General features: G+C 44.6%; 1 protein-coding gene and 1 pseudogene across 4 annotated transcripts; one reads left to right on the forward strand and one right to left on the reverse strand.

The window, feature by feature from the left end:
* The first annotated feature begins 6,091 nt into the window (after window positions 1–6,091).
* Window positions 6,092–45,791, forward strand: Ttll4 (tubulin tyrosine ligase like 4). Of its 4 annotated transcripts, XM_050129612.1 has the most exons (21): window positions 6,092–6,260; window positions 6,955–7,032; window positions 16,169–16,338; window positions 21,163–22,731; window positions 23,783–23,886; window positions 24,147–24,210; window positions 28,165–28,289; window positions 28,680–28,790; window positions 29,089–29,165; window positions 30,058–30,249; window positions 30,333–30,415; window positions 30,587–30,715; window positions 31,016–31,138; window positions 31,403–31,501; window positions 32,217–32,351; window positions 32,871–33,017; window positions 37,161–37,263; window positions 37,818–38,028; window positions 38,170–38,240; window positions 38,755–38,840; window positions 39,230–45,791. In XM_050129612.1, exons 4-21 carry the CDS (start codon window positions 21,257–21,259, stop codon window positions 39,486–39,488), a joined length of 3,594 nt encoding a protein of 1,197 aa, XP_049985569.1. In that variant the 5' UTR covers window positions 6,092–6,260; window positions 6,955–7,032; window positions 16,169–16,338; window positions 21,163–21,256; the 3' UTR covers window positions 39,489–45,791. The 4 variants fall into 4 exon arrangements, with proteins under 4 accessions (XP_049985569.1, XP_049985571.1, XP_049985570.1 ...); XM_050129614.1 differs by lacking the exon at window positions 16,169–16,338; XM_050129613.1 differs by lacking the exon at window positions 6,955–7,032.
* On the reverse strand, window positions 8,161–16,153 carry LOC126492942 (60S ribosomal protein L32-like; annotated as a pseudogene).
* Window positions 45,792–52,881: the final 7,090 nt, after the last annotated feature.

Genomic DNA, 52,881 nt, shown 5'->3' on the forward strand with positions numbered 1-52,881 from the left:
GAGAGAGAGAGAGAGAGAGAGAGAGAGAGAGAGAGAGAGGAGAGAGAGAGAGAAAAGGGAGAGAGAAGAGAGAGACAGAAGCACGAGAAGGGGAGAAGTGGGGAGAGAGGCAGAAGCTGCCTCTCCAAGAGGAAGACAGAAAATAGAGAGAGCTCAGGCCAGAAGCTGAAGATCAGCCTGCCTCAGAGGATGGGGGAGGGAGTAGGCGTGGCTTGTCTCTTAAAAAGACAGATCATTGCATTCCCATCTCTTTTTTATAATAAAAAGGGGGAAGCTAGGCACCACAGGTCAAAGGAATTGGGGCGGTGAATTCTTAAGACTTCTTCCTGCTTATTTGTGGGTGTCGCCTTTGGGAGGAACCTGAGAAGGCTGGGTGCTGATCACATCCTGGCATAGCTGGTCTCTTTGCTCCCATCCGGTGTTTGTGGCATGGAAGTGTCTGGGGTCTCTTACACCAGGCATTAAGGTATTGGCAGAACAAAAAAACAAAAATTAAGAAAAAAAATTTAGAACCATGGAAATGAGAAGGGGTGTATCTGACCTGTTTAAGGCAGATCCTTCAATTCAGCTCCCTGGAACTCACAAGAATTCTTTGGTTTTGCGAAAACAAAAGTTTTAGACACATACATGGTATAATGACTGTGACATATTTTTGTACAATGAAAAGTATTTTTAAGACTATGGAAGGCAGTATATGAGAGAAATTTGATAACTTGTATTTGTCCTCACACCTTTATAACTTGCAGGTCTTATATTTGTATTTTACTGAAATTTGTTTGGTGAGTTTGACCCTTTAAACTGACAAAACCTCTCAGCTGTCAAACTGCATCAGAGATCTTTGAGAAGGACAAATTTTACTTGAGGTTCTGATTAAAAAGTGACAGAGAACTTACTTGGTTGGCATCCAGAGCTACTCTTCAGGGTCCTCCATGGTCGCTGAAGGTTGTATTTGCCTTTTGCTGTTTAGCGCAGGGCCTGCCAGGCTCCAGAAGATCCTGTGGGCTAAGAAATCTGTAGGAAGACAAGACCTGAGCAGCTAGGCTGTTGATACCAGCGATTCTGTCCACGTCTGGAGATCTTTTTTTTTTTAATATTTATTTTATTTATTTATTTAGTATGTATACAATATTCTGTCTGTGTGTATGCTTGTAGGCCGGAAGAGGGCACCAGACCTCTTTACAGATGGTTGTAAGCCACCATGTGGTTGCCGGGAATTGAACTCAGGACCTATGGAAGAGCAGGCAATGCTCTTAACCACTGAGCCATCTCTCCAGGCCCCCACATCTGGAGATCTTTAGTTTAGATGAAAGGCAGTTTTACTCAGTGCTCAGCCCTTGGCAATTGAAGGAAACTGAAGATGGACGTTGTTCTGTGCCCATTTGTCTTATGTCTTCTTTGAAGGAAATAGAGTGCGGCTGCTAGGAGCCAACCAGTCTCTCTTTTTTTAAAAAAAATATTTATTTATTATGTATACAGTGTTCTGCCTGCATGTATCCCTGCAGGCCAGAAGAAGTTACCAGATCTGATTATAGATGGTTGTGAGTCACCATGTGGTTGCTGGGAATTGAACTCAGGACCTTTGGAAGAGCAGCGAGTGCCTTTAAACTCTGAGCCATCTCTCCAGCCCCAACCAGTCTCTTTTTGTTATGAAAAGTTATTTGATAATTAAATATTTAAATGCTATATTCCCCAGATATCTGAGCAGTTGAGGGCTGTTTATTAGCTATAACTACCATATAGAATCTGCCTGGAGAGCTGGATCTGTGCTTGACTGTACTGGCTCTTAACAGGTAAGATTTACACTCGTAAAAAGACAGAAAGAAGAAAAAACTGCTTGCAATATAAGGATAATGGCAGAACTGACAATAGTAGAGAACAGCTTAATATACTTTAAATGAGGGTTGGATTAAATATAAAGTATTTTTGTAAGAGACTTAAAAGTACAAACCAGTTTAAAACATGAGACTTATTGCTTTTGTAGTCTGAAATGAGATGTAATGAACAATTATAACATTAAGCATAGGTGCATTTAAGTTACATGTATGATCACAGAGAGAGAGAGTGAACAGGAATTGGGCAAAGTGGATGCTCTTGGTGGGCCCTACCAAAGGCATGCCACTGCACAAAACACATACAACAGAGTGAACAAGAGGAATTTAGTGAAAAAAAAAAACCCATAATTAAACCGGGGGATAAGGCAGGGTATACTTCAGTAAAGATGGGAGAACTTAGTCACCTGACCTGACTCTCAGTTACGATGGTGGTAAGGTCACCCATGCAACAGAGTTAACACTGGGGAACCAGGCAGGGAATACCTCAGTAAAGATGGCGGAACTTGGTCACCTGACCTGGCTCTCAGCCAAGATGGCGGCAAAGTCACCTGACCCCAGTCAAAATGGCAGCAGTAACATACATGTTGTATAGAAAAGCAACTCAGTTAAGATGGCGGTGAGGCCATTTGACCTCAGTGAAGATGGTGGTGAGGTCACATGACCTCAGGCAAAATGGCAGCAGTCACATGTTGTATGAAAAAAGCCACAAATTTTGAGCTGTAGGGGTTTTAAGCTCAATAAGAGATGGAAAAGTCACAATTTTTGGCTGCAGGGATTTTAAGCTTAATAATAAGAGAGACCAAGAGGCATGATCCGCCCTGTTGTTGAGCCTCCATGCCCCATGCCACCATGCCACAAGCCGCAGCGGGGAGCAAAAGGCTGGGATTGAAAAAGGCTGCACCAGGGGCTAGAGAGATGGCTCAGAGGTTAAGAGCACTGTCTGCTCTTCCAGAGGTCCTGAATTCAATTCCCAGCAATCACATGGTGGCTCCAAACCATCTGTAATGAGATCTGGCGCCATCCTCTGGTGTGTGGGTATACATGGAGGCAGAAAGTTGTATACATAATAAATAAATAAATAAATCTTTTTTTTTTTTAAAAAAGAAATAAAGAAAAAGGCTGCACTATGCCACAGCTGGAATTGAAAAAAGCTGGGGGACAGACATGGATGGCTCGCTACCCACAGCTGAAATTGTGAAACCCACAAAGCATCCATATAGGCGGCATGCAAATCGGTGCAAACACCACAAGGACCAATGGCCGGGTGTTTCCTGACCCTAGGTGGGGTGCTACAGCCTGGCTGGATCTGGTCGGGGTGACTCAGAAGCCAGAGAGGCCAGAGGCTGCTCTGGGTGGCCTTTTACGGCAAGGGGAAAAAGGAAAGAAAAGAAATGGAAAAAAAGAGAAAGAAGGATCTGAGGGACTCTGGGTCCCCAGCCGAATGTACTGCACAGACTGTGCAGTGCTAGCGTGGGCGGACTGATGCCAGGTCAGTCTGTTATCGTTTTCTGTCTCTTTAAGAGACAAGCCACGCCCACTCCCACTCCGCTCCCTCCCCAATCCGCTGAGGCAGGCTGATCTCCAGCTTCTGGCCTGAGCTCACTCTCTTTTTCCATCTTCCTCTTGGAGAGGCAGCTTCGCTTCTGCCTCTCTCCCCACTTCTCTGCTTCCCCCTTCTCTGTCTCTGTCTCTTTCTCCCCTTCTCTCCTCTCTCTCTCTCTCTCTCTCTCTCTCTCTCTTTCTCTGTCCCCCCCCTTCATCCTTCCTCCTCCTTAACCCCCTGAATAAACATTCAACCTCACCCTGCAAGTTGTGTCTATCCATGTTTCTGTCTTCTGCCCGCCTGCCATGTGTCTCCTTGCCTAGGACCGGCTACTGCTCTGAGACCAGCAGCCATTTCTGCCTGGGACTGGCGGCTCCCAGAGCCCGCTGCCTGCCACCACATGGCTGCTCCCAGAGCCCGCTTGCCTGCCACCACATGGCCCACTACCACCATTTGGAACCTACAGCATTTCTGCTGCGTACTGCCGTGAGGATCTTGCAGCATTTTTTAAAAAAGAATAACACAGTCCAAACACAATTTTAGCTAAGGGAGGTGACCATAGTAGAATGGGGGAAACTCATCAATCGAAGTCATACGGAACATGCTGTTGTGGAGAAAATACCTGGTTTTAGATCCCGACCCTTCGAACAGTGACAGGAAAGCCCCTTGAGTCTCGGCACCAATGTAATGGAAAAATTGTTCCAGTCATTCTGACATATGTCTAAAACTTCTGTTTTCACAAACCCAAAGAAATCTTGTGCATTCCAGGGAGCTGAATTGAAGGATCCACCTTAAACAGGTCAGATACACCCCTCCCCTCGTTTCCCTGGTCCAAAAAATTTTGTTTTCTTAAACTTGACTTTGTCCTCTGTTCTGCCAATACCTTAACCAGGTGTAAGAGACACCAGACATTTCCATACCGCAGACACCAGACATGAGCAAAGAGACCAGCTATGCCAGGATGTGACCAGAACCCAGCCTTCTCAGGTTCCCCCCAAAATGATGCCCACAAATAAGCAGGAAGCAGTCTTGAGAATCCACAGCCTTAATTCCTTTGACCTGTGGTGCCTAACCCTGCTTTTTTATTATAAAAAAAGAGATGGGAATGTAATGATCTGTCTCTTTAAGAGACAAGCCACGCCTACTCCCTCCCCCATCCACTGAGGCAGGCTGATCTTCAGCTTCTGGCCTGAGCTCTCTCTCTTCTCCATCTTCCTCTTGGAGAGGCAGCTTCGCTTCTGCCTCTCTCCCCACTTCTCCCCTTCCTCCTTTTCTCTCTCCCCCCTTCTCCCTTTCTCCCTTCCCCCTTCATAACCTCCTGAATAAATATCCAACTTCAGTCTGCATGGCATGTCTATCCATGTCTCTGTCTCTTGCCCACCCGCCACGTGTCTCCCTGCCTGGGACCAGCCACCACTCGGGGACTGGCAGCAGTCTCTGCCTGGGACTGGCTGCTCTCAGGGCCTGCTGCCTGCCACATGTCCCGCTACCCCTGCTTGGGGACTTACAGCATTTCTGCTGCCTGCTGCTACAGGGGATCCTGCAGCATTTTTAATTTTTCCATTACAATGTTAATGCAGTCTTTTGTCTTACTCCTACCTTTTGAGGTAAGGGGTATTTTAAGCAGTTGGAAATTAAACGTGGTGTATTTTCAGTACTCACAGAAATTCCCTCCCAACACTATCCTATATGTTTCTCGGTTTTATTGTTTACATTCACGTCTTCATATTCTTTACTATATTTCTAAATTCCCATGCCCTTACCCTGGTGAGAAGTATTCTGCATCTGTATGACTCTATAGCAGTATTTAGTAGTTTTTCTTTATATCTTATATACTAAAATTTAAAGCCAATGCTTGATTAGATTTAGATTCAATTTTTAAAATTATCTTAAAAAATTTAACATTTTATAAAATACGCTGTATTTCAGAAATACTGCTGTGTAATCCAAATCACATCAGGACACAAACTGGACAATTGCCTCTGCCTTGCTGATCTAAGATTGGTAACTAATCCTTTGATAGTTTAACAACACAAATGACTGTTGCCTAAATATTTTGTTGAGCATCCTTGCTGTGATCTAAGTTGTTTTCATTAGGTTAGTCTTATCATTGACTAAATTTCTGTAGCTTGCTGTCTGAGAAAGATCCTTTTGCCCTCCAACTGTCTCTGTAGTTCTCAAAATTCAGTAGTCCCAACGACGTCTGAAACAGGCAGCAGATCTGTTCTGTGCTGGGAGATAATGAAGGGACTCACACGTTCTTAAAGTTGTCACTCGAAGCCCATAAAGCAGGTCGTTGTAGCTATGTCCAGCTTAGTCTAGTCCCTCTTAGGTGGCTGAATTTAGAGAAATGTGAGCTGGAGGGAGTCAAAGTGGCTTGAGCTAACTCTTCTTATCTGTCTCAAACTCGTGGAATTTTAGTGGAAATTTTTTAATATTAGAGTCTGGGCGCGCCAAGATCAAAGAGAGTCCAGAGCGGTTGGTAGAATGAATTGAATTGTGGATTCCCAGAACGGAGCCATTAACTGTAGGACTACAGTTCCCAGAATTCTGCTCGCAGAGTTCCAGCGTGCCACCAAGGCTGCGCGTTTTAAAAAAAAAAAAAAAAAAGACCTCCCCCACCCCTCCCCCAATTCTCTGGGCAGCTTAAGCGCTGGGATTCGGCACGCCAGCCTCGGGCCCGCCCCCCGCCCACCCCTTCCTGGCCTTCGGTCTGTCCGCTAGGGGCGGGTGCTGTTTGCGGCAGACGGCCAGCGGCGTCGGCGGCGGGGCGCGTGGCGGAGCGTGGTTGCTAGGGACACCTGAGGTCGCCCGCTCGCCCAGCAGGCGCAGCGAGGAAGCAGCGCGGAGCTCGTGCCAAGCCGCGGTGAAGCCGGGTACCCTAGGTGAGTGTGGCCGCCGAGCTGGGGCCAGACCCTGGTCAGCCGTTCCCGCTTGCCCCGGCCTTTGGCATGGGCCTCCAGCCCCGCTTCCGGTTCGCCTCTTTGCCATTCTCCGGTGAGGCTGGCACAGCGGCCTCCTTCCCCGCCCGCTCTCGAGTCCTCCCCGGCAGCCGCCACGCGGGGAGAACTTAGTTGGCTTCTCGGGCGGCCCGAGCCCCTCAGCCTACTCGGTCCTGGCTCCAGCGTGTCCTCTTTCCCGCTGCGCTGTGGTTTAAAATGTGGTTTGGGTTGGAGCCCAGGTTCTTCTCAAGGCCTGCTTTTCCTCGACCCCACTCTGAGTTTCCCATAGACACTTCCCTAGAGTCCAAGCAGGAACTGTGAGCCTATGTAATTGAACACATTTATCCAGCCATATTTCTCACTTAATCATTTACAAACAGTTTTTATAAACATCAACAAACAGGTAACGAGCGAAGAGTTTACAGAACGGGGAATTAATCAAGTAAGTGTTTGCCATACTTGGTATGTGCTGTGGTAGAAATGGAACACTTAACAGAGGCTTGTTTGGAAAAATACGTCACCCCTCCTCCAGTCTTTACATTCCGGTTCTCAATCTTGGAAATATTTTCATCCTTATTTGAAACTCATCCTTTATGGAGTCATGTTGATTATTCCAAATTTCTTCCTAAAATTTCAGCGCCTGTTGATTTGACCAATCTGCAGTGATCTGGAGGACCCTTTGAGAAGATGCCATCCGATCCTATGCTTTCATTTGGTGCAGTAAATACTGAGTTTGTTTGTTTGTTTTCTGCATAAAACTATCCCCTTCGTTGCCGGGAATATTACTGGCTACTTACTGACTGGACGCTAAGCCTGTCTTTAAGTGTTATCAAATGTTCAGTGGGAATGAAGAGGTGGGAAGACAATGAAGTTACAAAGTAGCTTTAGAAAAGATGAAGCAAGGCCGGAAAAGAAGCAGCACTGAGTTGTGTTTATTGGGGGCGGTCTGCTAGCGAGAGGAACGTTAATGGGTTTTTTTTCTAGATTAGCGCTGTACCCTCCAGCGGGTGGTTTTGCAGCTGGGGTTCTTAGGGCCCAAGATCTCGCATATAAGTTTAAATGAATCCATTTTCTGACTTGCAGTTTCTAGGTAACTCTTTTCAAAGAGGGTCCTAAAAGGAAGGGGAGGGATGTATCTTTCATATATTGAAGATTTATATGAAAAAGTTAAAAAAAATTCCTTAAATGCCAAACTAGGAATTCTTTGGAGCTGTTGATTACAGGGAAACCTGTAGTGATTAAGCTACCTTCTAAACCCTGATAAGTTCCTTCCTGTCTTTCCCTAATACACAGTTTCCTGTGCAGATTGTTGTTGTTTTGTGGCTATTCTGAACAGCAGTTAAATGTGACTAGACCTTTTTTCTTTCTTATTGTTTTATCATTCATTCATTCATTCATTTTCAGAATGGGGTTTCTCTGGGTAGCCCTGGCTGTCTTAGAACTTTCTCTGTAGACCAGGCTGGCACTGAACTCAAGAGATCCATCTGTCTTCAGAGTGCTAGGGTTAAAGGGGTGTGCCACCACTGCCTAGCTGTGATTTTTTTTCCCCTTTTTTTGGGGGGGGGGTGTTTTGGTTTTGAGACAGGGTCTCTTTTATGTAGCCCTGGCTATTTTTTGTTTGTTTGTTTTTTGGAAACAATGTTTTTCAGTACCTTTGGAGCCTGTCCTAGAACTAGCTCTTGTAGACCAGGCTGGCCTAGAACTCAAAGAGATCCACCTGCCTCTGCTTTCCGAGTGCTGGGATTAAAGGTGTGCACCATGAATGCCTGGCCCCCTGGTTATTTCTTTTTCTTTCTTTCTTTTTTTTTTTGGCAGTTTTTGTGGTTTTATTTAAACACAAAACGTGCACACAAGCCATTTACTCATTCTCTTCGCTACGCAGCCTGGCGTGGGGATTGGTGACTCTGATGGCCAGATGCGCTGCTCTTTCTATGATGGCCTTTCCGTTCTTGTAGGAAACATTGTGAGCAATCTCAGCACAGTAAGACTTGTTGCACATCAGAAGCACCTACAGCTCCTTGACGTTGTGGACCAGAAACTTCCGGAAGCCGCTAGGCAGCATGTGCTTGGTTTTCTTGTTGCTCCCATAACCAATGTTGGGCATCAGGATCTGGCCCTTGAATCTTCTCCGCACCCTATTATCAATACCTCTGGGTTTTCGCCAGTTTCGCTTAATCTTGACATATCAGTCTGACTGGTGCCGGATGAACTTCTTGGTCCTCTTTTTGACGATCTTGGGCTTCACCAGAAGCCGGAGGGCAGCCATGATGCCGCAAAGGAGATGGCAGCCACCTCGCAGGTAGCGCCGAGGAAGAAGCCCCCCTGGTTATTTTTTAAAGACGGGGTTATTTAAGTAGCCAAGGCTGGCCTTGAACTCACTGTAAGTAGTTCAGGGTTGTAGTTGTGAGTGTGAGTTAATGGGTTTGGCTTGGAAAACACAATTAAAAAAAATCTTATGAGAAGAAAAGAGTAAAATCATAAGTATATTTTTCCATGTAAAGATAAAATAGCAGGAAAATGACATCAGGTGTGTATCTAAGTACAGAAGGGCTACTGGGTAGATTGACAAAGGATTTCAGACTAGATACAAGTGATAAAGGCAAGAAAAATCTGAAGCACAACAGGTAGCAGCAGAGAAATTTAAGCACCACAAAAAGACTATCAGTTAAAGGAAGGCGTTTATGGGTGTGCGGAATCATGCACAAGCAGACACTCAGAGAAAACAAATCTCTGCAAAACCCGGGGCGACCCGGAAATCCCGAGAACCCAGTCTCTGGTCAGTTTGAAGACAGGATGGTTGGTTGGTCCTCAACTGTATGCGACACGTCCTAATCAGGCCCTGAACGTGTTGGGCCAGTCTGTCAGCAGCAGACATGGCGGTTTTTATTTTTTCTCAAGGCTGGAAGTTAAGGAAGAAGCTGGCCATCTTGGAAATTTGCCATCTTTCTGCCTACCAAGCAGTCTTGTCTAACTCTTGGTCTCTCATAAGGAGCCAGTGAATAAATAGCACTCCAGAGACAGTGAAGAGTTTATGGTTGGTACCGTGGGAATGCAGAGCTTAGAAAGATGTTAAATCTGGCAGACTTGAGAATCTGCTGGCAGAATAATGCAGAAAGTTAGACAAGGATTTAAGTGGAATCATGTGGGTTTCCAACTTTAGTGACCACATGGGTCAGAAAATTGGTAAGAGCTACTAAGAACCACACACAGCTGTGAAGGATAAGATTAGAGTTACATTTTGGAGCAGAATTGTTCCAAACACATCTAGGAAGAAGGGCTCAGGAAGCCATTTTTGTAGGTCTGTAGCTCTTGAGTGTAGGAAGTGGCTGTAGTTAGGGAGAGTGGCAGTGAAGATCGCAGTGTCCCTACCGAGTTCACTGTGCCAAGCAAACAGACTGAGCTCAGAAGAGCAGCATTGGAAGGGTGAGCCTGGGAAAGGAAGGCAGGAGCGCGTACCAGGGAAAAAGTGGCCATGCGGATGGAAGGCCATCCCTAGTGAGAAAGTGCAGCTGCTGCAGGGTGTGCTCCGTACCTAAGATCTCGAGGGGGGTTCCTTTTCCCACCAGACTATGACCCACAGAGAAACCCTGTCTTGGGGAAATATATATATGTATATATGTATATATATGAAGAGAATTTGCCCTCAAATGGTTAGAAGGGCCTGAAACACAAGAAGTTTGTGGGTATTATACTTTGGTTTTGTATAAAAGAAGGATCAACTTTTGGTTGGTAGGGCTTTGTTATTTGGTTGTTCAGAGTTGGGGTTTCACTGGGTAGCTCAGACTTTTCTAGAATTGTAAGATTTTATTGCATCAGTCTCACAAGTGTGGAATAACTACCACACCAGTTTGTATTCTTCTTTTTTCTTTTCTTTTTTTTTTTTTTTTTTTTTTTTTTTTTTTTTTTTTGGTTTTTCGAGACAGGGTTTCTCTGTAGCTTTGGAGCCTATCCTGGTACTAGCTCTTGTAGACCAGGCTGGCCTCGAACTCACATAGATCCGCCTGCCTCTGCCTCCCGAGTGCTGGGATTAAAGGCATGCGCCACCACCGCCCGGCTCCAGTTTGTATTCTTGACTCCATGACTTGACGTGGTAGGTGCTGATTGAGATATATGACTCTTCCAAATGGTGTCGTTTTCTTACACAGAATTAAAACTATAATTTGAAAGGAGGCATGATGGTACCACTAGGCCTATTAAATCCAGCATTTGGGAGGCTAGGGCAAGAGGACTATAAATTTTTGACCAAACGTGCTACATAGCAAGACCTTGTCTGAAGACACCAAAAATGGGCCATTGAGAGTCTGATCAGCCAAAGGCACTTGCTACCAAGCCTGATGACCTGGGTTCAATCCTTGGAATCCTCCTAATGGAAAGAGAGAGTTATGAAAGTTGTCTCCGGCCTCCACATTATACTGTGATAACTCAGATCTACACATACTCACAAATACACAAATCCTAAAAGTTGATATAAAGTAAAATAAAAGTCATTTGTATCAGCATCCAGACAAGCAGTCATGCTTCAAGTGGTAGATACAGTTTTGCCAAAATTTTGATTTTTCTCTTGGAAGCTCAATTTTCTCATTGGCACCAACTACTGTCAGCTGTTGTACTTGAAGTGACAGGCTTCACTTTGTTTCAGGTCCAGAAGTGTCTGCCAGATACCAAAGTCTGAAGGACTTTTGTCGCTTATGTCATTCATTCTTTCAAGTGAACATGGTGTTCCACAGAAAAATCTGGCAGTCACACAAGTGCTTTGGGTTGAGACAGTCATCTGTATGCAGCTTAAGTTGTTTTGTTTGAGAAAGGGTCTCATGTAGACCAGGCTGGCCTGGAAGTCACCATGTGGTTGAGAGTGGTCTTAAACCTCTGCCTCCACCTTGGGAGTGCTAGGATTACAGACTTCTGCCACCCTGCCACCACGCCCCACTAAGTGTATCTTAAGTGCTCTTGTTCACCATCTCACCAGGTGCTGGGGTTGGAAAGTAGGCCTTCATCTTTCTGGGCAAGTGCTGTCCAAGAGCTGTACCCTCAGATCCTGCCTATTTTGTCACATAGAATATTTAAAACCTTTAACAAATATATTGCAGTACTATGAAGTGAAATTGGCAATCTTCCAGTGTGTTGCTGGTTAATACATCCTGTGGGAGAAGCTAAACTGCTGCTGTTTTGAGTTGGGCCAGGGTGGCAGTGACTTTACCCATTGCTGCTTTCCTTGCCCCATTGCAGTGGAAAGGGCAGATACCCTCTTCTTTCTGATCTAAATAGTTCTGACCTAGCAGAACCTCCGAGAGAGTCTCAGGGCTCCCTCAGGTTCTGTGAACCATGCTCTGAAGACTGCTGTTTACCTGAGGAAGGAGGTGTGTGTGGCAACTGATAAAATCAGAACTTCATCTGGTCACTTGAAACTTTGGCTGGTTTCACTTGTCAGTAATCTATAGCTTTACTCTCTTGGGTCTAGCTGTTGGTTGGGACCTGTATTTTTTTCTTGGTTTACTCTTTCAGTTTGTAGTCCTGTACTGTGCTCTGGCAAACTACCCGAGACTTCACTTACCTTCACTTGTAGTGATCCTGGCCTTACCTTTTTGTTTTGTTTTGTTTGTTTGTTTGTTTGTTTCTTTTTCGAGACAGGGTTTCTTTGTAGCTTTGGAGCCTGTTCTGGAACTAGCTCTTGTAGACCAGGCTGGCCTCGAACTCACAGAGATCCACCTGCCTCTGCCTCCCGAGTGCTGGGATTAAAGGCACGTGCCACCACTGCCCGGCTCCTGACCTTCCCTTTTATAAAAGCTGGAGTTTGACTTCTGTGTGACTTCTAGAAATCCATTTTGCCTGGGCCTAGAGAGACGACTCAGTGTCTGAGAGCTTATTACTGCAAGTGCAGAGGTCCTACCTTCAGTTCTCGGCACTCATATTGGGTCACTGACAACTGCCTGTAATTCTAGTTCCAGGAGACTCCGAGGGTACCTGCACTGATGTGCACATATCTGCTAATACCTACACAATACTCCTAATGGGAAATAAAAATAAATTGCTTATTTAACTTACTTTGGGTAGCTAGAGCTTGGGATTATCATGTCAGAGGAAGTGGGTTTGATTCCGTCACTCAACTGTCTATTGCCAGGTGAGTTACTTACAGCAAGGGGTCCTGTCAGGGACCTTGTAGATTATATGTAGATGATGAACCATTTCCAGTGTCCCAAATTCCCCCAGGTGACCTACAGAAACACCTAGATGGAGGAAACTACAGATCTCAGTAGTTATCCAAGATAATGATTTACTCAGTGCATAATGAATAATTGCTTTCTGTAGAAATAGGTGCTTGTTCAAGTTTAGCTGGGTCTGGCCCCTAGAGACTTGGTTGTTTTGAGACAGCATAGGTAGGTTCTTTGGCGTCATAGGCTACTAATTGTTTTCACTTGCTTAAGGAAACAAGGCAAAAGTATCCCTGCAGATTGGACAGAACAGAGGAGACTCTGAAACACACACACTCTCTCTCTCTCTCTCTCTCTCTCTCTCTCTCTCTCTCTCTCTCTCTCTCTCTCTCTCTCTCTCTCTCTCTCTCTGTGTGTGTGTGAGAGAGAGAATGAGAATATGATTTGGGATTGAACCTAGGACCTTGTGCATGCCCAGACAACTAATCGCTCTATTCTAGGCTATATCCCAACACTTTTTAAGTTTTTTGAGACAAAAGTTTCTCTTTAGCTTTGGAGCCTGTCCTGAACTAGCTCTTGTAGACTAGGCTGGCCTCGAACTCACAGAGATCTGCCTGCCTCTGCTTCCTGAGTGCTGGGATTAAAGGTGTGTGCCACCATTGGCCAGCTTAAAGGTGTTTTTCTTTTTTGAGTTTCTCTGTGTAGCCTAGGCCAACCTGAAACGCATAGAGATCTTCCTGCCTTTCGTTGTCTGAGTGCTAGGATTAAAGGTGTGTGCCACCACCTACTGGCTATATCTTACCTTTTATTTTGAGCAGTCTTTCACTAAGTTGCCCAAGCTGGTCTTGAATTCATTCTGTAGCTCCTAAAAGACTTGAACCCGTGATCATCATGATGATCCTTCAGTAATTAGAATTACGTCTACACTGGCAGGCCTGGCAGGCTCAGGAGCATCCGATGGCTTTAGGCTAACACCAAAAAGAAAGGAGGAGATTCTAAGGAGGATAAATGGAGAATTAGAGAATTGAGCTGGTGACAGATGATGGTGGCTTGATTAAGGTGGTGATTGCAGATAGGGAACAGTTAAGTGGCAAACTTACTTTGAACCTGGTGCATGCCTTTAATTCCAGCACCTGGGAAGACAGAGGCATGCGGATCTCTGGTAGTTGGAGGCCAGCCAAGACTGTTACATAGAGAAAGCCTGTAGCGTTGGGGGCAAACAAAACCCAACAAAACCCATCAAACTTTTTTTGAAGCTGGCAATACTTGTTGATTGAGTGGAAGAGAAGGTCAGCAGAGGTAAGGCTCAAGTCCTCATTACTGCTGACAGGTTGTAATTTTCTGTGTCAAACAGATTGCTCTTCTGGGGCTGGACACCCTCTCTTTCCCTTAGACTGACTGACTTTCTCTCTTTCTCTCTTTCTTTCTTTCTTTCTTTCTTTCTTTCTTTCTTTCTTTCTTTCTTTCTTTCTTTCTTTCTTTCTGTTTTTTAGAGTGAGTCATTCATGTAGCCCAGGCCCCAAACTTATGCTCCTCCTGCCTTAGACTTAAGAGTGCTGAAATTATGTGTCATTGCCTCCATACCTGGTTTTGATTTTTGGTATATTAAAGTCCTAATTTGGAATATCAGCCTCTTTCCTGTCCTGATACTAATTAAAGTTTAATTGGGCAGGGAGAAAGATTGATTCATTAGTGTCCTTAGTACTCCTCTCTTGTCCTCTAGTGTGACTTTCCAAAAATTTGGCATTCCCATCTACTTTCAAAAAGATTAAAAGATAATTTGTTTCCTCTTGAATGACAATGGCTATAGAAACTCTTGAGTTTCTTTCCACAGTGCTTCTCTTGTTTCATTAGCACAAGAGACCTTCTCAGCCTCCTAGGTTCCTTCTCAGCTGTGTATAGACAGCATCTGGCATCTCAGTTGAGGACAAAACTTGGGTTTTGTGGGCAGTGAAGTTTCTGTGGAGAATCGGGTTTTAATGGCATTCTTCAGGCAACGGCACCCCCATAGCTTGTTGATTGGCACCATAAAGTGCTTCGTTAAGCTTCATCTGCCAGGCCTTGGTGTTTGCCTCCTCCTCTAAGTTGCCTTGAACCAGAGTTTGCAAGTTTACTAGTAGGCGAATTTAAAACAACTACATTTAAAAGACTTCTCATTTGGACATGTGACTTTGCTCTGTACTTTAGAGCATGGCAGGTGGATTCCTGTTATTATTGTAGGTAGTGGAGTGTGCAGGAGCATCCTGTTGCATCAGCGTCATTTGTTAAAAAGATGAACCCTTTATGTAATTGCTGAGGTGACTTTTAATTGGTCAGAACGTGGTTTATTTCTGGACTCTGTTTTGTCCTATTGGCCTACATCTCTATTCTTAACACTAGACTCATAGCCTTGTTCTAAATTGTGAAATTAAGCAGAGTAAGTCTCCTAGCTGTTATGTCTCCTGTTCTAGATCTGCTATTTGTATATAGATTTTCGTATCTACTTCTCAGTTTCTTCAGAAAAGCTTTCTTTGGTAAGAATTACATTTAGTCTTTGTGTCAATCATAAAGATTTGCCAATGTCATAGTGAGCCTTTTTGTTTGTTTGTTTTGAGACAGGGTATCTCACTAGCTATAGAGCCAGTCCTGGAACTCACTCTGTAGACCAGACTGGCCTTGAACTCACAAAGATCTGCCTGCTTCTGCCTTCCGAATGCTGGGATTAATGGCGTGTGCCACCACTGCCCAGCTCATAGTGAGACAAGCTCTGATTTATGAGCATGTTATCTCTTTGTATGTTTACACCTCTAATTTCTTTTAGCAGTTTCTGTCTTATTTAGACAAAAAGAGGGAGATGTAGGGATAAGCCCTCCCCTTGTGGGCGGGCTGCCCTCGGGCGTATGTTTACTGATAAATTAGGCGCAGAGAGGCTGCGCTTCCCTTCCCCTTCCTTCCTGTCTCGCTGGCTACTCCGCTGGAACCTTGGTTTCGTGAGTCTGGTTTTGTTATTAAACTTGTTCAAATACCTAGTATAATTGGTGCTTATTAATCCAACCGCTGCAAAGAACGAGGGGAAAGATAGGGTCTTTGAGTGCTGCTCCAGTTAGCTTTTAGTTAATGTGATAAAACACCATGATCAAAAGCAACTTAAGGAACATAGAGTTTATTTTGTCTTATAGTTCTAGTCCAGCCTGAAGGGAAGTCAGGACAAGAACTCAGGTCAGAAACCTGGAGACAGGAGATGAAGCAGAGACCGTAGAGAAGTGTTACTTTACTGGCTTGTGCTCCATGACTTGCTCAGCCACCCTCCTTACACAACCTCCAGGACCACCTGCCCACCATGGGCCGGATCCTCCCACCAATCATTCATCAAGAAAATGCCCCACAGACTTGCCAATAGGCCAGTCTTATGGGCATTTTCTCAATTTAGGGTCCCTCTTGATAGATGACTTTAACTTGTGTCAAGCTGACAAAAGACAAAATCAAACAAATAAAAAACAGGACAGGTATCAATAACAATAGTGACTACCATGTGGTCAGTGTATTGTGGATCAGGTACTATGGTGGTCTAACATTCACAACCTTCTGCCTATTCTGTGGTTATGGGTGTGCTTGTGTGCCGACTGGTATACCATGCTTCTGTGCCTTATGTGAATTTTAAAATTTGGTTTCTTGAAACTCTTAATAGGGTTATGGTTATTTCCTCTCTCCTGCCTTTTCCAGAATACTGCAGCTGTGAGGCCCAGCACTGACAGAGACTAATTGCTGAGTACTGAATGTGATGAGCTGCCGACCAGAGCTCTGCTGGGCAGGAGCTCCTGGGAGGTGGTGCTGCTAATGCAGTGTGGCTGGGAAGAGGAGTACCCTGGAGACTCTTGGAAAACTTCGCACAAGTAATGCGGATTTTGTTTGAAATGTCAAACAATAATGCAGGTGTCTTGAAGTAAATTATCATATATCCCCCTCACCTTCCCCTGCCTAATCCTTCATCCCATCCCTCTGCTCAGGATGACCCCACTAACAGTGGGGTGTGTATTTTTCCAGCCCTTTGTTTTTACACAAATAGATGCCCTGAAAGTTTTCCAGGGAGACTTTCTAAGAATTCCCTTCTCAACTACTACTGTGCTCTTAATTAACTTTTACTTTCCTTTCTGCTGGGCAGTTTCCTGTTTGGGCCTACTTGGAGGAACTTAGCCTTGTATTCTTTTAATCTTGAACTCTACAGGCAGTAGCTCAGTTTCTGTACACACTCTTCCTCTTAGATCTCCTTGTTCCTCAGGGGTTATATATAAGGACAGGAATCATAATTTCACTGACTGTATAAGACTTTAGATTATTCAAACTGCTGTTTTCCAGGTGTGTTCAGTTTGTTGGCTCTCTTAAGTTCTTTGAAGGTTCAGGAAGTGCTGGGTCATTTTTGTTATTGGCAGAGACAATAAGTACGGATGCCTTTGCTTTCTTTAAGGGGTGTGTGTGTGTGTGTGTTAAGTGTATAAATTAAATAATAGAGTTTGTGGAAAATTATCTTTTTAAAATTTTATTTTATGTGTATGGCTGTTTTGCCTACATGTTTGTCCATATGTGCCTGGCACCTGTGGAACCAGAAGAAGGCAACAGATCCCGTGGAACTGGAGTTACAGATGGTTGTGAGCTGCCGTTTGGATATTGGGAATTGAACCTTCATCCTCTGGAAGAGCAAACCAGTACTTTTTAACCACTGAACCACCTCTCCACTCTCAGAAAATTTATTTTAATTTGCTTAATTAATCAATTGCTTTGGTGAAATTTGATTTAAGTTGACTACTTTTAAATATTTTTGTTTTATGTATATGAGTTTGTCTGTATGTATATGTTTGTATGCACACCGTGTGCGTGCTAAGTTGGGGTTTTTTTTTGTTTTGTTTTTGGTTTTATTTCTTTATCTTGAGACAGGGTCTCACTGTGTAGTGCCAGTTGTCTTGGAACTCAGTATGTAGACCAGGCTAGCCTGGAATTTACAGAGCTCCACTTGGCTCTGCCTCCCAAAAGCTGGGATTAAAGACATGTGCCACCATGTCGGGCTAAATTGGGTATTTGTCTTTGTTTGCTCTCAGACAGGATCTTACTGTATAGCTCTAACTGGCTTAGAACTCACTATGTAGACCAGTCTAGCCTTGAACTCATAGAGAGCCACCTGCTTCCTGAATGCAGGGATTAAAGGCATGAGCTAACACACCTGGCCAGCTTGGGTATTTGTGAAGAAAGACTTCTACCAATGGTCTGTGCATGGCCTTCCACATATACTAGTTAGTATCTTTTCTCCCTGTTCTCTTTCCCCAGCTGACTCATCCTAACGTTTTGCTTAGGAGAAGGGCAATCTGTTCTCTGGATCCTAAAGGCATATACTTACGAATATAGGGGGGGGGGGGAAGGGGAAAAGCTTGTGTGCGGAAATAAAGAGAATACTTAAGGGGATGGGCTTGACCCAGCAGGAAGCTGCCTTGTGAGGGTATCTGGGTGCCAGGCAGTATTTGCCTCTGTGACTTTGACTTGATAGTGGAGCTCAGCACTTTTTCTTGTTCTGTTTTGTTTGGAGACATTTTCCCTGTTTAGCCCTGGCTGTCCTGGAACTCACTCTATAGACCAGGCTGGCCTCAAGCTCAGAGTTCTGCCTGCCTCTGCCTCCTGCACACCCCCCATTGCTGGGATTAAAGGCATGAGCCACTATGCCTATGAGAACTTACCATTCTTAGTGTTAGCTTATTTCCTCAAATTCTTAGAATTTGAACCCTTTCAAACCTTTTTTAAGCTTCACACATTGCTGTAGGCACTGGGCATCACACAGGTAACTGTGACCTGTGGCAGTGGTGAGGTCACAGGCTGCTTGAATAGTCACTAAATCTCTGCTTCCCAAGACACTGAGCTTTGATTTCATTAGGGATTTCCACAAAGAAAAAGAAGTTACTTTTAGCAAACATCATTTCCTTGTTTGAACCAGAAATTACTTCTGTACTAAAACTGGATTGAGGCACCTCTATGCAGTTCTGTTGTGAAGTGGTACTGTCTACTTTGTGTTCTTGGAGCCACTGTCAACAGGACATGACACAGGTTTGTTGGCACTTCATGACACCGCCATGCTAGCCAACCCTGGATGTCTGTTATGAGCTGTGGAACTCTTTGTCATAGTTAAAGAAACCATCTCACTTCCCTGGACCTTACATACAGACACTTTTGTTAAAGGCAAAGGCCTTCCTCTAGGTTGTTACCCTACACACCATGGAGCTTACAGAGAACAGAGGAGTGGAATTGATTGTCTCAGAGACACGAGTGTCTCATCAGTGAGAAAAGAATTCACCTACACTGGAGCTAATAGAGCTTGCCAGCTTGACATCATATGGGAGCAAACTGCCCTTAGCCTTTGAAGAGGATGGGATTTTAATCTTTAGACTCTTTCCTCCTTAGTTGTATTAAAAGGCATGCCGGTCAATTGTAGTGGCACATGCCTTTAATCCCAGATCTGTGAAACAGAGGCAAGCAAAGATCTGTGAGCTGGAAGTTATCCTGGTTTTTATTATTGAGTTCAGGCTCATCAAGGCTGTGTAGTAAGACCCTGTCAAAAAAACAAAGATCAAACTAGTTGGTGTCTGTGTGTCGTGACACAGAGGAATACCTGGTGGGCTGCGGAGAAGAAAATGTGAGTAGTATGTGCAGAAGGAAGGTTCTCCTGGTTGTCTAGTTCTGAGGTATTATGCAGTGAGGAAAAGTGGGACTCTCTTTGGCATAGGTGAGAAATCTATGGCGTGCTCTTAGACACTTCACCTGTGAAGGCTTGGACCAGAACTTACAAAAGCATGGAGGTGAATAGGGAACCATTAGTGGATCTGCTTTTCAAGGGATCTCAGTCTTAGGCTTTATTTCCTTAGCTCTTTTGTTCTATTGCTTTGTGGTATCTGTTGTGTTGCATTGGTAGGGCAAGATGTGGGTTCCCGAAGAGGACTGAGTTGAGTTATGAGTCTTTTGAGTATACCCAGCACTCATTTATACATATACATGTGCTATATTTTACAAAGTCATTGGTAGGGCATGACTCTTTTGGTTTTTCAAGACAAGGTTTCTCTGTGGCTTTGGAACCTGTCCTGGAACTAGCTCTTGTAGACCAGGCTGGCCTCAAACTCACAGAGATCCTCCTGCCTCTGCCTCCTGAGTGCTGGGATTAAAGGCGTGAGCCACCACCGCCTGGCCATGGCTTGACTCTTTCAGTGTTAGTCTTCTCTATTATACCTGTACAGAGTAATTGACTCTTAAACATGATTTCTATTGTTTGGACTTGAGTGGAGTTTTGTCTCTTCTTTTTGAGTATACTGACCTCAATACTGTTTATAGCACTTAAACTGTTTTTAGCTCACTATTGTTTTGTTATGTTTTTGTATTCTTGAAAAGGATACAAAAACCCTATAGGCCAGCATTTGTAGGAAAGGAGGGCAATGTTGCCTGACTTTGTCAGGGTCTTTGTTGGCACCTTCCCTCTGATAGTTGTAGACAGGGATCTCGGACAATACACTGATCAAAATATAAAATCTCTTCCTATTTTTATATCATAAATGCAACTTGAACAAAATTCTCCCTGCTAATTCCTTCTCTCTAGCTCTCTTAATAGGAATATCAGGATGCCATCTTCTGAGGTGAGTAGGTAGGTATTATTTCCCTCTGGATGTGGTCATGCAGGCAGATCCACCTTTCCCACAGCTACGAAATCTAGAGAGTGATTTGTGAGTTCTATCTAGACAGTGACCATGCTGAAGAAATTGTGAGACAAGACGGGGTACATACTACTTTATAGAAAAATTTGGAAGAACAAGGCAAGTTCTCCACCCCAGAGAGCAGCCAAACTGCAGTCTGGGTCCTGGAATGGAAGTCTCTCCTGCCCCTCCCCCTGCCGCTTTCTCAGTTCTCTGTTCCATTATGGCTGCTGAGGATAAGGTCTCTGAGGATAATGTTGGTGTTTAGGTCCAGCTTTCTTGTTTTTAATATATAGGTTGGAATTTTAGCCTGAATGGTTGACAAGATTCTTGAAGAGATGAAATTGCTGTCTCTGCTCAGATTTCAGAGTGAGCTGGGAAATTTTCTGTTTCTCTCTCAATTTGCCTTGTTTTGGTTTTTGTTTGTTTGTTGCTTTTTTTTTTTTTTTAAGGACCAAAAAAAGTTGAGGTGGAGCAAGAGCAATAGAGCAAATGTGTTCTTGGACCTTTGAGCTTTCTGAATGAGTTGAGGGGGTACAGTCTGACCTGCCACTTTCAGCCCTGCCATATTACGTAGAGAAGGCAGTCATTCAGCCGCAGCCCAGGCTACACTTTTGATCAGTTATTTATATATTTATTTTAAAAAAAACATGCTTCAACTTTTTTCTTTGACAGTTCCATATTTATATGTGTGTGTCTCTTGATCATATCTACTCAACAACTACTCTTTGGAGAGAGGCAAGCTTTTTGAGAGTGTGGACACATGAGCAGCCTTGCACTAGTGGACCCTTAAAGTCTTAGTCCTTGCGAAAGCCAGATTTGATCCTACGAAGGCCTCAGAAAGGCCTCTGCAAGCTCCCTGGAAATGTGTTCTTCTCTCAGGACCCCAAATGATGACCAAGACTGGTCACTAAAACAGAAGCAAGACCCTACTACTTACATAGCATAGGACCCATCCTTACAAGCTGGCAGCATTTCCAATCATTTTTCTCCCTGCAGGCTGACGGATACAAGGATGCAGCTGGTGCTAGAGGTGTGTGGCAACTTACCTGAACCAGGCCATGAGGCCATGTTGCTATGATGTGGGCCCCTCATGGCCTCAGCAGGAACAGAACACTACAATATTGGCCTGCGCCGAGGAAACAGCTTCAGGCAGAGACGTCCCTCAGGCACAGTGTCTGCTTCACCACCTGAGAAACCCTCAGAGGTCAAAGTCTGGTCTCAGGCCCATCAGCAGGTGAAGCCAATCTGGAAGCTGGAAAGGAAGCACGTAGGCACACTGTCAGCAGGGCTGGGCACCAGTCTCTTGGGAGTCCCACCCCAGCCAGCCTATTTCTTTTGCCCTAGCACTTTATGTAGCTCTGGGACCACAGCTGTCATTGCAGGTCACAGCAGTCCCTGTTACCTGCAGTCTCTCCCTGACTTGTTCAGCAATACTCTGCTGTACCGCCGCACCAACGTGAGGCAAAAACCGTACCAGCAACTGGAATCTTTCTGCGTGCGTTCCAGACCATCAGAGAAAAGATCGTTTTTTCTCCCCCAGAAGGGTCTCCCTGTCAGTGTCACTGCCAATAAAGCCACCTCTTCTACAGTCTTCCCCATGGCCCAGCCCATGGCGTCTTCACCCACTGATCCATACCTCTCACTGGCAGCAGCTGGGGAAAATCCTTCAAGGAAGAGCTTGTCCTCAGCCATCTCAGGGAAGATTGCATCTCCTCCATTGTCCTACAAGCCCATGCTGAACAACAACTCCTTCATGAGGCCAAATAGCACTAAAGTGCCCTTATCACAAGCCACAGATGGCCTGAAGCCAGTATCCTCACCCAAGATCCAACCTGTCTCCTGGCATCATTCAGGGGGTACTGGAGACTGTGTACCCCAGCCTGGTGACCATAAGGGGCCCCAAAGCATTGGCACTGTCTTAAATGATGCCACTGCCCCTACCACCCTATCTACCCCTAGTACCCTCAACATATCCACAGCCAGTGTTACCTCTTCCCAGTGCAGTCAAAGTAACTTTAGGATGGAGGCACATCCCTGTGGCCTGGATGAGAACTTGGATTCCCAGAGCACTGCTAAAGAGGTACACTTCACTGAGGCTGTGAGGAAGTTGACTGCAAAAGGCTTTGAGAAGATGCCACGGCAAGGCTACCAGTTTGAACAGGCTTGTTTTGTGAACCCCAGCTTCCAGTGGGGTCTTCTCAACAGAAGCAGGCGATGGAAACCTCTGATGGGCCAGCGGTTTCCTCAGGAGGACGTTGGATTAGACAGTGGGATCCTTCCTGGTGCCTCAGACACCTTGGGATTGGACAGTACAGTCTTTTGTACCAAAAGGATCAGCATTCACCTCCTTGCCTCGCATGTTCATGGGCTCAACCCCAGCCCTACCTGTGGGTCTGTAAGTGACCCCCAATTACTTGGAGAAGACCGAGCTCCTGTTCCCCCTTCTTCCCTCCAGCCTCTAGGTGTAGCTGAAGTGGCCACTCGCCTTTCTTCTGTCCATCTTGGCCAGCCTGGGAAGGAACCTGAGGAAGCCAAGGAGCTGAGCTCATGTGCTGGAGATAGCTGGTAAGTTGCACCCTGTCTTTGGTTCCTTTAGAACAGAACAGTAGTTACACCATAATTTGGGCACACTGCTGCTTTCTTTCTTTATAGTTTAACTTTTATGTGCATTGGTATGAAGGTGTCAGATTCCCTGGAACTGGATCTTCAGACAGTTGTGAGCTGCCATGTGGGTGCTGGGAATTGAACCTGGGTCCTCTGGAAGAGCAGTCAGTACTCTTAACCACTGAGCCATCTCCCCAGCCCCCACACTGCTGCTTTCTATCTCTGATAGTTGGCTTTATTTTTTGGCTGTCCTACAAGTTTTAGTTTTCACTCTAATGTAGGGATTCACTTTAAGGTGGGGAAGGAAAACTAACCTGTAGACTAAACCTTGCTTTTACAAATAAAGTTTTATTGGATGCAACCTTGTCCATTTTTTTTTTTTTTTTTTTACTGTTTTAACTGCTTTCTTGCTACAACAGTAGAGTTGGAAAGTTGTGACGGAATGACGTATAAAACTGAACGTATTTACTGATAGTTTCTTTGGAGAATCTGCCCATCTCTGTTCTAGGTTATCACCAGGGGAGAAGTAAGAATTCCAGATACCACACCTTAAGGTCTATGACTTTTCACCTTACTACAAACCAGATTGTATTCCCATGCATTCCTGGTATGACAGCTATTCAGAGTTGAAGACAGACATAGTTGATTCCTTCTCTTGTGTCTTACTACTGTTCCAGAACCTCGATCCACCAAGGTCTTCTAAGTTTCCAGTGAGCATCCCAAGGACATATAAATTACCAGATACTCACTGATGATTTTTGTATGCAGAATTTTAAACTTACATACTATAAGCAGACTTCAGAGAAAATGATGTGCAGATAAGGGATGTAAAGCTGAGGAACTATGGCTGGCCCTAAATTCTGAGGACCTGAGAAATAGTTTATGAGATAACAGGCAAGAGATAACATAGTGTTGAGGAGACTGTTACTGGGAAACAGTGAAGGAATGAGACTCCAGTATGGCTTCTGTTATGGGAGCTGGCTTGGGTGGAGGCATGACTCTTTTCTTTCAGTTCAGCTACTGACCTCCGGCCAAACCAGGTGGAGCCTGAAGATACAGAAGAAGAACTAGGTTTGGAAGATAGCTGCAGCCATGATGAAAATGAAGAAGAGGAGGGTAAGGAATCATTTTGCCTCTAACTGCGGGGTTTGGTCACCATCCACTAGGGAAGGGGGATGACAGTGTGTGCCAGGCTTGACTCACATCCTGCAGCAGTCACTTGCTGTGGGGCCTAACTTAGGAGTTTGTGAGGAATGCAATGCAGAGCAGAGGTGGTGCTCATTGCAGAGCCCAGGATGTTACATAGTTGCCTGGGCCCGGGGAGGGTGCACATGAAGCACCATCTTCTAGTGAGGATTTCTCTGTTCTTCCTCCAGGAGACTCAGAGTGCTCTTCCTTAAGTATCGTCTCCCCCAGTGAGTCGGTGGCAATAATATCTCGGTGAGTGCAGTGCAGATCATTGGCAGATGCTCATTCCTTGCACTTGAAGGTTGTAATGACATTATCCTAACTGGCCCTGAGAACCCTAATTCATTCTCATCAAGTTTCTTGTCTGTTTTTATATGTAACTGTAATTTAAGAAGTGTTTGTTTTGATTTTTTTGAGACAGGGTCTCTACATAGCCCAGGCTATCATGGACCTCACTATATAGATAAGGCTGGTCTCATCTATATACTCAAAGAGATCTGCCGGAGTGCTGTGATTAGTAATGTGCACCATTGTGTCTTGCCATTTATTTCAGTCCTTTGTGGAACAAATACTTTGGAATGCGATGTCAAGAGATACTGGAAGCATTTTTTGTTTAAAGCATGTTATTTTGTAAAAGGCTTTTGTAACTTATTTAAGGACTCTTATTTAAAACACATTTGGACCAAACAGAATGTAAAGGTGCTTGCTTCGAAGCCTGAACTGGAGTTTATCCCTGGAACCCACATGCTGGGAGAAGAGGACCAATCTCTCCCAAAAGTTGTCTTCTGTTATCTGTATATGCACTGTAGCATGTGTGTACCCCTCAGTGCATTCATGCATGCATGCGCGCGCATACACACAAGTAAATAAGTTATAAAAATTAAAAATAAACAAAAAGGCACTTGTTAGGTCACTTGGGGAGAAAGGGATTTTTGTCATGTCAGTTCACAATTACATATCACAGTCCATCGTGAAGTCAAAACAGGAACTCAAGGCACAAACTTAAACAGAAGCCTTGGAGGAATATGTCTTACCTGGCTCCTTCCTCCTGACTTGCTCAGTGTAAGTCAGTGCAGGTGGCTTTAGAGTCCTGATGAAGGTGTTGTATTCCCTGGAGATCAGGTTATAAGCAGTTATGAGTTGCCTGATATGGATGGTAGAATTGAACTCAGATCTATTGCAAAGCTGAAACCATTTCTCTAGCGCCAAATAAGACTCTTTTGGTTCTAGGTGCCATGGCATTAGTCTCAGTACTCCAGAATTTGATGCTGGATAAATACTGTAAATTTGAGGCCAGCCTATACAAAATACTAGCTCAAAAAATAAAGGATAAAGCTGGGCGGTGGTGGCGCACACCTTTAATCCTAGCACTTGGGAGGCAGAGGCAAGTGTATCTTTGTGAGTTCGAGGCCAGCCTGTCTACAAGAGCTAGTTCAGGCCAGGCTCTAAAACTACAGCAAAACCCTGTCTCGAAAAAACAAAAACAAACAGAATAAATCTCATCCTCCATCATAATCTTTTGTTTCCCTTCCAACCTTGCCTTAGAATTAGGCTTTGTCTTCATTATTTGTTTAAAAAAATAATAAAAAAACCTCCTGATTTATTGATATTGAAGGTTTTTCTGTTCTAAAAATGCAAAGGAATGGAAAATTAAGGGTAACAAGGTGGCTCAGCTTGTAAAGGCACTTGCTGCTACACCTAATGACTGAGTTCAAGCCCCAGAATTCACATGATAAAAGAGAGAAGCAACTCCCTCAAGTGTCCCCCTGACTCGAATGACACTGGCAATCATTACACACACACACACCATAGTAAATGTAAAAAGTTAGAAAAGTAAAAATCAATGAACAAAAAATTGGCATTTTGGTTTTAGTGCAAAAATACCTGTTCTCATTCTTAATTAAAATCTAGCTTTGTCTATCAAGGCTTGCCAGCATGCTTTGACACTGGTTACTTTGTGTGTGTCTGCTCTGCTTTACCGGTAGCTGAGAAGACCTCTGTGTCTGGGTCAGCATGAACAAAGCTGCCATGTCTGTAAATACGATGGTGCGGCAGCATCTTTATTGACTCTAAAGTATCAAGATGGCAAGACGAAGGCAGAGGTATCTGGAAAGCAAAAGAAATGAAGTTAAATCTTTCTATGAGTGAACAGAAATCTGGCATATGTGTTCCCAGTCTGTTGTATAATTTGTCTTTTTAAGCCCACCCTATCTTGGTTTTATAAAAGTGAAGCTGGTTCTGGTTGCAGATACTGGATACCAATTAAGTGCTCTTAGCCACTGAGCAATTTCTCCAGCCCCTGGTTTCATACAACCCTGACTGGCGCAGACCTTGTCACCGTAGATGATAGAATGACCTCAGCTTTTGCCACTGCTGCTGCCACACACTACTGACAGATTGCCATTAGCTTCACCATCCACCTATCTGGGTTGTTTCTAACTTTGAACTATTAGTGAAGTTACCAAAAAGAATCATTTGTATTTTATGTGAGCATGAATGTTAAAAATCTCAGTTGTTTGATCTTACCAATAAAGACCCTAAAGCCAGATGCTGTGGTGAAAGTCTGCAAACTCAGGCAGAGAAGCACCTGGCTGACCTCATTCCTCCTCCTCTGATGTCCCAAAATCCTCCCCCTTCTACACTGTTTCAAAAACTCAGACTGAATGCCCCTCCCCTCTACTTCCTGTGTATCTCTATCTGTCCTCCTGACTATCTCTTAGTCTCTTTTTTCCTTAATAATCCTGTGTTCAGTTCCTGTCAACTGGTTGCTTGCTCCACTTCTTGATCTGTGATTGACATTTTAAAGCCCATTTACAATATTCAAGCAGAAGGCACTTGGATCAAGGGATGTGCTAGGGCTGAGCCACACAACATCTAGAAACAGGTTTTTCCAGTAAATAACAGTCCCCAGGTTGATCGAATAGTCTGCAACACACAAGTCTTTATTTCATGGACACACATGCCCAGAAATGGATTTGCCAGCTGTTGTGTAGATGCTTTCTGTGCCGCCTTATCCTCTGGCCTCTTCTTTGTTTTATGTCGTAGCTCATTCTCTTCAGTTTCACCATGTGTGCCCAGTGCCAGCACTTGAGACACTGAGGTGGGAAAATTGGGAATTTGAGACCAGCCTTGCCTTTACATAGAAGTTCCTGTCTTAAAAACAAATTTTAAGAAATCTAAGTTAGAGAACACTGAATTATTTTACATATAGAGCCTGTTTCTGTTGCACTGAAAATACTTTTTAAAAAGTATTGTCACAGTTTTAGGGATCAAGCACAGGGCCTTCTCAGTTAGGCAAGGGCTCTACCACTGAGATATTTGTTTTGTTTTGTTTTGTTTTCTTTACAATCTGAAATTAACCTTACAGTAATATTTGTGGCTCATATCAGTTCAATGTAAAGAGAAAAACCTTTCTTTACCTTTCATGCTATTTAAAGAAATTGTTTGGGCCAGTGGCTTGTACCTGAGTGGCTGGTGCCTACTGAGCTGGCTCAGTAGTACCTAGCCCATTGGCCCAGGGTCCTCCTCCTCCCTCTGTCTATGAGATCCAGACCTGTGTTGCCACCAAAGTCCAGAGTAGAGAAGGACACAAGCCAGCTATGTTTTCACATGAACTGAAACATAGAGCAGGGCAGAACTTTCACTGTTGCTTTTCTTTCTTTTGCTCTTTTCTCACTTAAAATATTTATGGGCTGGGTGGCCGCGGCACACACCTTTAATCCCATCAATTGGGATGCAGAGGCAGGTGGATCTTTATCAGTTTGAGGCTAGCTTTGTCTACAGAGCAAGTTCCAGGACTGCCAAAGCTACATAGAACAACCCTGTCTCAAAGAAACCAAAACACAAAACAGAAACAAAAACCATTTCTGTATCTTCTTTTTCAGTTCCCCTGCCATCCTTTTTCTCCTCCTCTCTTTGTTGTAGTATAGCAGTCTTCTCCCAGTGTTCTCTTTCTCTTCCAAAACCCTTTGTGGGTCTTCCCCGACCATGGTGGGGAAGTTTATCACGGGATATTGGAGATGTGCTATCAGGGTGTTGGGCTCTTTGCCTCTTAATGATGTACAAATCTATAGGTAGATTAGCTCTAGCACTGTATGAGTTCATACTTGCAGAATGACTGTCAAACACTTGTCTTTTCAGAATCATATGCAATCCTGTTAACACCTCAAAGCTGTCCCTTTCTCATTCTGTTTGTTTTCATCACAGGAGCTGTGTGAATTTAATGTCCAAATCCCTTCCCAATCATGAGAAGGTTGTGCGACCAGCCCTCATCTACAGTCTCTTCCCCAATGTGTCCCCTACCATCTATTTTGGAACTCGGGATGAAAGAGGTAAATGTAACCAAGGGACACAGTCCAGAGGAACTCACAGGAGGGTGCCAGCTAACCTGGATGGAGGGGACAAGATGGGAGAGCTCTTCCAGAATGGCTTTTTTTGTGCTCAGTTTCCACAGGATGTAGGTTCTATTGTGAACTTGTCTGTCCTTTGACCTTTCTTAGTCTCATAATCTCTGGCTTAGCACATGGCCTCTATTTGTTTTTTTGTCTGCTTCCAGCTTTTCCTTTGCTCCTCACTCCTGCACAGCCCCCTTTCCATAAAGGGCAGCTCTCTAAACCTGATCTGGAGCAATTTGTAGTGGTTTGTCTGCCTAGGAAAGAATGGGCACCACTGCCATCTTTTTCATCGCCTCACTGTGACCCTCTGCCCTTGCCTTTCCCCAGTGGAGAAACTTCCCTGGGAACAGAGGAAGCTGCTCCGGTGGAAGATGAGTACAGTGACTCCTAACATTGTCAAGCAGACCATTGGACGGTCGCACTTCAAGATCAGTAAGAGTGAGTTACTCTGAACTGCGTGCCCTGCCAGATGGGTTTTGGACAGGAGGAGAGCCTTAGAGACCCCCTGTTGTATATGGGGACCCTGTCTTGCAGCGTCCAACCTCATAGAAGGGGATAGCTCTGAAAGTCCTCTGGGCTGAGCCAGGTGCTCAGAATTGGGAAGCAGAAGACCATTGTTTTGGTCTCGTGTAGGGCAGCTCCATGTAACTCTGTGAGTTCAGTGGTGAGGCCTTGTTCTGTCCCAGAGTCTGCCTGAGCTGTTAAGTGAGACTAACTTCCTGATTGCCTTCTGCAGGGAATGATGACTGGCTGGGCTGCTGGGGTCACCACATGAAGTCTCCTGGTTTTCGATCCATTAAAGAGCATCAGAAGGTGGGTCCTTCCCAAGGAGCTTTTCCCACTGACCAGGCCAGGATGAGAGTGTTGTTGGGGCAGTGGAGGGAGTGTTGGAAGGGCATTCAGGTGAGGACAGTTACAGAGGCGTATTCTAGAGAGCACAGTGGGGGTCTCAGCAAAGTGTCTCCCACCCCAGTCCTTTTGCTGCCAGGTGCTTTTCACTCCATGTCTTGAGAGGCCTTGTCTGTTTTTAGTTGATGAGTTTCCCGTTATCACTGCTAACTGCTTCTTCTCTGCAAGCTACATTTATGGAGAGAGGTTTCTGCGGTTCTGTTGGAACACTTTGTCCTCCTGCCCCAGACTCCCCCATGGCCTGGTGCTTTCCTTTCCTTGTCTCCCATGCTGTCATGAGAAAATAGGTGATAGCTTTCCCATTGTACTCAAGGTGACTAGCATGACTGTCCTAGTCTGCCTCTCTGTCACTGTGGTAAAGCACTGGCCTAAAGCAGTCTGGGGAGGCAAGGGTTACTTTGGCTTACAGCTTGCAGTCAGTCCATCACTGAGGGAAGCTGAGGCAGGAACTGAGTAGAGACTCTGGAGAAGCATTGCTCGTTTTCCATGGTTTGCTCAGCTTGCTTTCTCATATAACCCAGAACCATTTACTGAGGGATAGCCCTGCCCAAGGTGAGCCTCACATCAGTAGTTAGTCAAGAAAATGCCCACACAGGCTAGTCCAGTGCAGGCAATTCTTTAATTAGTTCACTCTTCCAGGTGACTCTAGTTTGGTCTAGATGGCAGAAGAAAAGTTAGAAAGGAACTTAAACTTTGTTTTGCAGGGGGATGTTGGAATGATGGGGTGGGGCTTATCTTGTTTCCCTTGGTCTCACCTCTGCCCTTTCCCTCTGCTTGCCTCTTGTTCCTTCTGTAGCTAAACCACTTTCCAGGCTCCTTCCAGATTGGGAGGAAGGACCGGCTGTGGCGGAACCTGTCTCGCATGCAGAGCCGTTTTGGCAAGAAAGAGTTCAGTTTTTTCCCCCAGTCCTTTATCCTGCCCCAGGATGCCAAGCTCCTGCGCAAAGCATGGGAGAGCAGCAGCCGCCAGAAGTGGATTGTAAAGCCAGTGAGTGGGGCAAAGGGAGAAGTAGATGATGGGACGAAGGTGGTAAAACAGCAGATCTCATTTCCTTCCCCTTTGACTTCTAGCCAGCATCTGCTCGAGGCATTGGCATTCAGGTCATTCACAAATGGAGTCAGCTCCCCAAGCGCAGGCCCCTCCTGGTACAGAGGTGAGCCTGTCTAGCTCACATTCCTCTCGTCATCTTCCTGTCTTCTTGGTTTCTGAATTATCATCTTATAGTGTTTTACCTCGTGACCTCCCAGCCACCTGCTGAGAGTTCTCACCACAGCTTGCTCATATTCATCTGGCTGGATGTAAAGTTAGCCTCTCCTCTCTGCAGGTATCTACACAAGCCCTACCTCATTAGTGGCAGCAAATTTGATCTTCGGATCTATGTTTACGTTACTTCTTATGATCCTCTACGGATTTACCTCTTTTCGGATGGACTCGTCCGCTTTGCCAGTTGCAAGTATGTGCTGGCCGTGAGGCATTCCCCTGACACTGGGTGATTTTCTTTGTTTGGTTGGGATGAGGACTCTGAGCAGAAAAGGCACAGATATCTTGGTGGTTTTCATTAGTAAGGAAGGTGGGAGGGTGGGAAATGAGGTACTGAGGTTGCCAAGTAGATTAGCTGTGCTGTTCTAGAACTTAGGATTTTCAGGAGCAGAACAAATCTGTGCACTTGCCCTTTATCTTCTTCCTGGGGAAATATCTGCCTATTTTCCATCTGCTCTTGCCATCTTGCCTCTGCCATTCTTCTCACTTCCAGGTATTCCCCTTCCATGAAGAGTCTTAGCAACAAGTTCATGCACCTGACCAACTACAGTGTCAATAAAAAGAATGCGGAGTACCAGGCCAATGCTGATGAGACAGCCTGCCAGGGCCACAAATGGTACTGAGGGCAATGTGTCTCTATCAAAACTCTGTCCTGAACCTAGGTAGGGCTTTGCCTTTGGGAGGTTTGGGGCAGTAGTTGAGGAATATAGTGACTTGTCACTTCAGAATTGGTTTGTTTGCATCCAGATGCATCTCTTTCTTATTTCAAAATATCACTGGGGAGATACAAAGAAGGTATCTTTAGCTTCTTACTCCTTATTTTTTTCTCTTGTCACTCATTTCTAGGCCATAACCCCAAATACTTCCTTCTCCCCTTCAGGGCACTAAAAGCTTTGTGGAATTATCTGAGCCAGAAGGGAATTAATAGTGATGCCATCTGGGAGAAGATAAAGGATGTTGTTGTCAAAACCATCATCTCGTGAGTGTCAGTGCTGCTTTGGCTGTTGGGTGTGCCATGAACCCTCATGTTTTCTTCTTGCCTCTCTGCTGTGCTCTAAAATGTGCCCATTTTCTGTTTCAGTTTGGAGGACAGGAGATAGGAAGAAGCAGAGTTAAATTCTGCTGTCTTAGTCTCTCTTCTGTTGCTGTGATAAACACCTTGGCCAAGGCAACTTATAGAAGCATTTAATTTGGGATTTAGGATTCCAGGGAGCTAGCGCAAGGCAGAGAGAACTAACTGGGATGATTTGAACTTTTGAAACCTCAAAGCCCACCACATGTGACACACCTCCTCCAACAAGACTATACCTCTTAATCGTTCTAGGGATTAACTTCTTAGGACAGTTAACTAACTGGGAACCAGCTGTTCAAATATATGAGCCTACGGAAACAGTTCTCATTCAAACCACCATACTGCTCATTTTACCAAACTTTATCAAGGTGATGGCCCAGATCAGGCACATCCCTTAAGAGCCACTGTTTCAGGGTGGGGAGGGGTGGTGTTCATGATGATGACCACCATAAGATGGTCTGAGGTTGCCAAGGTTGGCCTTGAACTTCTAATTTCCCTGCTTCTCCTTTCCTCTGATTTCTACATGGGGATTGCATGCATGTATTCCCATGCTGACTCTGAGGAGGCACTTTAAAAGAGAAAGTTGCTTCTGCCCTCCTAATTATAGATATCCCACTGGCAGGTCAGAGCCCTACGTGACCAACCTACTGAAGTTGTATGTGCGACGCCCCTACAGCTGTCATGAACTCTTTGGTTTTGACATCATGCTTGATGAAAACCTAAAACCCTGGGTCCTCGAAGTCAACATTTCGCCAAGGTAAGGTGGTGGTGTTAGTTCCTCAGAGTAGAGCCCGTCTTTCATCCTCAGGATCCCTGTCATTGTCTTGTTGACCTGAGAAAGTCCTCCTTCACTTTTTCTTTGTCATGGTCTGTATTTACTGACTCGCGGATTCTTTGCTTTACTTAGGATCTTTAAGAATAGAGAGAGGTTATTAAAAGTTGTTGATCCCTACCATTTTCTAGCAAACCAAGGGCATGGGCAGATTCATCAAGCTGCATGAGGTTATTTGTTGTCTTTGAGGGTATTTGTCTTGTTTTTTGTTTGTTTGAGACAGGTCTCACTAGGTAGGTCAGGCTGGCCTTAAACAAACAGAGATCCACCTGCTTCTGCCTCCCCAGTGCTGGGATTAAAAGTGTACTCCACCATCTCCCAGCTGAGCATATTTGTTGAAGATGCTCACACATGTGGGTATTTTAAGAAGCCCTCATTTGGATGTAGGACCCAGAATCCTTCTGGAATGCTGCTTTGACCCTGTTTTGCATTCTACCCCTGCAGCCTCCACTCCAATTCTCCCCTGGACATCAGCATCAAGGGCCAGATGATCCGAGATCTCCTGAACCTGGCAGGCTTTGTTCTGCCCAACATGGAGGATATCCTCTCCAGTTCCAGCAGCCCCAGCAGCTCCAGTGGCTCTAGCACAAGGTCTGCCTCTCAGCTTCCCTATGTTGGGATGGCAGCATGAGCAGCCCATTGTGATTTGGGGAGGGAATGTGTTTGGGAACCTCTCTCCTGCTTGGTCTTTATGGCTCACACATCACTGCCACATCAGTACTCTGAAAGTAAGTCTGAATACTTTACTTCTATTCAGAAATCTCCATGGGGACCAAGGACCAAATCTAACCTCCTTACTCAGACATTGGAGGTTCCAGCTACTTTTCCTGGGTGTTTGTTTCTATTCTGCCTGATTCTGGTGCCTTGGCAGATCCTCAAGGATTAGGTAGTGACCTTTCCTATGCTTATGTGGTTTCATCATTCTAAAGATGCCCCTCATTCAGATTCCCTGTCCATCAAAGCCTAGTTCTAGACGTCTTTATGAAGTACCTCAATTTGGAGATTTTCCTTCATACCTCCAAAGCTTTGAAACTATTCTTGAGGAGAGGAAACTAATATTTAGTAAGTACCTGGGATAGTTAAGGAAATACAGTGTGTCTACTCAACTCTGTAGGGCTCATATTAGTATTGTAGTTTATAGATAAGGACACTGAAGATCCTATAGCAGTAATCAGTCCAGGGCCATTCAGCCCAAGAGAGCGAGGGGGTAGAGTGCTGACTTCAGCAGCTATTTCCCACCTGTGATCCCAGCACTTAGAGGTGCAGGGCAGGGTATCGTATGCAAGTTAGAGATTAGTTTGTATTTTAGTGAAACTTAAAACACAAAAAATAAAAAAAAGGTGATATTCTTGGTGACTGACCTACTTTACCCACTGTGTATGTCTGGAGGCGTACTTGGCCCTGTTCGGCAGTTATCTGAGTTATTCTATGTGCCACAAGGGAGTCAGTCTATGAGATCCAAGTGGACTTCTTGAAGCTTACAAGAACTTTTTAAGTTTACAAAAAGAAAAGTTTAATGTATGTTAGCGTTATCTACCACTGATCGTAATCTGTATAGAAATCCACATTGGAGAGAAAGCTATAGATAGACTCATGGCTTTGAGTCAAGTAAAAACTTGGGATACAAAAATGATTTTGTGTTATATGCATCTGTGAGTTTATTCCTTTCAGAGTCTAGGATCAGGGTCATCTTTCTTCCTCAGCTGGAAACCTAGTAACTCTAGGAAAGCCAGGCCTTTCTACTTTATATCCTAGCATTCTTGTATCCCACCCCCTTTTTTTCAGAAAGAAGTTCTTGAATCTAACCTCTCTTGCTTAAGTTTCTTCCCTTACCATGATCAGTAATAATTTACAACTAACTCCCCACCCCCAGATGATGACAAGCATCTATAACTCACCAAACAACCAAAAACCATCCACCCCACCTCTTGGGAATATGGGAGGTCGTGTTTTCTAGACTGCTTTTTGTTGTCTGGGGGGTGGTCCAGCATCTTTAGGGGACCCTGAGAAAATTGCAATAATGGTCAAGTCCAGGGAGAACTAGCTCTATTGTTTTTAGTTTATTCTCTGTGTTAAGTCTTGTCTGGGTAGTCTGTGAGGCTAGACCATCTCAGCTATCATCTTTGAAATTGTTCTGGATGTAGAATTTTGAGGAAACTGTAACAGGCATTCTGAGAGACTGGATCACCTAGGTACTTGTCTTTATTGCGTCTGGCCCTTTTTTCTGAAAACACAAACTTTTACAGGTACATTTATCTGCATTAATACAAGAATGGAATGTGCAATGTGCACAAGTCAGCTTAAGATGATTTTCTTTTCTATGTTTGAGGAGGTAAAAGGCACCTGTCAACTTTATAAGTCCATTTGGACTGCATAACCAAACTGGCATAAGGACTCTGTAGCCAACAAGATTTATTATGTTTCATCCAGTCTCAGAGCTGTTCCCATAGTAGAGGGTTCAGTGTATATGTTGCCTGTCCTGTAATCTTTTTTTATTTTTTTGTTTTTCGAGACAGGGTTTCTCTGTAGCTTTGGAGCCAGTCCTGGAAATAGCTCTTATAGACCAGGCTGGCCTCAATCTCACAGAGATCTGCCTGCTTCTGCCTGGGATTAAAGGCGTGTGCTACCACCGCCGGGCAGTTCTGTTTTGTTTTTGTTTTTGTTTTTGTTTTTCCAGGTCTGTCGCCAAGATTTTTCAGGTCTCTCCCAAGCAATCTGATCTTTATTAATTTTGAATAGAACCATAACTTTTTTTATTTCCTGTGGAAACAAATGTATAACCTCTCCTTCAGTGCAACCCATTTCCCAACTTCCATTTTGAAGCCAAGACATTTTCTCTTTCTTTTCTTTGTTTTTGTTTTTTTGTTTTTGTTTTTTTAGACAGGATTTCTATATGTAACAGCCCTGGCTGTCCTGGAATTCACCCTGTGGACCAGCATGGCCTCTGGACCATTTTACTGTGTATCTGCAGCCTTCTCTGACTGGGAGACAAACCTTAAATGGCTAGGCTGCTACCTGTGGCTCTGGTGGCCTGGCTCTGCCCTCCTTAGTTCTGTGAGGACCTGGCCTTATGTCAGCTTGTCAGTGGGAGCCTTGGTTACTGCCCCAGCTCTGGAAATGTGCTGATGTGGCAGCATTTTTCCTTAGTGGGCTGACTGCTCAAGTGCTCTGCTGCACAGCAGGTCTCTTAGAGGAGCCATGCCTCTGTATGCTGAGCCTACCCAAGATACCGTGGTCACCAGGAGGCCATGTTTGATCCCAAACTTTTTTTTTAAAGCTTTTTCAGGCTTTTCTTGGTCACGTTGGACGTCATATGTAGCAAGTTTTATTGTTGAACTATCTTTGGACTGCCAGCCTAGCTTTGATAGTCAGCTCCTTTTTAAACCAATCAGGAGGTGCCTTGGCAAAGATACATCGTCACAGTGTAAACAAATATTCTGCAACGGGAGTATGTAAGCAGGCTGTGCTGACTGCGGGAGGAGCTCTGCCTGAGGAAGGAACTACCTAGGAGTGCTTAAGGAAGAGATAGAATAGTACAGGCAGTGGGAGCCCAGGCAGAATTGCAGTTCCTAGAGGAAGGTGAGAGAATGCTAGCTGTACTGAAGTGGATAAAGTGTCGTTGTGACAAGAATTTCCATCGGGTGTGTCTCCAAGCAGAATGTGAAATTTGTCAAAGAGAAATATTTCAAAACACAGAGGAGAGGTATCCCTTGTCCTTGTGAGTGAGCCCGGGGCGGGGGGGGGGGGGGGCTTCCTGGCCCTCTGGTGTGGCTTTTGTAGTAATAGTAAAACAAAGCATGCTGCTCCAGGGTGACACTTAACCCACTAGAGAGACCAAGACAGATTTTGAAATGAGGCCAAATATGGTGGGTGGCAAAAGGCAGAGAAACAGTTGATCTGTACATACCTTAGGAAAGTCAGATCAGGATCTTGGTTCGGGATAGCCAAGTTCCTTGGAATGGTGCTCATTTATGCCGTTACTGGGGTTTCAGCACCAGAAGAATGAAAATTGGGCTCAGTAAACAAAACCACTCTAGGTGGAAGGGAAGTTTACTCTGAACTGTCAAGGTTCTCTCCCAGGGAAAGCCGAGAGAAATGGAGGGGGAGTTCTAGGGTTACATGGGAATGTGAGAAAGGGAGCTTGTGAGCAGGGACTGAGCGAGCCTAGAGGCTGGCATTGACTGCTTTTTTATCACGTAGGAACTTTCTTCAAGCCCCTTTAGGAAAGGTGACCTTGGCCATGTAGTGGCCCATGTCTGTAATCCCATAAATAAGGAGGCAGGAGGATCGACATAAATTCAAGGCTAGCTTTGGACTACATGGTGAGTTCCTGGCCATCCTGAGTTCCAGAGTTAGTCTCTGTCTCAGAAAGTTAACAAAGTCATAATGAAACTGAACTACCAGAGATAAAGTGTTTTCCCCAGGGTTCCCCAGCCAATAGGGTAGAGCTTGATTTGTGGTGAGTGTTAACTAAAGCATCCTGTAGTCAGGCTTATTCCTGGCTTCTTTTTGTCAAATTGGTGTGCCTGCCTCTTTCAGTTATGCCATGGTACTTGGTTGTGGATGACAAGCTCTTTGAATGGAGTATACTTTAGAGTGATCTATTGAAGGGACAAGCATCTCCATGTGTCTTCATCTGTGCTAGTGAAGGAGTCTTGCACTGGATCCTTTCTCTGTGTTTTCTCGCACAAGAGGCTGCTGACCTGCCTGTTACTTTTTGTCCACCTGTCTTAGCCTGCCAAGCTCTCCTAGGGATAAATGTCAAATGACTCCAGAGCATTTTACTGCACAGAAGATGAAGAAAGCATATTACCTGACCCAGAAGATTCCTGACCAGGTAAGAGATTTATCTTCCCTACAGTTACCAACAGCCCTCAGTCAAACATCGAAGGCTCTAGAAACATCAGCTTTCCTGTCTAGATCAGAGTCTCTTGCCAAGAAGCAGGATCTTGTGATACACAGAGACTTGTTGGCACCTGTATGTTTCTAGGAAAGTGGATGGTTGTCACCAAGCTCTTAGCGCTGTGATATCTTAGCTCACATTTATCGTATCGCAAGAGTAAATGTGGGGTCTGGATGTGAGAAAGGCAGGTATAGACTGCCGTATCTGAGTTTTCAGGCACTAGCCTTGACTCAGTAACACACTCTTTCACCTCAGCCCAAATGGTTCCTTGGCCCTAGCCAAGAGTGCCTTCCTCCAGGAGCTCAGTCCATTGGATTTAGGAAGAGATAAGGCAAAGATCTGGCACACCTCAGATCAGGCAGCTGTGGGAGTTCTGCGGGAGTCCTGGAGCCCTAGAGCCCTAAAGCTCTGTTCCCAACCCCAGCTACTTATTTCAGTGTCTGGCTCATGCTGTCACATTGCCCTTCTTCCTGTTCCTTGGGCCACAGGACTTCTATGCGTCTGTGCTGGATGTCTTGACACCAGATGATGTTCGGGTTCTGGTTGAGATGGAAGATGAGTTTTCTCGTCGTGGTCAATTTGAAAGAATTTTTCCTTCTCGAATCTCTTCTCGTTATCTTCGTTTTTTTGAGCAGCCACGATATTTCAACATTCTCACCACTCAGTGGGAACAGAAATACCATGGAAACAAGATTAAAGGTAATAAACCTTTCTGACCCATGGGAGGCCATATTTAGTAGGAGATTAAATCTCATTAGGCCAAGAAATAGGTTTCTTTGGAAAGGAGGTAAGCAATTGATTGTTCTCTGTTAGTCCCAACCTGTGCTCATGTTGTCCTAGGAGTAGATCTGCTCCGGACTTGGTGCTACAAAGGCTTCCACACGGGGATCGTCTCTGACTCAGCTCCACTGGTAAGTGTACCAGTGTAGGGGCGTAGCTTCTTCTCAAGCTCCTAAATGTCTTATGGTTGGCTTGTGGATATGTGGGTACCCACCCCTCCCTTCTTCCCTCTTAGGCCCCATCTCTTTGTCTCCTTTTAAGGATGTAGTTACTTGCAAAATGCACCGGATGCCTGTCTTTGAAGGATCAAAAAAGTCAGCTGTAGCCTTAATTTTCTGTCTCTTTTGGGAGAGAACCAAGAGTTATCCACATGGGCTCATGGTATAGGGTAGGGCAAGTGGAGTCCTGTGTTTACAGAGTGACAGAGCTGAACAAGAACCTTAAGATCTGCCAGGCAGTGGTAGCAAATGCCACGTGCCTTTAATCCCAGCACTTGGGAGGCAGAGGCAGAGTTTAAGGCCAGCCTGGTCTGCAGAGCTAATTCCAGAACAGGCTCCAAAATGCTACAGAGATTTAACAAAACAAAACAACCCTAAGATCTTGAGCATTCCTTCTTGGACTCAACTGACCCTCCTTTGTTCCTAGTGGTCTCTGCCAACATCACTCATGACTGCCTCAAAGGGTGATGGGGCATCCAGTGCCAGCAGCAAATCAGAACGCATCAAGTCAAGGTGAGTGCTACTTCAACAAGGGAAGCCTATTGAATTGGGGGTTAGAGTTTCCTTCCTCTTTCCCCAGATTATGACAGTGAAAGGATTCTCCACTTAGAGGCTGGTAGGAATGTCAGAATATACTGCCACGCTGTTTTCTTCCTGGTGACTTGTGGGATGCTCAACAGAGACCCAACCGCAGAAGCATACTTTTCAGCTATACCCTTGTAGGAAGTCCTGGCCTCTTACCCTTTCCTCCAATTGGCCCTTGCACTTGAGATCTCACTGCCACAGTAATAAAATGTATTTTATGGCTATTAATATATCCATAACATTGTGGGTGCTTGCCTTGGACTTGAGGGGCATAAATTACATGTTAGACTTAGCGTCAGCAATGTTTTTTCCTTCAGAAAGCAAAGCTGCTCTGACGGAAACATGTCATCTTCTGAAGATGGGACAACATCTAAGCCCAAGAAGAGTCAAGCTGGCCTTTCCCGCATATCCAGGAAGACTTCATCCTCAAAGAGCAATGAGGGCACCAGCAAACAGCCCAACCACTCTACCCAGGTGTTACCTGTACTCAAGTACTCTGGGCAGAATTCCAGACTTTCTGCTTCCTCTACTTCCCAGTCAGCCAGTGACTCCCTCCTGACTGCTGTGAGCCCATGATTGGTCTCCTGAGTGGGAGCACTCAGCTACCTCAAGGGAACCGACCTGCTGACCAGCCTGAGCCTCTCTCCCCCTCCATTTTGCCCCTCATCAGAGTATTTTTTGAAGTGGTTCTATTGTAGATATGGGCATCTGGAGGGCTGGAGGGGTAGTGGTGATGGGGAGAAGGTGAAGAAGGTTCACCCTCTGTCACCTCACTTCCTGCCTGGCACCTCATATTTCAGTAGAGATGCCAGTGATGGCCAAGCAGCCTTATAAAGCAGGGTTTGGTTTCTACTCTGAGAGCCATGTGTGATTTATTTGAGGCCCTTGTGCAGGGCTTGAGTGTTGCTCACGAGGAGAAAACGTGCTAAACAGAAGTCTCTTGTTCTGTAATTGAGAGGGATTCCTTGAAGGTCTTGATTTCCTTAGGTCTTTTGGTCCCTACACATCTTTGTCTTGAAGAGCCATTTTTAGAAACTCCCAGTCTTCAAAGACAAGCAGGGGAAACCATGACAGGCTGCACCCATTTCCTGGCATTCTGGTCTTGGGGTGACCTCCATAACATATCTCCAGTTAAGGTTCCACCCAGTCAGTAGCCCTCTATCTTCAGCAACTCTCACGGGGCTCCAGAGAAGGAGCCTAGATGATTTCAGTCATGATTATGTAGAGGAGGGTGGAACGAGCTGTTTTCTTCTCAACACAGCAAGTCTTCTAGTCAGTATTGCTTTGAGCAGGGTTTGGTGCCTTCGCAGGCAGGTTTTAGCACAATCATTTTTTTGGACAGACTTCTCATCTCTGACAGTTAATATTCAGCTAAATCTACCTCCCTTATGGACTCAGTAAACACTGAGCACTGAATAAACACTGCCTGAGTGAACTGTGCATACAGCTCTCCAAGGACACTGGCCTCTGAGCCAGAAGCACTACTGTTCTCCTCACTGCGGGCAGGTAGAGCCCAAGGTGGGAAGAGTTTCACTAAACTATGGTCTTCCTTAGCCTAGCACTCCTCCTCCCTGGGACCTACAGTCTCTAGTTTTTCTAGCAGTGGAGCACATAAGAAGCCAATTGGCCTCATGTCTGCCCTTTGCACACCAGGTTAGAAGCCCATCAACTCAGTCTCACCCTGATCTAATACTCACTCTTTTGAGTTTGGGAAAGAGGAAAACTTCTTTCTTTATGGGTCCTGGAGTCCTGTAGACAATTGGCACGGAACCTGGGAAGATAAGGTACCTGACTGGGTTCATGGTTACAGAGGAGGTGAAAGTGTGTTGACAGTTGTGAAGAGAGCTGGATAGCAAAGTCCTCAGCAGTACTTTCTGTTCAATGATAAAGACTGCAAAATCAGTCCACAGTGGGAGGGAGAGTTCTGGAAAGTCTGATATCAGTAGCCAACACCCTCTTGTCCTCCTGGTTACAGTATTCTGGTGTACACGTGCAAAGAGAAAGCAGGCCTCCACTCAGCAGCACTGTGCCTAATGCACGTCTCTGGGCAGAGGCCTGATTGAACCAGTTTATTCCTAGAAAGTGAACTTTCCTCGGTTCCCATTAGCATCAGTGTCCAACCCCACAACTGCATAGAAGGACCAGCATTGCAGCAGACTGGGGTCCACCAGGGGGAGGGACTTGGGGACCCCCTGATGAGACAGCAGTACACTGGCAGTTTCTGTTTTGTGTTCTGAGGAATGGCCTCACTTTGTGACCCAGGCTTGCCTCACAAATGCTAGGATAGTCTGTGCATTGTTGTTCCCAGCCACACACTGTATTGAATCTTTCTTACATTTGAAGGTCTATGGTCTGTTTTGCTAGTGGGAGAAAAAGTGGGGTTTATGTATCGCCTTACCTTTCATTCTCAAGAGAGTAAAATCTTGGTAAATTATTTCACTGCGTATTTTAGCACTGACTAGTTAACAATAGAATTCAGTTGAATTGAGGGAGTTTTAAAAAGTACTAGTTTTTGAGAGTTTTAAATTTGGAAGTGTAGTTGAAAACGTCAGAATTATCAGAATGCATCAGTTGTTTTCCCAAGTTCAGAACTCACCCAGCCTCTGGAAGAACAGAAGCAAATGCTCCTGAGTAAGGAATGAAATAGTCTTTTTTTACTGCAGTGTGAATGTGAGACCTACCCTGCAGGGCTGTGAAAAATCCAAGCAAACAAAAGGACCGAGAATTATTCTGTGCAAGAAATGTAAAAATCTCCCCTTGAAATGGCATGGTGGCTCACGCCTTTAATCTCAGCACATTGGAAGCAAAGGCAGACCAGCAAAGCTCTTCCTTGAAGGAAGGGGCACAGCTACAGAGAGATCCTAGAAGAGACCCTCACTGCTCTTCACCTAGTGCTCATCAAAGCAGTTTTCATCGTCACTCCCATGGGAATCTCTTGGCCGGTTTAATCTTTACAGCATGCAAGTGTCCCAGGGAGGGGAACATTAAGCATCCTGAATATGTGTGTGAATTGGTAATTTGGTTATCCCAAGCACCTTGACTGACAAAGAATAATAAGAGTGAGTGAGTACCTAGTGTCTAAGACAAACAGCACAGAAGATTCTGAGTCAAGTAGGACCCAGAGGATTGCTGCGTGGACCTAGCAACGGTGTCGGGATGGTGTCACTTCAGGTCCATTCTCAGGAAAGTGACTTCCCATCACCATAGCCAAAGAACATTCGGTGGTTACTGCGGCAGCTCAGCACTGCTGATTAAAGGTTAATCCACACACAGCGGTTTCCAAGTCCTGCAGCAGAATTCGTTATCTGGAATAAGGTGATGAGCGCTGCTAGGGAGCGTCCCCTGTTGGCTTCTTGTTAGTGCTGAAGGCTCCCTCTGATTACTGCTCGTCTTTAGTTTGCTTTGGGCCTGGAAACAGTGACTTTCAGAGAGCTGTATTTTGTCACTTGGGATTTTGATCTAGCCTCTCCAGCAACGCCTAGCCTTGAACATTCCTCTAATACCTGGGGACCTGTGTGGACTCATTGGACCTCCTTCCGTCAGCTTAAGATAGTGGGAGTAGCAAACAGTCTGGAGGTCGGTCTTAGTGGGTTTCTTATGGAGAGATCACAGCAGGGTCTGCAGCAGTGTGGCATTCTAAGACCCATTTGTGCCTTAGCCAGCAGATGTGCAGAGATTGGGAATACCACCAGAGTCAACATTTGAAATGTCTATCTTCTGAATTTCAGTTTAGTTACAGGTATATCAATCTCTTGGATGTAGTTATGGGGATTAAATTGGGTATAAGACATCTAAAGAAAAAATGCCTCACATTGTAGATTTCAAATGAATCCTAAAATAGCAATGGTCATCAAGCCATATCCTTCTTGGAGTTGCAGCAACAGTACCAGGGGTTTCAGGGCAGAGCTGTGACAGCTTAGCAAATGTTCTCAGGCCTGTGGAGGCTGTGTCCGACAGCCGGTGCTTCTAAACAGTACAACTGTTCAACATTCGCATTGTATTGAGTATGATAATCTAGACATTTGAAGTCCACCAGAGATGTGCGCAGGTTAAATGTGGCAAATGGTACTCGTTTTCCTAAGGGACTGAAACATCTGTGTGCTTTGATACTGGGAGCTCCTAGAACCAACCCCCACATGGACTGGAGAACTCGCTTTGACCGAGATAATTAGCTTGAAAGTTTAGAGCCCTATAAGCTGCCAGGTAATAAAAACAAGAAAAATTACACTAATAGGCTCAAATACTGAAATGCCCCTGCCTGGAAGTGCAGTCATCGGTAGAAATGCCTGTATTGTTGGCAAGGATGCACAGGTTCATTGATTGCCAGCTTGGTTGTTTAGAAAGAACAGCCCATGTGGTCAGAAAAGAATAGATGAGCATCTGTCAATATATAGAGTTTAGACATAAGAGGAAAAAATGGGACCCGTGAAAGAAGTCAGAAACGTGTACGTGCTTCCTGACTCCATTCTAGAAACGGAGGTGGGCATCATAGACGGCAGGGACTGCCTGGGGACTGCCTAGTTATGACTGAGGGGTTGGGGGTTGTAGAGCGCTACATTGGGATATTCTTTGTCTTGATTCTGGTTGTCATCACTTTATATAGTTGGCAGACATCAAAATTGAAATGAGTATATACATAAGTAAATAAAGCTGATATTCTTTCCTTTTAAATTTTTTTTCTTATTTTTCAGTGCTGCATATCTAACCCAAGGTCTCAGACAGTGCTAGACAAGTGGTCTACTGCTGAACCATACTCCCTGGCCCAAAGCTGGCTAAGAAACAGCGCACATGTGCGTACTCACACACACACACACACACCACACACTCCCATTTCATGAGGTATAGACATTAAAACCATGGTCACAAGGAAGTAACAGTAGCTAAGATTGAAAGGGAGAGCTGTGACCAGCTGGAGTGGGTAAAGCCATTGCAACTTGAATATGTGACATGTGTGAGCATAAGATGTTGATCACAACTAAATCCCTGAAGTAATTTATAAAGACAGTATATCTACCTGTGACCCAAAGCGACATAGGAAGACATAATATATACAGTTAACTGAAACTTGGAGGGGAACTCAGCCGTGGGTGCCGAAAGCAGCAGTGGTTACCTTTATAACAATGGTAAAGAAGGAACCTTGTGGGTTGATAACAATGCTACCTACAACATGGGTTTTGGTTTTGTGGATGGCGTGCTTGCTCAAACTTACTGAGTTGTGTATGTAAGACCTGTGCATCTGTAAACAGCATTTTATAAAATGAAATTGATGTGTTAAAGTTTAGCATTTTAAGTGTACATTTCAGTAGTATTCATAATATTGGACAACTTTCACTTCCCCTGGTTCTAGAATATTTTTCTACTTGAAACAAACTGTGCTCCTCCTTCACCCCCCTTTCTCCCTGCCCATAGTAATCACCAACCTTCTCGTGTAGGTTCACCATTCTGGATGTTTTACATGAATAGAATTGTGATCTTTTGTATCTGGCTTATCTGACTTAGCATGAGTTCAACGTTCACTTTGTCAAGCAAGGCAACACTTCATTCCTTCTATTACTAGTTTATTTGTGTTAGGAAATGATGGGTTTTGTTATGACATTTTCATCATATGTATTTATCTCCCATGGCCCTCTTCCCCTTCTGGTCTCTTTCCTCTTCACTGACAGTTGCTGTATGTTTGTGTGTGTGCTTTGAATAAAGACTACACTGAGTGGGCTGGAGAGATGGCTCAGTGGTTAAGAGCATTGCCTGCTCTTCCAAAGGTCCTGAGTTCAATTCCCAGCAACCACATGGTGGCTCACAACCATCTGTAATGAGGTCTGGTGGCCTCTTCTGGCCTGCAGGCATACACACAGACAGAATATTGTATACATAATAAATAAATAATTAAAAAAAAAGACTACACTGAGTGAGAATGCGGTGTTTGCGGAAAGGGTTTATTTTTTTAAGGAAAAAATACATTTATTTAATTTGTGTGTTTATACATAAAGTGCAGATGCCTTCAGAGGCCTGAGAGGTTGGATTCCTTTGGAGCTGGAATTACAGGCAGTTCTGAGCCACCTGATGTGGGACTCGGGACCAGCTTGGGTTCTCTGCAACAGTTTTTAACCGCTGGGCTAGCCTTGAGTTTGAAGCAATCCTCCTGGCTTAATAAGTACTAGAATTACAGGTGTGTGCCACACCCAGCTTTGATTTTGTTTAACATCATGGTCTCCTGGTCCATCCATTTTCCTGCAGATGCCGACACAGGTCTATTTTGTGTGGATGAGTAACATGCCATTGTGTGTCTGCTGATGGGCTAGTCTGGCTGCGGTGACTGGCTCCGCTGTAATCCTCAGGATTCCTGTGGGTGTCTCCCCAGGAGGAGTATAGTTAGGTAGTTCTGCGTTCGCTGAGGAAACGTCAGACTTCTTTCCATAGTGACTGCACTTCATAAATCCTCCCCACAGCGTGTCATGCTCCTCTTCCTCCACATTTTCAATGGCACTTGTTGTCTTCTGACAGCCAGGCTGAGTGGGTGAAATGCAGTCTCATCATAGTTTTTAAATTTGTATTTCTCTGATGGTTAAGAATGTTGAACAGTGTTTTTATGTATTTATTGGCCATTAGTAATTTTTTAAATTAAGTGTTAATGCAACTATTTGTAATTATTTTTGAGAACTGTCTGTTCAGTTTATTTGCCCATTGATTGGCTGATTGGGGATGTTGGTATTTGATTTTAAAAGTTCTTTTTGTATTCTAGATATTAATCTCATCACAAGTAAAGTTGGCAGAGACCCCATGCTCTATGTACTTTAGTGTTAGGAATTTTTTCTTCTAAAAAAATTCATTTAAACATACCAGAAAGTATAAAGAAAATAAAATTTACATGATTTATCACCATTCTATGTATCCTTCCAATCGTGAGAGAGTTGCTGAAAGGGCTTTATGACTTGCTTTTGTCTCTTAGTGAAACATCAACATTTTATTTAATGAAGCTTGCTATTTCCAGTGTCTCTGCATCCATAGGTGCTTGAAACTTTGACCTGACTGGTAAGTGCGGGATGAAGGACAAACACACAGTGACAAAAAAAGGCTGGGTCGTGGTGTGAGCTGCGCTGGCACTAAGAGAGCGCTAGGACTTACCACACTAGTGAAACCCAGCTTGTACATCTCTGCAGGGGAGCGGTCTCCAGCTGTGAACACCCAGGAGGAAGCTGTACTTGTTAGTTCTCGCACACACCGATGAGTCATTCCTAAACACTAGTGTTTTCACACTTGGACTAGAGGAAGCTTTGCCGTCCCTCTGAACCTCATCTGTACAGGGACAGCTTTGCCATTCCCGTGTGTCTGAGGCACTGGGTCCTTAATATGGCTGTGCCCTTGTCAACAATACACATCCACTCAGCGCTTCCTCAACTTCCCAGATGGTACCTCTTGTTCTAGTGAATTCTTTTTGTTTCAAGATAGGTAGCCTCCTCTTGTTCTAGAGAATTCTTTTGTTTCAAGATAGGTAGCCTACCTGGGCATTGTGGTTTATCAGAGGTAGAGGCAGGAAGATCACAGCAAGTTCAAGGCCATTTTGGTCTGTGTAGAGAGTTTTAGGCTAACTAGGATTATAGGACCCTGACTCAAAAACAAAATACTCCAAGCCAAAAGATAGAAGACCTCACCCTAAGTTGTAGAGGGTAGTAACTCCCAGTGTCCCTTCCATCATGGCCTGAGCCATGGAGGATGCAATGGCTGGAGTATGGCATGTCATTTGGCACTTGACCTGACTGTAGCAAGTGAGGGAAAGAAGGACAGACATGCGGTGACACATACAGAAAGATTGGGGTAGTATGGACTACTGGCTCTGATAGAGACCACACCACAGCCGGGAAACTCGGCTTGTTTATTAAGTACAGCACGGGGAAGAGTAAGACTAGATCTCTGCAAGGGAGCACTCTCAGGTTTTAAACATTATTTCTCTTCAGAAATGGGATGCCACCGCAGAGAACAATAATAATAGTTCTTTGTAAAAATTGAGGCTCAGACATAGAATGAAGTATTTAGAGAGAGGAATAAGCCCCATAAACCACTGAATTATTAACAGCCAGCTTTCCTTACCCTGAAGCAGTGGTTCTCAACCTGTGTGTCGAAACCCCCTTAGAGGTTGCCTATAAGATACCCTAAATATCAAATATTTACATTTCGATTCACAATAGTAGCAAAATTACAGCTATGAAGTAGCAGATTGGGGTCTTTACAACATGAGGAACTGTATTAAAGAGTCACAGCATTAGGAAGGTTGAGAACCACTGCACTAAAGAGTGGAAGAATCACCCAGGTAGTAGAGCTGGGGTCTGGAAAGAAAGTGCTCGCTGGGCAGTGGTGGTGCACGACTTTAATCCCAGCACTCGGGAGGCAGAGGCAGGTGGATCTGTGAGTTGGAGGCCAGCCTGGACTACAGAGTATGTTCCAGGGCAGCGAAGGCTACATTGAGAAACCCTGTCTCAAAAAAACCAAAATAAAACAAAACAAAAAAAGTGCTCATAATCACAATAACTCTGTCGTGTGTCTGGCTTGAGTAAATAGTAACAAAAATAGCCTGATACTGACACAAAAATAAACAATGGAACTGAATAGAAGACCTAGATGATAACCCATGCACCTACTGAAACCCCATGTAGCTCAATGGAACTGATGCCAGAAAGACAATTGGAAAACAAACAGCCTCTCCAAAGGAAGATCTGTGCAATGAAAACTTTAAGACACTGGAGAAAAAATGAAGACAGTAGAAGATGGAAACGTTAGGATTCAGACGTTATGCTGGCCCCTGTCACTTGGGAGGATGCACTCAGGCAGTACCCTGGTCAGCCCAGGTCCTAAGGCTGCTACCTCACGGTTCCTAGTCTGTAGGCCGGTGCAAAAGGTCCCTTTAAGAGACAAGCTCTGCCCATTGTCACTCTCTTCCCACTGTTATGAATAAAGAAGCAAGCTGCTCTCTGATTCTCTCTCTCTCCCCCCCCCCTTTATATCAATGAAACTCCCACTATATGACATGTCTGTCCCTCACCTGCCATGGGCTCTCATCTGCCATGGTTTAGACCCCATCTGCCAAGGTTCCTCTCTGCAGAATCATATCAGGAAAAGACCTTCCTGAAGGAACTCTGGCCAGCTTGATCATGACAAATATGGCTCTGGCAGGTCTTGCCCTTCTCCCCCATTCTCTCTGCCTTCCTAAAAACCATTAGATTACATTCCTAAAGCTAGCCACCAAAAAATATTCCCTTACATGACCACTTCCTCCTCTTGAGGCTGACAACCAAAGTTGTCAAACAATCAGAAGCCCACTTTGGTTCACCTAGTTAACATATCCAATTAAAATTAAACACCTCATCCTAACATGGTTCCCCCTTTACCTTTATAAACCGCCATTTGCTTATGTGCCATGTCTGTCTCCTCTATCCAGAGCAGCCCTTCGTCCCCTTGGAACCAATATCCCTGTCCCCTTTCCCTTGTCTCCTCCTTCTTCCTCACCTCTATCTCCTTTACCACAGCACCCTAACCCATTCTAACACAGATCTCCCATTCTTCTCTTAAAAATTATACCTGTTGGGGCTGGAGAGATGACTCAGTGGTTAAGAACATTGGCTGCTCTTCCAGAGGACCCAGGTTCAATTCCCAGCACCCACATGGCGGCTCACAACTGTCTGTAACTAGAGTTCCAGTATATTCAACTCCCCCCCAAATTTACACCTGCAAGGTCATTTGCTCCTGTTTTTCTGCCTGAGTAAGAATTTAACTTCTTCTCCAATTAATAAATGATCTCTGGCTGGGTGGTGGTGGTGCGAGAGGAAGATGGGCATTGAAGAGGATCCTTATGGAGTTTGATAGCCATTTGAGCAAGAAACTGATCTTGCCTGGACTGTTTCATAAACTGGACACAAAGAACCCGCAGAAAGAGGACTGCTGAACTTGCCTAAAGGTGAGATGATCTTTTGGGGTTCCTGATTCATGAAAGAGTCTGCAAGACATTCTGCAGGACACAGCAGATAGTGACTGAACTGACTTTGAAATTTCCTGCTTCATGGAAATGTCTCTGGATACTATGGGCCTGAAGGCCGAAGATGGATGCCCCAATGGTACAGAGGAACTTTGGGTGACTGTCCAGGCAGCGAGTTGTCTCTGTCATTTCTAGAGCTTTGAAAGTTGCTTATTTCTTGTTTAATTAGGTAATATTATATTCTTCTGGAGTCTTTGATGGAGTTGAAGAATGGATAGTCATAGGTTTAGTTTTCCTTAGTTATGATAAAAGATAAAGTAGGTATAAACATTGTAACTTAATTATTGCTTGATAACTTTTGGTATATGTAATTTTGCTATGATAAAGTTAAAGCCTTTTTTTGTTTAAACAGAAAAAGGGGAAATGATGTGGGAGTGTCATATATCAATCTGTTGATTTCATTGGTTAATTAATAAAGAAACTGCTTGGCCTGATAGGTTAGAACATAGGTGGGTGGAGTAAACAGAACAGAATGCTGGGAGGAAGAGGAAATGAGGCAGACGCCATGCCTCTGCTCTCCAGGGCAGATGTGATGAAGCAAGCTGCCAGGTCAGACATGTTGAATCTTACCCGGTAAGACTGGTGCTACATAGATTACTAAATATGGGTTAGGCAAGATAAGTCACCACCTCGTGGTGCTACACACATTAATAGAAATGGGCCAAGCAGTGTTTATATGAATACAGTTTGTGTGTCATTATTTTGGGGCATAAGCTAGCCAGGTGGCTGGGAGCTGGGTGGCAGGAACACCAGCCCGCACACAAGAGCTAGTTCCAGGACAGGCTCTAAAACCTGTCTCAAAAAAACAAAACAAAAAACCCCCAAGTGTTTAAGTGTGCCTTATCCAGAGTTCAGGAGGAAGCTCCCCCGCCTACTATTCAGGGGTCCCCTTCACTCCCATGCTTAAAGAACTGGTAGAATTAACATAATGAAAATGACTATGAGGGGAGGCGGCGGTGGGGAAGAGACAGAAATCTTTAATAAATAAAAAAAAAGAAAGAAAATGACTATGACCTAAAGTGATCCACAAATTCCAATGAAAGCAAAGCAAAAACATGTAAATCAGTGTAATAGACTGTAAATAGAAGTAAAATCATCTGACATCATTTTCAAGAAAGTAGCCAAAGACATGTTTTGGAGAAAAACTCTTCACCCAACAGTCGGGATAACTGGACAGCTGCATGAAACAATGTGCTCTGCTGTACAGAAATGAACAGGCTAGAGCAATGGCTGCGCAGGTAAGAAGACTTGCTGCTCTTGCAGGGGACCTAGGTTCAGCTCCCAGCATCCATGTGGCAGTTCACTATAGTCTGCAACTCTAGTTCCTTGGAGAATGAATTTGGAGCTCTGTTTCCTGAGTGCTGGGATTAAAGGCGTCTATCTTAGGGTTTTTAGTGCTATGAAGAATACCATGACCAAAAACAACTTGGGGAAGACAGGGTTTATTTCACTCAAAGTTTCATATAATTGCTCATATCAAAAGCAGTGAGGGCAGGAACTCAGTCAGGACAAGAACCTGGAGGCAGGAGCTGATGCAGAGGCCGTGGACGGGTGCTGCCTACTGGTTTGCTCCCACTGGCTTGCTCAGCCTGCTTTTTCATAATACCCAGGACTATTAGCTCAGGGGTGGCACTGCACACAAAAGACCTAGACCCTTCTCCTTCAATCACTAACTAAGAAAATGTCCTACAGGCTTGCCACACCCACTCTTATGAAGGCCTCTTCTCAGTTGAGGCTCCTTCCACTCAGATGACTTTAGCTTGCGTCAGGTTGACATAAAACTAGCCAGCACAACTTCTATGTTAACTGCAGCAGTATTCACCAAGTTATTTACCAGATGGGTAAAGAAAATGTAGAACATATACACAATGAAGCTTTACTCAGATAGTCTAAAGATGGTTGTAATTATATCAGGATATGAGTGGAGCTAGAGTTATGTTATGTTAAGCCAAATGCTTCAGATACAGAAAAACTTTATATAGTATCTCTCATTTGTTGGATTTAAAGCTAATAGGGACTAGGGAGATGGCTCAGATAATAAAATGCTTTGTTGCATAGCCTAGTGGTAGTGGTGGTGGTGTGTGCCTTTAATCCCAACACTTGGGGGTTAGAGGCGGGTAGGCGTATCTCTGTGAGTTCGAGGACAACCTGGTTTAAAGAGTGAGTTCCAGGACAGCCAGGTCTACACAATGAAATCCTGTCTCGAAAAACCAAAGAAAATAAATGCTTGTTGCACAACCATGGGGACCTTGAGTTTGATCCCTCTGCACTTAAACAGAAGGCTGGGCATAGTAGTGTGTGCCCTGGGGAGGCAGAGACAGAAAGATCCCCCGTGCTTGCTGGCCAGCCTGCCTAGCTTAATTGGTGAGCCCCAGGACCCATGAAGATGTTTTGTCTTAAAAATCAAGGTGGGTGGCGTTTGAAGAGAAAAGACACACCAAGTTGCTGTGGTGGTTTGAATTAGATTGACCCCCACAGGCTCATATATTTGAATGCCTGGTCTCCAGTTGGTGGAAATGTTTGAGAAGGATTAAGAGGTGTGGCCTTGGTAGGGGAAGTGTGTCACTGAGGGTGGGCTTTGATGTTTCAAAAGACTCTTATCCCAGTGTGCGCTCTGCCTCCTGTTTGTGGCCCTGGATACAATCTCTCACCTGCTGTTGCGGCTGCCTGTCAACCTGTTTCACGCCACACCATCCTGGGCTCTAACTCCCTGGAGCTATAAGCCCAACTCAGCTCTTCTATAAGAGTTTATAAAACTTGGCTATGGTGGGTGGTGATGTCACACACCTTTAATCCCAGCACTTGGGAGGCAAAGGCAGGTGGATCTCTGAGTTCGAGGTCAGCCTGGTCTGCAGAGCAAGTTCCAGGACAGCCAGGTCTACATTGAGAAACCCTGTCTTGAAAAACAAACAAACAAACAATAACAAAAACTTTGTTATGGTGTTTCATCATCGTAATAGAAAAGAACTAATACAGTTCCCTTCTGACCTCTACATACCCATCCATGAACGGGCATGTACACACATGCATACAAAGTGTGTATATGCACGTGTGTGTGTGAAAATGTGTGTGTGTGTGTGTGTGTGTGATACATAAAAGGGACTATTTGGGAAAAGGGGGACAAGGCAGGGAAGAGCAGGTGAGAGACTGAGGGAAGTGAACTGGGCATGCTCAAGGATGTGCCCCCTTCAACATGTAATGAGCTTTTCCTGTATAAAGATGCATAAAATAATAATAAAAAGCCCTTTTATTTCCTTGGAGAGGATACTATCTTGAGGATCATTTCCTGTTTTCCTTACTTGCTTTAGGCAATGAACCTTTTTTGTTGTCTAGCTGTGCTTACAGTCTTGGCATTTCCTAAGGGTCAGCCTTCTGCAATGAGTAGAAAGATGGACATTAGAGTAAATAATAACTCCACACCTAGCCACGTTAGCTGTCAATCCAATTGTCTGAAATCAATATTCTGTTTCCTTCTTCTGGGTGGCTCAAAAAAAAAAAAAAAAAAAAAAAGATCCTTCACAAGCTGTTAGGATCTATTTTACCATCCTTCTGACTTCTACAGTTGCTGGTAAAATCGTCCCTGAGCCTGTGTTTACTTTTTATTTGCTTTGGGACAGGGTCTCATCTAGTTTGTGCTGGTCTCGAACTAGCTTTGTAGCTGAGGATGCCAGGGATAAGTGGAGGACTTCATCATACCAGGCGGGTGTTCTTCCACTGAAGTGTATCCCCAGTCCCCATGTTTATTTTGCATTTGCATGTCATGCTTTTCATTAAAAAATGAACTGAGAGCCGGGTGGTGGTGGCGCACACTCGGGAGGCAGAGGCAGGCAGATCTCTGTGAGTTCGAGACCAGCCTGGTCTACAAGAGCTAGTTCCAGGACAGGCTCCAAAGCCAGAGAAATCCTGTCTCAAAAAAAAAAAAAAAAAAAAAAAAAAAAAAAAAAA

The sequence above is a fragment of the Alexandromys fortis genome, unplaced genomic scaffold, assembly GCF_014885135.2.
Source record: "Alexandromys fortis isolate MF-2015 unplaced genomic scaffold, M_Fortis_MF-2015_v1.1 scaffold_319, whole genome shotgun sequence".
In the NCBI taxonomy this organism is placed as follows: domain Eukaryota; kingdom Metazoa; phylum Chordata; class Mammalia; order Rodentia; family Cricetidae; genus Alexandromys; species Alexandromys fortis.

What these genes read in the sequence shown, in the direction of transcription:
- Ttll4 (XM_050129612.1), top strand. Translation starts at nt 21,257, where the DNA reads ATGGCCTCAGCAGGAACAGAACACTACAATATTGGCCTGCGCCGAGGA. An exon ending in AGAAGTGGATTGTAAAGCCA is followed by an intron (nt 30,250 to 30,332) that starts GTGAGTGGGGCA and finishes TTTGACTTCTAG; the next exon opens with CCAGCATCTGCTCGAGGCAT. An exon ending in GCCTGCCAGGGCCACAAATG is followed by an intron (nt 31,139 to 31,402) that starts GTACTGAGGGCA and finishes TCTCCCCTTCAG; the next exon opens with GGCACTAAAAGCTTTGTGGA.